Raw genomic sequence first — 72,089 nt, 5'->3', positions numbered from 1 at the left:
CTGCTGTCACAGCATGTAGCACCATCTAATGGTCGTCTATCTGACTCCGATACAATACAACGAGTGTAACTTAGAGTTCGCAAACTCAGGTTTATGATCCAACACATAAATTGCGTCGCGAATGCATTTGTATGTTTTCATATCGGTTTCTCTCCGAGAGGTTAGTGTGGCTGTTGACACAGCATTTAGCACCACCTGATGGTCGCCTATCTGAACTCCGATGCAATACAACGAGTGTAACTTAGCGTTCGCAAACTCAGGATTAAGATCCAACACATAAATTGCGTCGCGAATGCATACGTTAGTTTTCATATCGGTTTCTCTTAGAGAGGCTAGTGTGGCTGTTGACACATCGTTTAGCACCACCTGATGATCGTCTAGCTGATTTTGGAGCAATACAATGAGTGTAACTTAGCGTTCGCACCCTCAGGATGAAGATGCAACACGGAAACTCTGCCGCGATTCAATACGTAAGTTTCCATAGCGGCTTCGCTCGGAGAGACTAGTCTGGCTATTGTTACAGCATGTAGCACCAACTGATTTTCGTCTAGCTGATATAAGATGCAATACAGGCTTGAGACTTAGCCTACACACCCTCAGGATGAAGATGCAACACAGAAATTCCGTCGCGATTCAATACGTAAGTTTCCAAGGCGGCTTCTCTCCGACAGACTAGTGTGGATGCTGTCACAGCATGTATCACCACCTAATGGTCGTCTATCTGACTCCGATGCAATACAACGAGTGTAACTTAGAGTTCGCAAACTCAGGTTCAAGATCCAACACAGAAATTCCTCCGCGAATCAATACGTAAGTTTCCATGGCGGCTTTTCTCCGACAGATTAGTGTGGCTGATGTCACAGCATTGTAGCACCACCTGATGGTCGCCTATCTGAACTCCGATACAATACAACGAGTGTAACTTAGAGTTCGCAAACTCAGGTTTATGATCCAACACATAAATTGCGTCGCGAATGCATTTGTATGTTTTCATATCGGTTTCTCTCCGAGAGGCTAGTGTGGCTGTTGACACAGCATTTTGCACGACCTGATGATCGTCTAGCTGATTTTCGAAGCAATACAATGAGTGTAACTTAGCGTTCCCACCCTCAGGATGATAATGCAACACAGAAACTCTGCCGCGATTCAATACGTATGTTTCCATGGCGGCTTGTCTCAGGCAGACTAGTGTGGCTGCTGTTACAGCATGTAGCACCACCTAGTGGTCGTCTATCTGACCTCCGATGCAATACAACGAGTGTAACTTAGCGTTCGGAAACTCAGGATTAAGATCCAACACATAAATTGCGTCGCGAATGCATTTGTATGTTTTCATATCGGTTTCTCTCCACGAGGTTAGTGTGGCTGTTGACACAGCATTTAGCACCACCTGATGGACGTCTAGCTGATCTTTGAAGCAATACAATGAGTGTAACTTAGCGTTCTCAAACTCAGGATTAAGATCCAACACATTAATTGCGTTGCGAATGCATACGTAAGTTCTCATATCGGTTTACTCCGAGAGGCTCTTGTGGCTGTTGACACAGTATTTAGCACCACCAGATGGTCGTCTAGCTGATCTTCGAAGCAATACAATGAGTGTAACCTAGCGTTCGCACCCTCAGGTTGAAGATGCAAAACAGAAATTCCGCCGTCATTCAATATTTAAGATTCCATGGCGGCTTCTCTCCAATAGACTAGTGTGGCTGTTGTCACAGCATATGGCACCACCTGATGGACGTCTATCTAAACTCCGATGCAATACAACGAGTGTAACTTAGCGTTCGGAAACTCAGGATTAAGATCCAACACATAAATTGCGTCGCGAATGCATTTGTATGTTTTCATAGCGGTTTCTCTCCGAGAGGCTAGTGTGGCTGTTGGCACAGCATTTAGCACCACCTGATGGACGTCTAGCTGATCTTCGAAGCAATACAATGAGTGTAACTTAGCGTTTGCACCTTCAGGATGAAGATGCACCACAGAAATTTCGCCGCGATTCAATTCGTAAGATTCCATGGCAGCTTCTCTCCGACAGACTAGTGTGGCTGCGGTCACAGCATGTAGCACCATCTAATGGTCGTCTATCTGACTCCGATACAATACAACGAGTGTAACTTAGAGTTCGCAAACTCAGGTTTATGATCCAACACATAAATTGCGTCGCGAATGCATTTGTATGTTTTCATATCGGTTTCTCTCCGAGAGGTTAGTGTGGCTGTTGACACAGCATTTAGCACCACCTGATGGACGTCTAGCTGATCTTCGAAGCAATACAATGAGTGTAACTTAGCGTTCACAAACTCAGGATTAAGATCCAACACATTAATTGCGTCGCGAATGCATACGTAAGTTTTCATATCGGTTTACTCCGAGAGGCTCTTGTGGCTGTTGACACAGTATTTAGCACCACCTGATGGTCGTCTAGCTGATCTTCGAAGCAATACAATGAGTGTAACCTAGCGTTTGCACCCTCAGGTTGAAGATGCAAAACAGAAATTCCGCCGTCATTCAATATTTAAGATTCCATGGCGGCTTCTCTCCAACAGACTAGTGTCTCTGTTGTCACAGCATATAGCACCACCTGATGGACGTCTATCTAAACTCCGATGCAATACAACGAGTGTAACTTAGCGTTCGGAAACTCAGGATTAAGATCCAACACATAAATTGCGTCGCGAATGCATTTGTATGTTTTCATATCGGTTTCTCTCCGAGAGGCTAGTGTGGCTGTTAGCACAGCATTTAGCACCACCTGATGGACGTCTAGCTGATCTTCGAAGCAATGCAATGAGTGTAACTTAGCGTTTGCACCTTCAGGATGAAGATGCACCACAGAAATTTCGCCGCGATTCAATTCGTACGTTTCCATGGCAGCTGCTCTCCGACAGACTAGTGTGGCTGCTGTCACAGCATGTAGCACCATCTAATGGTCGTCTATCTGACTCCAATACAATACAACGAGTGTAACATAGAGTTCGCAAACTCAGGTTTATGATCCAACACAGAAATTCCGCCGCGAATCAATACGTAAGTTTCCAGGGAGGCTTCTCTCCGACAGATTAGTGTGGCTGCTGTCACAGCATGTAGCACCACCAAATGGTCGTCTATCTGAACTTCGATGCAATTCAACGAGTGTAACATAGCGTTCGCAAACTCAGGATTAAGATCCAACACGTAAATTGCGTCGCGAATGAATACTTAAGTTTTCATATCGGTTTCTCTCCGAGAGGATAGTGTGGCTGTTGGCACAGCATTTAGCACCACCTGATGGTCGTCTAGCTGATCTTCAAAGCAATACAATGAGTGTAACTTAGCGTTCGCACCCTCAGGATGAAGATACAACATAGAAATTCCCTCGCGATTTGATACGTAATTTTCCTTGGCGGCTTATCTCCGACAGACAAGTGTTGCTGCTGTCACAGCATGTAGCACCACATAATTGTCGTCTATCTGAACTCCGATGCAATACAACGAGTGTAACTTAGCGTTCGCAAACTCAGGATTAAGATCCAACACATAAATTGCATCGCGAATGCATACGTAAGTTTTCATAACGGTTTTCTCCGCGAGGCTAGTATGGCTGTTGACACAGTATTTAGCACCACCTGATGGTCGTCTAGCTGATCTACGAAGCAATACAATGAGTGTAACTTAGCAATTGCACTTTCAGGATGAAGATGAAACACAGAAATTCCACCGCGATTCAATACGTAAGTTTCCATGGCGGCTTCTCTCCGACAGACTAGTGTGGCTGCTGTCACAGCATGTAGCACCACCTAATGGTAGTCTATCTGAACTCCGATACAATACAACGAGTGAAACTTAGCGTTCGCAAACTCAGGATTAATATCCAACACAAAAATTGCGTCGCGAATGCATACGTAAGTTTTCATATCGGTTTCTCTCCGAGAGGCTAGTGTGGCTGTTGACACTGCATTTAGCACCACCTGATGTTCGTCTAGCTGATTTTCGAAGCCATACAACGAGTGTAACTTAGCGCTCGCAAACTCAGGATTAAGATCCAACACATAAATTGCGTTGCGAATGCATACGTTAGTTTTCGTATCGGTTTATCTCCTAGCGGCTAGTGTGGCTGTTGACACAGCATTTAGAACCACCTGATGGTCGTGTAGCAGATCTTCGAAGCAATACAATGAGTGTAACTTAGCGTTCGCACCCTCAGGATGAAGATGCCACACAGAAATTCCGTCGCGATTCAATACGTAAGTTTCCAAGGCCGATTCTCTCCGACAGACTAGTGTGGCTGCTGTCACAGCATGTAGCACCACCTAATAGTCGTCCATCTGAACTCCGATGCAATACAACGAGTGTAACTTAGCGTTCGAAAACTCCGGATTAAGATCCGAGACATAAATTGCGTCGCGAATGCATACGTAAGTTTTCATATCGGTTTCTCTCCGAGAGGCTAGTGTGGCTGTTGACACTGCATTTAGCACCACCTGATGTTCGTCTAGCTGATTTTCGAAGCCATACAACGAGTGTAACTTAGCGCTCGCAAACTCAGGATTAAGATCCAACACATAAATTGCGTTGCGAATGCATACGTTAGTTTTCGTATCGGTTTATCTCCTAGCGGCTAGTGTGGCTGTTGACACAGCATTTAGAACCACCTGATGGTCGTGTAGCAGATCTTCGAAGCAATACAATGAGTGTAACTTAGCGTTCGCACCCTCAGGGTGAAGATGCAACACAGAAATTCCGCCGTGGTTCAATACGTAATTTCCCATGGCAGCTTCCCTCCGACAGACTAGTTTGGCTGATGGCACAGTATGTAGCACCACCTAATGGTTGTCTATCTGAACTCCGATGCAATACAACGAGTGAAACATATCGTTCGCAATTTCAGGGTTTAGATCCAACACAGAAATTGCGTCGCGAATGCATACGTAAGTTCTCATATAGGTTTTCTCCGAGAGGCTAGTGTGGCTGTTGACACAGTATTTAGCACCACCTGATGGTCGTCTAGCTGATCTTCGAAGCAATACAATGAGTGTAACTTAGCGTTCGCACCCTCAGGATGAAGATGACACACAGAAATTCCGTCGCGATTCAATACGTAAGTTTCCAAGGCGGATTCTCTCCGACAGACTAGTGTGGCTGCTGTCACAGCATGTAGCACCACCTAATAGTCGTCCATCTGAACTCCGATGCAATACAACGAGTGAAACTTAGCGTTCGCAAACTCAGGATTAATATCCAACACAAAAATTGCGTCGCGAATGCATACGTAGGTTTTCATATCGGTTTCTCTCCGAGAGGCTAGTGTGGCTGTTGACACTGCATTTAGCACCACCTGATGTTCGTCTAGCTGATTTTCGAAGCCATACAACGAGTGTAACTTAGCGCTCGCAAACTCAGGATTAAGATCCAACACATAAATTGCGTTGCGAATGCATACGTTAGTTTTCGTATCGGTTTATCTCCTAGCGGCTAGTGTGGCTGTTGACACAGCATTTAGAACCACCTGATGGTCGTGTAGCAGATCTTCGAAGCAATACAATGAGTGTAACTTAGCGTTCGCACCCTCAGGATGAAGATGCCACACAGAAATTCCGTCGCGATTCAATACGTAAGTTTCCAAGGCCGATTCTCTCCGACAGACTAGAGTGGCTGCTGTCACAGCATGTAGCACCACCTAATAGTCGTCCATCTGAACTCCGATGCAATACAACGAGTGTAACTTAGCGTTCGAAAACTCCGGATTAAGATCCGAGACATAAATTGCGTCGCGAATGCATACGTAAGTTTTCATATCGGTTTCTCTCCGAGAGGCTAGTGTGGCTGTTGACACTGCATTTAGCACCACCTGATGTTCGTCTAGCTGATTTTCGAAGCCATACAACGAGTGTAACTTAGCGCTCGCAAACTCAGGATTAAGATCCAACACATAAATTGCGTTGCGAATGCATACGTTAGTTTTCGTATCGGTTTATCTCCTAGCGGCTAGTGTGGCTGTTGACACAGCATTTAGAACCACCTGATGGTCGTGTAGCAGATCTTCGAAGCAATACAATGAGTGTAACTTAGCGTTCGCACCCTCAGGATGAAGATGCCACACAGAAATTCCGTCGCGATTCAATACGTAAGTTTCCAAGGCCGATTCTCTCCGACAGACTAGTGTGGCTGCTGTCACAGCATGTAGCACCACCTAATAGTCGTCCATCTGAACTCCGATGCAATACAAAGAGTGTAACTTAGCGTTCGAAAACTCCGGATTAAGATCCGAGACATAAATTGCGTCGCGAATGCATACGTAAGTTTTCATATCGGTTTCTCTCCGAGAGGCTAGTGTGGCTGTTGACACTGCATTTAGCACCACCTGATGTTCGTCTAGCTGATTTTCGAAGCCATACAACGAGTGTAACTTAGCGCTCGCAAACTCAGGATTAAGATCCAACACATAAATTGCGTTGCGAATGCATACGTTAGTTTTCGTATCGGTTAATCTCCTAGCGGCTAGTGTGGCTGTTGACACAGCATTTAGAACCACCTGATGGTCGTGTAGCAGATCTTCGAAGCAATACAATGAGTGTAACTTAGCGTTCGCACCCTCAGGGTGAAGATGCAACACAGAAATTCCGCCGTGGTTCAATACGTAATTTCCCATGGCAGCTTCCCTCCGACAGACTAGTTTGGCTGATGGCACAGTATGTAGCACCACCTAATGGTTGTCTATCTGAACTCCGATGCAATACAACGAGTGAAACATATCGTTCGCAATTTCAGGGTTTAGATCCAACACAGAAATTGCGTCGCGAATGCATACGTAAGTTCTCATATAGGTTTTCTCCGAGAGGCTAGTGTGGCTGTTGACACAGTATTTAGCACCACCTGATGGTCGTCTAGCTGATCTTCGAAGCAATACAATGAGTGTAACTTAGCGTTCGCACCCTCAGGATGAAGATGACACACAGAAATTCCGTCGCGATTCAATACGTAAGTTTCCAAGGCGGATTCTCTCCGACAGACTAGTGTGGCTGCTGTCACAGCATGTAGCACCACCTAATAGTCGTCCATCTGAACTCCGATGCAATACAACGAGTGTAACTTAGCGTTCGAAAACTCCGCATTAAGATCCAAGACATAAATTGCGTCGCGAATGCATACGTAAGTTTTCATATCGGTTTCTCTCCGAGAGGCTAGTGTGGCTGTTGACACAGCATTTAGCACCACCTGATGGTCGTCTAGCTGATCTTCGAAGCAAAACCATGAGTGTATCTTATCGTTCGCACCCTCAGGATGAAGATGCAACACAGAAATTCATCCGCGATTCAATACGTAAGTTTCGATGGGGGCTTCTCTCCGACAGACTAGTGTGGCTATACCACTTAATGGTCGTCTATCTGAACTCCGATGCAACACAACGAGTGTAAATTAGCGTTCGCAAACTCAGGATTAAGATCCAACACATAAATTGCGTTGCGAATGCATTTGTAAGTTTTCATATAGGTTTCTAATACTTGGTTTAAGAATCATGAAAGGAGGTTGTATACGTGGAAGAACCCTGGAGATACTAAAAGGTATCAGATAGATTATATAATGGTAAGACAGAGATTTAGGAACCAGGTTTTAAGTTGTAAGACATTTCCAGGGGTAGATGTGGACTCTGACCACAATCTATTGGTTATGACCTGTAGATTAAAACTGAAGAAACTGCAAAAATGTGGGAAATTAAGGAGATGTGACCTGGATAACCTGAAAGAACCAGAGGTTGTACAGAGTCTCAGGGAGAGCATAAGGGAACAATTGACAGGAATAGGGGAAAGAAATACAGTAGAAGAAGAATGGGTAGCTCTGAGGGATGTAGTAGTGAAGGCAGCAGAGGATAAAGTAGGTACAAAGACGAGGGCTGCTAGAAATCCTTGGGTAACAGAAGAAATATTGAAATTAATTGATGAAAGGAGAAAATATAAAAATGCAGTAAATGAAGCAGGCAAAAAGGAATACAAACGTCTCAAAAATGAGATCGACAGGAAGTGCAAAATGGCTAAACAGGGATGGCTAGAGGAGAAATGTAAGGATGTAGAAGCTTATCTCACTAGGGGTAAGATAGATACTGCCTACAGGAAAATTAAAGAGACCTTTGGAGAGATGAGAACCACGTGTATGAATATCAAGAGCTCAGATGGCAGCCCAGTTCTAAGCAAAGAAGGGAAGGCAGAAAGGTGGAAGGAGTATATAGAAGGTTTATACAAGGGTGATGTACTTGAGGACAATATTATGGAAATGGAAGAGGATGTAGATGAAGACGAAATGGGAGATACGATACTGCGTGAAGAGTTTGACAGAGCACTGAAAGACCTGAGTCGAAACAAGGCCCCCGGAGCAGACAACATTCCATTAGAACTACTGACGGCCTTGGGACAACCAGTCCTGACAAAACTCTACCAGCTGGTGAGCAAGATGTATGAGACAGGCGAAATACCCTCAGACTTCAAGAAGAATATAATAATTCCAATCCCAAAGAAAGCAGGTGCTGACAGATGTGAAAATTACCGAACTATCAGTTTAATAAGCCACGGCTGCAAAATACTAACGCGAATTCTTTACAGACGAATGGAAAAACTGGTAGATGCAGACCTCGGGGAGGATCAGTTTGGATTCCGTCGAAATGTTGGAACACGTGAGGCAATACTGACCTTACGACTTATCTTAGAAGAAAGATTAAGAAAAGGCAAACCTACGTTTCTAGCATTTGTAGACTTAGAGATAGCTTTTGACAATGTTGACTGGAATACACTCTTTAAAATTCTAAAGGTGGCATGGGTAAAATACAGGGAGCGAAAGGCTATTTATAATTTGTACAGAAACCAGATGGCAGGGGCATGAAAGAGAAGCAGTGGTTGGGAAGGGAGTGAGACAGGGTTGTAGCCTCTCCCCGATGTTATTCAATCTGTATATTGAGCAAGCAGTAAAGGAAACAAAAGAAAAATTTGGAATAGGTATTAAAATTCATGGAGACGAAATAAAAACTTTGAGGTTCGCCGATGACATTGTAATTCTGTCAGAGACGGCAAAGGACTTGGACGAGCAGTTGAACGGAATGGACAGTGTCTTGAAAGGAGGATATAAGATGAACATTAACAAAAGCAAAACGAGGATAATGGAATGTAGTCAAATTAAATCGGGTGATGCTGAGGGAATTAGATTAGGAAATGAGACAATTAAAGTAGTAAAGGAGTTTTGCTATTTAGGAAGTAAAATAACTGATGATGGTCGAAGTAGAGAGGATATAAAATGTAGACTGGCAATGGCAAGGAAAGCGTTTCTGAAGAAGAGAAATTTGTTAACATCGAATATAGATTTATGTATCAGGAAGTCGTTTCTGAAAGTATTTGTTTGGAGTGTAGCCATGTATGGAAGTGAAACATGGACGATAACTAGTTGGGACAAGAAGAGAATAGAAGCTTCCGAAATGTGGTGCTACAGAAGAATACTGAAGATAAGGTGGATAGAGCACGTAACTAATGAGGAGGTATTGAATAGGATTGGGGAGAAGAGAAGTTTGTGGCCCAACTTGACTAAAAGAAGGGATCTGTTGGTAGGACATGTTTTGAGGCAGCAAGGGATCACAAATTTAGCATTGGAGGGCAGCATGGAGGGTAAAAATCGTAGAGGGAGACCGAGAGATGAGTACACTAAGCGGATTCAGAAGGATGTAGGTTGCAGTAGGTACTGGGAGATGAAGCAGCTTGCACAGGATAGAGTAGCATGGAGAGCTGCATCAAACCAGTCTCAGGACTGAAGACAACAACAACAACATATAGGTTTCTCTCCGAGAGGCTAGTGTGGCTGTTGACACAGCATTTAGCATCACCTGATGGTCGTCTAGCTGATCTTCGAAGAAATACAATGAGTGTAACTTAGCGTTCGCACACTCAGTATGAAGATGCCACACAGAAATTCCGTCGCGATTCAATACGTAAGTTTCCATGGCGGCTTCTCTCCTACAGACTAGTGTGGCTGCTGTCACAGCATTTAACACCACCTAATAGTCGTCCATCTGAACTCCGATGCAATACAACGAGTGTAACTTAGCGTTCGAAAACTCCGCATTAAGATCCAAGACATAAATTGCGTCGCGAATGCATACGGAAGTTTTCATATCGGTTTCTCTCCGAGAGGCTAGTGTGGCTGTTGACACAGCATTTAGCACCACCTGATGGTCGTCTAGCTGATCTTCGAAGCAAAACCATGAGTGTATCTTATCGTTCGCACCCTCAGGATGAAGATGCAACACAGAAATTCCGCCGCGATTCAATACGTAAGTTTCGATGGGGGCTTCTCTCCGACAGACTAGTGTGGCTATACCACTTAATGGTCGTCTATCTGAACTCCGATGCAACACAACGAGTGTAAATTAGCGTTCGCAAACTCAGGATTAAGATCCAACACATAAATTGCGTTGCGAATGCCTTTGTAAGTTTTCATATAGGTTTCTAATACTTGGTTTAAGAATCATGAAAGGAGGTTGTATACGTGGAAGAACCCTGGAGATACTAAAAGGTATCAGATAGATTATATAATGGTAAGACAGAGATTTAGGAACCAGGTTTTAAGTTGTAAGACATTTCCAGGGGTAGATGTGGACTCTGACCACAATCTATTGGTTATGACCTGTAGATTAAAACTGAAGAAACTGCAAAAATGTGGGAAATTAAGGAGATGTGACCTGGATAACCTGAAAGAACCAGAGGTTGTACAGAGTTTCAGGGAGAGCATAAGGGAACAATAGACAGGAATAGGGGAAAGAAATACAGTAGAAGAAGAATGGGTAGCTCTGAGGGATGTAGTAGTGAAGGCAGCAGAGGATAAAGTAGGTACAAAGACGAGGGCTGCTAGAAATCCTTGGGTAACAGAAGAAATATTGAAATTAATTGATGAAAGGAGAAAATATAAAAATGCAGTAAATGAAGCAGGCAAAAAGGAATACAAACGTCTCAAAAATGAGATCGACAGGAAGTGCAAAATGGCTAAACAGGGATGGCTAGAGGAGAAATGTAAAGATGTAGAAGCTTATCTCACTAGGGGTAAGATAGATACTGCCTACAGGAAAATTAAAGAGACCTTTGGAGAGATGAGAACCACGTGTATGAATATCAAGAGCTCAGATGGCAGCCCAGTTCTAAGCAAAGAAGGGAAGGCAGAAAGGTGGAAGGAGTATATAGAAGGTTTATACAAGGGTGATGTACTTGAGGACAATATTATGGAAATGGAAGAGGATGTAGATGAAGACGAAATGGGAGATACGATACTGCGTGAAGAGTTTGACAGAGCACTGAAAGACCTGAGTCGAAACAAGGCCCCCGGAGCAGACAACATTCCATTAGAACTACTGACGGCCTTGGGACAACCAGTCCTGACAAAACTCTACCAGCTGGTGAGCAAGATGTATGAGACAGGCGAAATACCCTCAGACTTCAAGAAGAATATAATAATTCCAATCCCAAAGAAAGCAGGTGCTGACAGATGTGAAAATTACCGAACTATCAGTTTAATAAGCCACGGCTGCAAAATACTAACGCGAATTCTTTACAGACGAATGGAAAAACTGGTAGATGCAGACCTCGGGGAGGATCAGTTTGGATTCCGTCGAAATGTTGGAACACGTGAGGCAATACTGACCTTACGACTTATCTTAGAAGAAAGATTAAGAAAAGGCAAACCTACGTTTCTAGCATTTGTAGACTTAGAGATAGCTTTTGACAATGTTGACTGGAATACACTCTTTAAAATTCTAAAGGTGGCATGGGTAAAATACAGGGAGCGAAAGGCTATTTATAATTTGTACAGAAACCAGATGGCAGGGGCATGAAAGAGAAGCAGTGGTTGGGAAGGGAGTGAGACAGGGTTGTAGCCTCTCCCCGATGTTATTCAATCTGTATATTGAGCAAGCAGTAAAGGAAACAAAAGAAAAATTTGGAATAGGTATTAAAATTCATGGAGACGAAATAAAAACTTTGAGGTTCGCCGATGACATTGTAATTCTGTCAGAGACGGCAAAGGACTTGGAAGAGCAGTTGAACGGAATGGACAGTGTCTTGAAAGGAGGATATAAGATGAACATTAACAAAAGCAAAACGAGGATAATGGAATGTAGTCAAATTAAATCGGGTGATGCTGAGGGAATTAGATTAGGAAATGAGACAATTAAAGTAGTAAAGGAGTTTTGCTATTTTGGAAGTAAAATAACTGATGATGGTCGAAGTAGAGAGGATATAAAATGTAGACTGGCATTGGCAAGGAAAGCGTTTCTGAAGAAGAGAAATTTGTTAACATCGAATATAGATTTATGTATCAGGAAGTCGTTTCTGAAAGTATTTGTTTGGAGTGTAGCCATGTATGGAAGTGAAACATGGACGATAACTAGTTGGGACAAGAAGAGAATAGAAGCTTCCGAAATGTGGTGCTACAGAAGAATACTGAAGATAAGGTGGATAGAGCACGTAACTAATGAGGAGGTATTGAATAGGATTGGGGAGAAGAGAAGTTTGTGGCACAACTTGACTAAAAGAAGGGATCTGTTGGTAGGACATGTTTTGAGGCATCAAGGGATCACAAATTTAGCATTGGAGGGCAGCATGGAGGGTAAAAATCGTAGAGGGAGACCGAGAGATGAGTACACTAAGCAGATTCAGAAGGATGTAGGTTGCAGTAGGTACTGGGAGATGAAGCAGCTTGCACAGGATAGAGTAGCATGGAGAGCTGCATCAAACCAGTCTCAGGACTGAAGACAACAACAACAACATATAGGTTTCTCTCCGAGAGGCTAGTGTGGCTGTTGACACAGCATTTAGCATCACCTGATGGTCGTCTAGCTGATCTTCGAAGAAATACAATGAGTGTAACTTAGCGTTCGCACACTCAGTATGAAGATGCCACACAGAAATTCCGTCGCGATTCAATACGTAAGTTACCATGGTAGCTTCTCTCCTACAGACTAGTGTGGCTGCTGTCACAGCATTTAACACCACCTAATAGTCGTCCATCTGAACTCCGATGCAATACAACGATTGTAACTGAGCGTTCGAAAACTCAGGATTAAGATCCAAGTCATAAATAGCGTTGCGAATGCATACGTAAGTTTTCATATCGGTTTCTCTCCGAGAGGCTAGTGTGGCTGTTGACACAGCATTTAGCACCACCTGATGGTCGTCTAGCTGATCTTCGAAGCAAAACAATGAGTGTATCTTATCGTTCGCACCCTCAGAATGAAGATGCAACACAGAAATTCCGCCGCGATTCAATACGTAAGATTGAATGGGGGCTTCTCTCCGACAGACTAGTGTGGCTATACCACTTAATGGTCGTCTATCTGAACTCCGATGCAATACAACGAGTGTAAATTAGCGTTCGCAAACTCAGGATTAAGATCCAACACATAAATTGCGTCGCGGTTGCATATGTAAGTTTACAAATCGGTTTTCCTCCGAGAGGCTGGTGTGGCTGTTGACACAGCATTTAGCATCACCTGATGGACGTCTAGCTGATCATCGAAGCAATACAATGAGTGTAACTTAGCGTTCGCACCCTCAGGATGAAGATGCAACACAGAAATTCCGCCGCGATTCAATGCGTAAGTTTACATGGCGTCATCTCTCCGAGAGACTAGTGTGGCTGCTGTCACAGCATGTAGCAACTCCTAATGGTCGTCTATCTGAACTCCGTTGCAATACAACGAGTGTAGCTTAGCGTTCGCAAACTCAGGATTAAGATCCAACACATAAATTTCGTTGCGAATGCATTTGTAAGTTTTCATACAGGTTTCTCTCCGAGAGGCTAGTGTGGCTGTTCACACATCGTTTAGCACCACCTGATGGTCGTCTAGCTGATCTTCGAAGCAATACAATGAGTGTAACTTATCGTTCGCACCCTCAGGATGAAGATGCAAAACAGAAATTCCGCCGCGATTCAATACGTATGTTTCCATGGCGGCTTCTCTCCGACAGACTAGTGTGGCTTCTGTCAGAGCATGTAGCACCACCTACTGGTCGTCTATCTAAACTCCGATGCAATACAACAAGTGTAACTTAGCGTTCGCAAACTCAGGATTAAGATCCAACACATAAATTGCGTCACGAATGCATACGTAAGTTTTCATATCGGTTTCTCTCCGAGAGGCTATTGTGGCTGTAGACACAGCATTTAGAACCACCTGATGGTCGTCTATCTGTCTCCGATGCAATACAACGAGTGTAACTTAGAGTTCGCAAACTCAGGTTTAAGATCGAACACATAAATTGCGTCGCGAATACATACGTAAGTTTTCATATCGGTTTTCTCCGAGAGGCTAGTGTGGCTGTTGACACAGTATTTAGCACCACCTGATGGTCGTGTAGCTGATCTTGGAAGCAATACAATGAGTGTAACTTAGCGTTCGCACCCTCTGGATGAAGATGCAACACTGCAATTCCACCGCGATTGAATACGTATGTTTCCATGGCAGCTTCTCTCCGACAGACTAGTTTGGTTGCTGTTACAGCATGTAGCACCACCTAATGGTCGTCTATCTGATCTCCGATGCAATAAAACGAGTGTAACTTAGCGTTCGCAAACTCAGGATTAAGATCCAACACATAAATTGCGTCGCGAATGCATTCGTAAGTTTTCATATGGGTTTCTCTCTGAAAGGCTAGTGTGGCTGTTGACACAGCATTTAGCACCACCTGATGGTCGTCTAGTTGATCTTGGAAGCAATACAATGAGTGTAACTTAGCGTTCGCACCCTCAGGATGAAGATGCAACACAGAAACTCTGCCGAGATTCAATACATAAGTTTCCATGGCGGCTTCTCTCCGACAGACTAGTGTGGCTGCTGTCACAGCATGTAGCACTACCTAATGGTCGTCTATCGGAACTCCGATGCTATACAACTAGTGTAACTTAGCGTTCGCAAACTCAGGATTAAGATCCAACACATAAATTGCGTCGCGAATGAATACGTAAGTTTACATATCGGTTTCTCTCCGAGAGGCTAGTGTGGCAGTTGACATAGCATTTAGCACCACCTGATGGTCGTCTAGCTGATCTTCGAAGCTATAGAATGAGTGTAACTTAGCGTTCGCACCCTCAGGATGAAGATGCAAAACAGAAATTCCGCCGCGATTCAATACGTAAGTTTCCATGGCCGCTTCTCTCCGACAGACTAGTGTGGCTGCTGTCACAGCATGTCTATCTAAACTCCGATGCAATACAACGAGTGTAACTTAGCGTTCGCAAACTCAGGATAAAGATCCAACACATAAATTGCGTCGCGAATGCATACGTATGTTTTCTTATCGGTTTTCTCCGAGAGGCTAGTGTGGCTGTTGACACAGTATTTAGCACCACCTGATGGTTGTCTAGCTGATCTTCGAAGCAATACAATGAGTGTAACTTAGCGTTCGCACCCTCAGGATGAAGATGCAACACAGAAATTCCGCCGCGATTCAATACATAAGTTTCCATGGCGGCTTCTCTGCGACAGACTAGTGTGGCTGCTATCACAGCATGTAGCACCACCTAATGGTCGTCTATCTGAACTCCGATGCAATACAACGAGTGTAACTTAGCGTTCGCAAACTCAGGATTAAGATCAAACACATAAATTGCGTCGCGAATGCATACGTAAGTTTCCGTACCGGTTTCTCTCCGAGGGCCTAGTGTGGCTGTTGACACAGAATTTAGCACCACCTGATGTTCGTCTAGCTGATCTTCGAAGCAATACAATGGGTGTAACTCAGCGTTCGCACCCTCAGGGTGGAGATGCAACACAGGAGTTCCGCCGCGTTTCAATACGTAAGTTTCCATTGCAGCTTCTCTCCGACAGACTAGTTTGGCTGCTGTCACAGCATGTAGCACCACCTAATGGTCGTCTATCTGAACTCCGATGCAATACAACGAGAGTAACTTAGCGTTCGCAAACTAAGGATTAAGATGAAACACATAAATTGAGTTGCGAATGCATTTGTAAGTTTTCATATAGGTTTCTCTCCGAGAGGCTAGTGTGGCTGTTCACACATCGTTTAGCACCACCTGATGGTCGTCTAGCTGATCATCGAAGCAATACAATGAGTGTAACTTAGCGTTCGCACCCTCAGGATAAAGATGCAAAACAGAAATTCCGCCGCGATTCAATACGTATGTTTCCATGGCGGCTTCTCTCCGACAGACTAGTGTGGCTTCTGTCAGAGCATGTAGCAATACCTACTGGTCGTCTATCTAAACTCCGATGCAATACAACAAGTGTAACTTAGCGTTCGCAAACTCAGGATTAAGATCCAACATATAAATTGCGTCGCGAATGCATACGTAAGTTTTCATATCGGTGTCTCTCCGAGATACTAGTGTGGCTGTTGACACAGCATTTAGCACCACCTGATGGCCGTCTAGCTGATATTCAAAGCAATACAATGAGTGTAACTTAGCGTTCGCACCTTCAGGATGAATTTTCAACACAGAAATTCCGCCGCGATTCAATACGTAAGTTTCCATGGCGGCTTCTCTCCGACAGACTAGTGTGCCTGCTGTCACAGCATGTAGCACCACCAAATGGTCGTCTATCTGAACTCCGATGCAATACAACGATTGAAACTTATCGTTCGCAAACTCAGGATTAAGATCCAACACATAAATTGCGTCACGAATGCATACGTAAGCTTTCATATCGGTTTCTCTCCGAGAGGCTAGTGTGGCTGTAGACACAGCATTTAGCACCACCTGATGGTCGTCTATCTGACTCCGATGCAATACAACGAGTGTAACTTAGAGTTCGCAAACTCAGGTTTAAGATCAAACACATAAATTGCGTCGCGAATACATACGTAACTTTTCATATCGGTTTTCTCCGAGAGGCTAGTGTGGCTGTTGACACAGTATTTGGCACCACCTGATGGTCGTCTAGCTGATCTTCGAAGCAATACAATGAGTGTAACTTAGCGTTCGCACCCTCTGGATGAAGATGCAACACTGCAATTCCACCGCGATTCAATACGTATGTTTTCATGGCAGCTTCTCACCGACAGACTAGTGTGGCTGCTGTCACAGCATGTAGCACCACCTAATGGTCGTCTTTCTGAACTCCGATGCTATACAACTAGTGTAACTTAGCGTTCGCAAACTCAGGATTAAGATCCAACACATAAATTGCGTCGCGAATGAATACGTAAGTTTTCATATCGGTTTCTCTCCGAGAGGCTAGTGTGGCTGTTGACACAGCATTTAGCACCACCTGATGGTCGTCTGTGTGATCTTAGAAGCAATAGAATGAGTGTAACTTAGCGTTCGCACCCTCAGGATGAAGATGCAAAACAGAAATTCCGCCGCGATTCAATACGTAAGTTTCCATGGCGGCTTCTCTCCGACAGACTAGTGTGGCTGCTGTCACAGCATGTCTATCTAAACTCCGATGCAATACAACGAGTGTAACTTAGCGTTCGCAAACTCAGGATAAAGATCCAACACATAAATTGCGTCGCGAATGCATACGTAAGTTTTCTTATCGGTTTTCTCCGAGAGGCTAGTGTGGCTGTTGACACAGTATTTAGCACCATCTGATGGTCGTCTAGCTGATCTTCGAAGCAATACAATGAGTGTATCTTAGCGTTCGCACCCTCAGGGTGAAGATGCAACACAGGAGTTCCGCCGCGTTTCAATATGTAAGTTTCCATTGCAGCTTCTCTCCGACAGACTAGTTTGGCTGCTGTCACAGCATGTAGCACCACCTAATGGTCGTCTATCTGAACTCCGATGCAATACAACGAGTGAAACTTTTCGTTCGCAAACTCAGGATTAAGTTCCAACACGTAAATTGCGTCGCGAATGCATACGTAAGTTTTCATATCGGGTTCTCTCCGAGAGGCTAGTGTGGCTGTTGACATAGCATTTTGCACCACCTGATGGTCGTCTAGCTGATCTTCGAAGCAATACAATGAGTGTAATTTAGCATTCGCATCCTCAGGATGAAGATGCAACACTGAAATTCCGCCGCGATTCAATACGAAAGTTTCCATGGCGGCTTCTCTCCGACATTCTAGTGTGGCTGCTGTCGCAGCATGTAGCACCACCAAATGGTCGTCTACCTGAACTCTGATGCAATACAACGAGTGTAACTTAGCGTTCGCAAACTCAGGATTAAGATCCAACACATAAATTGCGTCGCGAATGAATACGTAAGTTTTCATATCGGTTTGTCTCCGAGAGGCTAGTGTGGCTGTTGACACAGCATTTAGCACCATCTGATGGTCGTCTAACTGATCTTCGAAGCTATACAATGAGTGTAACTTAACGCTCGCACCCTCAGGATGAAGGTGCAACACAGAAATTCCGTCGCGATTCAATACGTAAGTTTCTATGGCTGCTTCTCTCCGTGAGACTGGTGTGGCTGTTGTCAAAGCATGTAGCACCACCTGATGGTTGTCTGACTGAACTGAGATGTAATACAATGAGTGTACTTAACCTTCGCTTCCTCAGGATGAAGATGCTACACAGAATTTGCCTCGCGATTCAATAGGTAACTTCCCAAAGCGGCTTCGCTCGGAGAGACTAGTCTGGCTGTTGTCACAGCATGTAGCACCACCTGATGGTCGTCTAGCTGAAATCCGATGCAATATAATGCTTGAAACTTAGCCTTCACACCCTCAGGATGAAGATGCAACACAGAAATAGCGTCGCGATTGAATACGTAAGTTTCCATGGCGGCTTCTCTCCGACAGAGAGACATGCTGTTGTCACTGCATGTTGCACTACCCGATGGTCGGCCAGTTGATCTCCAAGGCAATACAAAGAGTGTAACTTAGCCTTCGCACACTCAGGATAAAGATGCAACACAGTAATTGCGTCGCGATAGATTACGTATGTCTCGATGGCAGCTTCTTTCCAAGACCGTAGTGTGGCTGTTGTCAAAGCATGTAGTATCACCTGATGGTACTCTATCTGAACTCCGATGAAATACAGTGAGCGTAACTTAGCCTTTGCAGCCTCAGGATGAAGATGCAACACAGAAATCGAGTCGCGAATGAATTTGTAAGTTTCCATGGCCGCTTCTCTCCGAGAGACAAGTGTGAATGTTGTTACTGCATGTAGAACCACCTGATGGTTGTCTAACTGAACTCCGATGTAATACAATGAGTGTAACTTAGCCTTCGCATCTTAAGGATGAAGATGCAAAACAGAAATTGGGTCGCGATTGACTACCTAAGTTTCCATGGCGGCTTCTCTCCAGAGCGTAGTGTGGCAGTTGTCACAGAATGTAGCATCAACTGGTGGTACTCTATCTGGGCTCCGATGCAATACAGCGAGCGTAACTTAGTCTTCGCAACCTCAGGATGAAGATGCAAAACAGAAATTGAGAAACAAATGGATATGTAACATTTTTTGGCTGCTTCTCTCCGAGAGACTAGTGTGGCTGTTGTCACAGCATGTAGCACCTCCTATAGGTCGTCTAGCTGAACTCCGATGCAATACAGTGAGTGTAACATCGCCTTCGCACCCTCAGGTGAAGATGCAACACAGAAATTTCCTCGGGATTGGATACGTATGTTACTACGGGGCTTCTATCCGAGAGCGTAGTGTGGTTGTAGTCCCAGCACGAAGCATCACCTGGTTGTACCCTATCTTGACTCCGATGCAATACTGTGATCGTAAAATAGTCTTCGCACTCTCAGGATAAAGATCCAACACAGAAATTCCGTCGCTATTCAATACGTAAGTTTCCATGGCGGCTTCTTTCCGAGAGACTAGTGTGGCTCTAGTCAAAGCATGTAGCACCACCTGGTGGTCGTCTAGCTGAACTCCGCTCTATACAATGAGTGTAACTTAGCCTTCGCACAATCAGGCTGAACATGCAACACTGAATTTGCGTCGTGATTTAACACGTACGTTTCCAAGGCGGCTTCTCCCAGAGAGACTAGTGTGTCTGCTGTCACAGCATGTAGCACCACGTGATGATTGTCTAGCTCAACTCCGATGCAATACAATGACAGTAACTTAGCCTTCGCAAACTCAGAATGAAGATGCAACACAGTAATTGAATCGAGATTGGAATGAAACTTACTATGGGGCTTCCATCCGAGAGCGTTGTGTGCTTGTTGTCACAGCATGTAGCATCACCTGGTGGTCCTATATCTGGACTCCGGTGGAATACAGTGAGTGTAATTTAGCCTTCGCACCCTCAGGATGAAGATGCAACACAGAAAGTGCGTTGCGATTGAATACGTAATCTTTCATGGCGGCTTCTCCCCGAGAGACAAGTGTGGCTGTTGTCTCAGCATGTAGCACCACCTAATGGTCATGTATCTGAACTCCGATGCAATACAACGAGTATAACTTAGCGTTCGCAAACTCAGGATTAAGATCCAACACATAAATTGCGTCGTGAATGAATACGTAAGTTTTCATATCGGTTTCTCTCCGAGAGGCTAGTGTGGCTGTTGTCAAAGCATGTAGCACCACCTGATGGTCCTCTGACTGAACGTAGATGTAATACAATGAGTGTACTGATTCTTCGCTACTACACAGAAATTCATCGCGATTCAATACATTGGTCATTAGCCGACTTATCTCCGAGGGTCTAACGCTGCCTTATACCAGATGGACGTACTCTTTGGCAGTCAAGTTTCTCTTCTCCCTATCATAACTCACAGTTAATTCTTACCGTCCCATCCAGGTATTGACCAAGGAACACACAAATAGTGTCGCGATTCAATACGTCGAACTCCAGCAGAATTATCTACGAGGGTCTATTGGTGCCTCGGTCACCGGATGGTCGCGTTATGTCAGTCCAGTTTTCGATTCCGACGAGAAACTGACAGTTAATTGTAACCCTCCCATCCTCTCAATGACGATGTAACACATATACTGCGATGCGATTCAATACATCGTCTTGCAGCAGAATTATCTCCAAGCATCTATTACTGCCTGGGTCACCACATGATCGTTCTCCTGCGAGTAAAGTTTCAGGAATCCGACGGAAAACTGATCGATGTATTTAATCGCGACGCTATTTGTGTGTTCCATCGTCAGTACCAGGATGGGACGGTAGGAAGTTTTGGGGACGGAGACAAGAAACTTGGCTGCCAAATAGTTCATCCATCGGGTGATCGACGCAACGTTAGACCTTCGGAAATAAGTCGGCTGCGTACCAATGTATTGAATCGCGACGCAATTTGTGTGTTGCGTCGACATTAGGAGGGCGGGAACGTTGCAATTAACTGTCAGTTTTCCGTCGGATTCCTGTAACTTTACTCGCAGAAGAAGGATCATGTGATGACCCAGGCAGTAATAGATGCTTGGAGTTAATTCTGTTGGAAGACGATGCATTCAATCGCATCGCTGTATGATGTGTGTTCCATCTTCATTGAGTGGATAGGAGGATTACAATTGACTCTCAGTTTGGCGTCGGATTCGTGATACTAGACTCACATGAAATTAACCATCCGTTTACCAAGGCACCAATAGACCCTTGTAGATAAGTCAGCTGGAGATCGATGTATTGAATCGCGACGCTATTTGTGTGTTCCATCGTCGTTATTAGTGTGGTATCGTCGCGGTGGTATTGTGCGTGGTATTGTGCGTCCGATTCCTGAAACATTACTCGCAGGAGAACGATCATGTGGCGACCCAGGCAGTAATAGATCCTTGTAGATAATCCTGCTGGAAGACGATGTATTGAATCGCATCGCAATATTGGTGTTCCATTGTGAGGATTACAATTGACTATCAGTTTCGCGTCGGAATTGAAAACTAGACTGACAAAACGCTACCATCCGGGACCGAGGCACCAATAGACCCTTGTAGATAAGTCTGCTGGAGTTCGAAGTACTGAAACGTGACGCTTTTTGTGTGTTCCATCGTCGATACCATAATGGGACGGTAAGAATTAACTGTAAGATATGAGACGGAGAGAAGAAACTTGACTGCCAAATAGTACGTCCATCTGGTGTTCGAGGCAGCGTTAGACCCTCGGAGATAAGTCGGCTGCGGACCAATGTATTGAATCGCGACGCAATTTGTGTGTTGAATCGACATTTGGAAGGCGGGAACTGTCAGTTTTGCGTCGGATGACTTAAACTTTACTCTCAGGAGAACGATTATGTGGTGAACCAGGCAGTAACAGATGCTTGGAGATTATTCTGCTGCAAGACGATGTATTTAATCGCATCGCAGTATGTGTATTCCATCGACATTGAGTTGATGGGAGCATTACAATTAACTGTCAGTTTTGCGTCGGAATCGAGAACTAGTTTGACATAACGCGACCATCCGCTGACGGAGGCACACATAGAACCTTGTAAACAAATCGGCTGGAGTTCGGTGTATTGAATCCCAACTCTATTTGTGTGTTCCATCGTCAATACCGGGACGGGACGGTAAGAGATAACTGAGTTTTTAGACGGAGAAACTTACTGCCAAATACTTCGTCTATCTGCTGATCGAGGCAGCGTTAGACCCTCGGAGATAATTGCGCTGGGGTAGAATCTATCGAATCGCGGCGCAATTTGTGTGCGGCATCGTAATTAGGAGAGCGTGAAAGTCATAATTAACTGAAAGTTTTGCGTCGGATTGGCGAAACTTTACTCACAGCTGAACGATCATTTGGTGACCCAGGCAGTAATAGATGCTTGGAGATAATTCTGCTGCAAGACGATGTACTGAAGTCAACGCAGTATGTGTGCTCCATCGTCATTGAGAAGATGGGAGGATAAAATTAACTGTCAGTTTTTCGTCGGACTTGAAAACTAGACTGACAAAACGCGACCATCCGTTGACCGAGGCACTAATAGACCCCTGCCACATAGTACGTCCATCAGGTGAGCGACGCAGCAATAGACCTTCGGAGATAAGTCGGCTGGTGACCAATGTATTGAATCGCGACGCAATTTCTGTGATGCATCGTCATTAGGATGGTGGGAATATCACAATTAACTGCCAGTTTTGCGTCGGATTCCCGAAACTTTACTCACTGGAGAACGATCATGTGGTGGCCTAGGCAATAATAGATGCTTGGAGATAATTCTGCTGGAAGACGATATATTGAATCGCATCGCAATATTGGTGTTCCATCGTCATTTAGAGGATGGGAGGATTACAATTAACTTACAGTTTTACGTCTGATTCGAGAAACTAGATTGACAAAAAACGACTATCCGGTGACCTAGGCACCAATAGAACTTTGTACATAAGTCGTCTGGAGTACGATGTAATTATTCGCAACGCTATTTGTGACTTCCATCGTCAATACCAGGATGGCCCGGGAAGAAATAACTGTGAGTTTTGAGACGGAGACAAGAAACTGGACTGCCAAAGAGTATGTCCAGTTGGTGATCTAGGCAGCGTTAGACACTCGGAGATAAGTCGGCTGCGGACAAATGTATTGAATCGCCACGCAATTTGTGTGTTCCATCGTCATTATTAGGGTGGGAATGTCGCAATAAGCTGTCAATTTTGTTTCGGATTCGCGAAACTTTACTCACAGGAGAACGATCATGTGGAGACCCAGGCAGTAATAGATGCTTGGCGAGAATTCTGCTGCATGACGATGTACTGCAGAGCAACGCAGTATGTGTGTTCCATCGTCATTGAGAGGATGGGAGGATAAAATTAACTGTCAGTTTTTCGTCGGACTTGAAAACTAGACTGACAAAACGCGACCATCCGGTGACCGAGGCACTAATAGACCCTTGCAGATAATTATGATGGAGTTCGATGTATTGAAGCGCGACGCTATTTGAGTGTTCCATCGTCAATACCAGGATGGGACGGTAGGAAATAACTATGAGTTTTGAGACGGAGACAAGAAACTTGACTGAAAAAGAGTACGTCCATCTGGTGATCGACGCAGCGTTAGAACCTCGGAGATAAGTCGGCTGCGGACCAACGTATTGAATCGCGACGCAATTTGTGTGTTGCATCGACATTAGTAGGTCGGGAACGTCGCAATTAACTGTCAGTTTTGCGTCGGGTTCACACATTTACTCACAGGAGAACGATCATGTGGTGACCCAGGAAGTAATAGATGCTTGGATATAATTCTGCTGGAAGATGATGTATTGAATCACCTCACAATATGTATGTTCCATCTTAATTTAGAGGGCAAGAGGAATTAAATTAAATGTCAGTTTTGCGTCGGATTCGAGAAACTAGACTCACATGAAAACAACCATCCGTTGACCGAGGCACCAATAGACCTTTGTAGATATGTTGTCTGGAGTTCGATGTAGTGAATCGCGACGCTATTTGTGTGTTCCATCGTCAATACCAGAATTAACTGTGAGTTTTGAGACGGAGTCAAGACACTTGACTGGCAGAGAGTACGTCCAACTAGTGATGGAGGCAACGTTAGACCCTCGGAGATAAGTCGCCTGGTGACCAATGGATTGAATCACGAATTTGTGTGTTCCATCGTCATTAAGAGTGTTGTAACGTCGCAATTAACTGTAAGCATTGCGTCGGATTCCCGAAACTTTCCTCGCAGTTAGCGATCATGCGGTGACCCAGGCAGTAATAGATGCTTGGAGATAATTGTGCTGGAAGACCATGTATTGAATTGCGTCGCAATATGTATGTTCCTTCTTAATTGAGAGTGTGGGAGGAATACAATTAAATGTTAGTTTTACGTCGGATTCGACAAACTAGACTCTCAGGAAAACGACTATCAAGGTGACCTAGGCACCAATAGACCCTTGTAGATAAGTCGGCTGGATTTCGATGTATTGAATCGCGACGCTATTTGTGTGTTCCATCGTCAATACCAGGATCTGACGGTAAGAATTAACTGTGAGTTATGAGACGGACAAGAAACTTTACTGCAAAGAGTTCGTCAGTCTGGTAATCGAGGCAGTGTTAGACCCTCGGAGATAAGTCGGCTGCGGACCAATGTATTGAATCGCGACGCAATTTGTGTGTTGCATCGACAATAGTATGGTGGGAATGTCGCAAATAACTGCCAGTTTTGCGTCGGATTCCCGAAACTTTATTCACAGGAGAACGATCATGTGGTGACCCAGGCAGTAATAGGTGCTTGGAGATAATTCTGCTGGAAGACGATGTATTGAATCGCATCGCAGTATGTGTGTTCATTCGTCATCGAGAGGATGGGAGGAATAGAATTAACTGCCAGTTTCACGTCGGAATCGAAAACTAGACGGCCAGAACCCTACCATCCGGTGATCGAGGCACCAACAGACGATTGTAGATAAGTCGGCTGGTGACCAATGTATTGAATCGCGACGCAATTTGTGTGTTGCATTGACATTTCCAGTGCGGGAAAGTCGCAATTAACTGCTAGTTTTGCATCGGATTCCCGAAACCTTATTCACAGGAGAACGATCATGTTTTGACCCATTCAGTAATAGATGCTAGGGGATAATTCTGCTAGAAGACGATGTATTGAATCGGATAGCAATATGGGTGTTCCATCATCATTGAGAGGATGGGAGGATTACAATTAACAGTCAGTTTTGCGTCGGGTTCGCGACTTTGCTCATAGGAAAACGATCATGTGGTGACCCAGGCAGGAAAAGATGCTTGGAGATAATTCTGCTCCAAGATGATGTATTGAATCGCGTCGCAATATATATGTTGCATGTTAATTGAGAGGGTGGGAGGAATACAATTAAATGTCAGTTTTGCTTCGGATTCGACAAATTAGACTCTCAGGAATACGATAGTCAAGGTGACCGAGGCACCAATAGACCGGTATAGATAAGTCGGCTGGATTTCGAAGTATTGAATCGCGACGCAATTTGTGTGTTGCATCGACAATAGTATGGTGGGAATGTCGCAAATAACTGCCAGTTTTGCGTCGGATTCCCGGAACTTAACTTACAGGAGAACGTTCATGTGGTGACCCAGGCAGCTATAGATGCGTGGTGATAGTTCTGCTGGAAGACGATGTATTGAATGGCGTCGCAATACTATGTTCCATTTTAAATGAGAGGATGGGAGGAATACAATTTGAATGTCACTTTTACGTCGGATTCGACAAACTAGACTCTCAGGAATACGACTATCAAGGTGACCAAGGCACCAATAGACCTGTGTAGATAAGTCGGCTGGATATCGATGTATTGCACTGCAACGCTATTTGTGTGTTCCATCGTTAATACCAGGAACTGACGGTAAGAATTAACTGTGAGATATGAGACGGAGACAAGAAACTTGACTGCCAAAGAGTATGTCCATCTGGTGATCGAGGCAGCGTTAGACCCACGGAGATATGTAGGCTGGTGTTCAATGTATTGAATCGCGACGCAATTTGTGTGTTGCATCGACATTAGGAGGGCGGGATCGTCGCAATTGACTGCCGGTTTTGCGTCGGATTCCCGAAACTTTACTCACAGGAGAACGATCATGTGGTGACCCAGGCAATAATAGATGCTTGGAGATAATTCTGCTGGGGGACGATGTATTGAATCGCATCGCAATATTGGTGTTCCATGGGAGGATTACAAGTAACTGTCAGTTTTACGTCTGATTCGAGACACTAGATTGACAAAAAACGACTATCCCGCGACCGAGACACCAATAGACCCTTGTAGATAAGTTGTCTGGAGTTCGATGTAGTGAATCGCGACGCTATTTGTGTGTTCCATCGTAAATACCAGGATCGGACGGTAAGAATTAACTGTCATTTATGAGATGGAGACAAGAAACTTGTCTGCCAAAGAGGAAGTTCATCTGGAGATCGACGCAGCATTAGACCTTCGGTGATAACTGTGCTGGTGTCCAATGTTTTCAATCGCGACGCAATTTGTGTGTGGCATCGTCTTTAGTAAGACGGAGAAGTCGCAATTAACTGTCAGTTTTGCGTCGAAATCGAGGAACTAGACTCACATGAAAACGACTATGAAATGACGAGGTGCCAATAGGCCCAGGTATATAAATCGTTGTGGAGATCGATGTATTGAATCGCGACGCTACTTGTGTGTTCCATCGTCAATACAAGGATGGGACGGTAAGAATTAACTGTGCTTTTTAAGACGTAGACAAGAAACTTGACTGCCAAGAGCACGTCTATCTGGTTATGGAGGAGGCGTTAGAACCTCGGAGATAAGACGGCTGGGGAACAATGTATTGAATCGCGACGCAATTTGTGTGTTCCATCGTCATTAGGAGGGCGGCAACGTCGCAATTAACTGTCAGTTTGCGTCGGATTCGCGAAATTTTACTCACAGGAGAATGATCATGTGGTGATCCAGGCAGTAATAGATGCTTGGAGATAATTCTGCTGCAAGATCATGTATTGAATCGCATGGCAGAATGTGTGTTCCATAGTAATTCAGAGGTTTTGAGGAATACAAATAAATGTCAGTTTTGCGTCGGATTCGAGAAACTAGACTCCAATGAAAACGATTATCAAATGACCAAGGTAGCAATAGGACCTTGTAGATAAATCGGCAGGATATCGATGTATTGAATCGCGACGCTATTTTTGTGTTCCATCGTTAATACCAGGATGGGACGGTAGGAAATAACTATGAGTTTTGAGACGGAGACAAGAAACTTGTTCGCCATAGAGTACGTCTATCTGCTGATCTAGGAAGCGTTAGACCCTCGGAGAAGAGTCGGCTTGGGAACAATGTATTGAAGCGCGTAGCAAACTATGTGTTGCACCGTCATTAAGATGGAGGTATCGTCGCAATTAACTGTCAGTTTAGCGTCGGATTCCTGAAAATTTACTCGCAGGAGAACGATCATGTGGTGATCCAGGCAGTAATAGATGCTTGGAGATAATTCTACAGCAAGACGATGTTTTGAATCGCATCGCAGTATGTGTCACTGAGAGGATGGGTGAATTACAATTAACTGTCAGTTTCGCGTCGGAAACGAAAACTAGACTGACCAAAGGCGACCATCCGGTGACCGAGGCACCAATGGACCCTTGTAGATAACTCGGCTGGAGTTCGATGTATTGAATCGCGACGCTATTTGTGTGTTCCATCGTCAATACCAGGATGGCACGGTAAGAAATAACTGTGAGTTTTGTGACGGAGACAAGAAACTTGCTTGCCAGAGAGTACGTCCATCTGGTGATCGAGGCAGCGTTAGACCCTCGGAGATAAGGCGGCTGGTGACCAATGTATTGAATCGCGACGCAATTTCTGTGTTGCATCGTCATTAGGATTATGGTAACGTCGCAATTAACTGTCAGTTTTGCGTCGGATTCCTGAATCTTTACTCGCGAGAGAACGATCATGTGGTGACCCAGGCAGAAACGGATGCTTGGCGATAATTCTGCTGCAAGACGATGTATTGAATCGCATAACAGTATGTGTGTTCCATCGTCTTCGAGAGGATGGGAGGATTACAATTAACTGTCAGTTTTACGTCTGATTCGACAAAGTAGATTGACAAAAAACGACTATCCGGACACCGAGGCACCAATAGACCCTTGTACATAAGTCGGGTGGAGTTCGGTGTATTGAGTCGCGACGCTATTTGTGTGTTCATTCGTTAATACCAGGATGGGACGGTAGGAAATAACTGTGAGTTTTGGGACGAAGACAAGAAACTTTACTGCCAAAGAGTTCCGCTTTCTGCTGTTCGAGGCAGCGGACATAAGTCAGCTGGGGAAGAATGTATTGAATCACGACGCAATTACTGTGTTGCATCATCATTAGAATGGCGGGAATGTCGCATTTACTGTCAGTTTTGCATCGGATTCCAGAATCTTTACTCACAGGAGGACGATCATGTGGTCACCCAGGCAGTAATAATTCTTAGAGATAATTATGCTGGAAGACGCTGTACTGAGTCGCATCGCAAGTTTCGTGTCCCATCTTAAACGAGAGGATGGGAGGATTACAATTAACTGTCAGTTGTTGTTGTGTTGTTGTGGTCTTCAGTCCTGAAACTGGTTTGATGCAGCTCTCCATGCTACTCTATCCTGTGCAAGCTTCTTCATCTCCCAGTACCTCCTGCAACCTACGTCCTTCTGAATCTGCTTAGTGTAGTCATCTCTTGGTCTCCCTCTACGATTTTTACCCTCCACGCTGCCCTCCAATACTAAATTGGTGATCCCTTGATGCCTCAGAACATGTCCTACCAACCGATCCCTTCTTCTGGTCAAGTTGTGCCACAAACTTCTCTTCTCCCCAATCCGATTCAATACTTCCTCATTAGTTATGTGATCTACCCATCTAATCTTAAGCATTCTTCTGTAGCACCACATTTCGAAAGCTTCTATTCTCTTCTTGTCCAAACTATTTATCGTCCATGATTCACTTCCATACATGGCTACACTCCATAAAAATACTTTCAGAAATGACTTCCTGACACTTAAATCTATACTCGATGTTAACAAACTTCTCTTCTTCAGAAACGCTTTCCTTGCCATTGCCAGTCTACATTTTATATCCTCTCTACTTCGACCATCATCAGTTATTTTGCTCCCCAAATAGCAAAACTCCTTTACAACTTTCTCTGACAGAAATCCGATGTCATCGGCGAACCTCAAAGTTTTTATTTCTACTCCATGGATTTTAATACCTACTCCGAATTTTTCTTTTGTTTCCTTTACTGCTTGCTCAATATACAGATTGAATAACATCGGGGATAGGCTACAACCCTGTCTTACTCCCTTCCCCACCACTGCTTCCCTTTCATGTCCCTCGACTCTTATAACTGCCATCTGGTTTCTGTACAAATTGTAAATAGCCTTTCGCTCCCTGTATTTTACCCCTGCCACCTTCAGAATTTGAAAGAGGGTATTCCAGTCAACATTGTCAAAAGCTTTCTCTAAGTCTACAAATGCTAGAAACGTAGGTTTGCCTTTTCTTAATCTAGCTTCTAAGATAAGCCGTAGGGTCAGTATTGCCTCACGTGTTCCAACATTTCTACGGAATCCAAACTGATCTTCCCCGAGGTCGGCTTCTACCAGTTTTTCCATTCGTCTGTAAAGAATTCGCGTTAGTATTTTACAGCTGTGACTTATTAAACTGATAGTTCGGTAATTTTCACATCTGTCAACACCTGTTTTCTTTGGGATTGGAATTATTACATTCTTCCTGAAGTCTGAGGGTATTTCGCCTGTCTCATACATCTTGCTCACCAGATGGTAGAGTTTTGTCAGGACTGGCTCTCCCAAGGCCATCAGTTGTTCCAATGGAATGTTGTCGACTCCGGGGGCCTTGTTTCGACTCAGGTCTTTCAGTGCTCTGTCAAACTCTTCACGCAGTATCGTATCTCCCATTTCATCTTCATCTATATCCTCTTCCATTTCCATAATATTGTCCTAAAGTACATCGCCCTTGTACAGACCCTCTATATACTCCTTCCACCTTTCTGCTTTCCCTTCTTTGGTTAGAACTGGGTTTCCATCTGAGCTCTTAATATTCATACAAGTGGTTCTCTTTTCTCCAAAGGTCTCTTTAATTTTCCTGTAGGCAGTATCTATCTTACCTCTAGTGAGATAAGCCTCTATATCCTTACATTTGTCCTCTAACCATCCCTGCTTAGCCATTTTGCACTTCCTGTCGATCTCATTTTTGAGACGTTTGTATTCCTTTTTGCCTGCTTCATTTACTGCATTTTTATATTTTCTCCTTTCATCAATTAAATTCAATATTTCTTCTGTTACCCAAGGATTTCTAGCAGCCCTCGTCTTTTTACCTACTTGATCCTCTGCTGCCTTCACTACTTCATCCCTCAAAGCTACCCATTCTTCTTCTATTGTATTTCTTTCCCCCATTCCTGTCAATTGCTTCCTTATGCTCTCCTTGAAACTCCGTACAACCTCTGGTTCTTTTAGTTTATCCAGGTCCCATCTCCTTAAATTCCCACCTTTTTGCAGTTTCTTTAGTTTTAATCTACAGGTCATAACCAATAGATTGTGGTCAGAGTCCACATCTACCCCTGGAAATGTCTTACAATTTAAAACCTGGTTCCTAAATCTCTGTCGTACCATTATATAATCTATCTGAAACCTGTCAGTATCTCCAGGCTTCTTCCATGTATACAGCCTTCTTTTATGATTCTTGAACCAAGTGTTACCTATGATTAAGTTGTGCTCTGTGCAAAATTCTACCAGGCGGCTTCCTCTTTCATTTCTTTGCCCCAGTCCATATTGACCTACTACGTTTCCTTCTCTCCCTTTTCCTACTAACGCATTCCAGTCACCCATGACTGTTAAATTTTCGTCACCCTTCACTATCTGAATAATTTCTTTTATTTGATCATACATTTCTTCAATTTCTTCGTCATCTGCAGAGCTAGTTGGCATATAAACTTGTACTACTGTAGTAGGTGTGGGCTTCGTATCTATCTTGCCCACAATAATGCGTTCACTATGCTGTTTGTAGTAGCTTACCCGCATTCCTATTTTCCTATTCATTATTAAACCTACTCCTGCATTACCCCTATTTGATTTTGTGTTTATAACCTCCCTTTTTAAATTTTCTAACCTACCTGCCCGATTAAGGGATCTGACATTCCACGCTCCGACCCGTAGAACGCCAGTTTTCTTTCTCCTGATAACGACATCCTCTTGAGTAGTCCCCGCCCGGAGATCCGAATGGGGGACTATTTTACCTCCGGAATATTTTACCCAAGAGGATGCCATCATCATTTAATCATACAGTAAAGCTGCATGCCCTCGGGAAAAATTACGGCTGTAGATTCCCCTTGCTTTCAGCCGTTCGCAGTACCAGCACAGCAAGGCTGTTTTGGTTACTGTTACAAGGCCAGATCAGTCCATCATCCAGACTGTTGCCCCTGCAACTACTGAAAAGGCTGCTGCCCCTCTTCAGGAACCACACGTTTGTCTGGCCTCTCAACAGATACCCCTCCGTTGTGGTTGCACCTACGGTACGGCTATCTGTATCGCTGAGGCACGCAAGCCTCCCCACCAGCGGCAACGTCCATGGTTCATGGGGGGGAGGTAACTGTCAGTATTACATCTGATTCAAGAAACTAGAGTGACAAAAAACGACTACCCTTCTTCCGAGACACCAATAGAACCTTGCAGATAAGTCGTCTGGATTTCGATGTAGTGAATCGCGACGCTATTTGTGTTTTCCATCGCCCTAAACCAAGATTGCACGTTAAGAATTAACTGTTAGTTTTGAGACGGAGACAATAAACTTGACTGCCAGAGAGTACGTCCATCTGGTGATCGAGGAAGCGTTAGAACCTCGGAGATAAGTCGGCTGGTGAGCAATGGATTAAATCGCGACGAAATTTGTGTATTCCATCGTCATTAAGAGGGTGGTATTGTCGCAATTAACTGCGAGATTTGCTTCAGATTCCCGAAACTTTACTCGCAGGAGAACGATCATGTGGTGACCCAGGCAGTAATAGATGCTTGGAGATAATTCTGCTGCAAGACGAAGTACTGAAAAGCATCGCAGTAAGTGTGTTCCATCGTCATTGATAGGACGGGAGGAATAAAAGTAAATGTCAGTTTTACGTCGGATTCGACAAATTAGACTCTCAGGAAAACGACTATCAAGGTGACCGAAGCACCAATAGACACTTGTATATAAGTCGGCTGGAATCCGATGTATTGAATCGCGACGCTATTTGGGTGTTCCATCGTCAATAGCAGGATCTAACGGTAAGAATTAACTGTTAGTTATGAGACGGAGACATAACTTGACTGCCAGAGAGTACTTCCATCTGGTGATGAGGCAGCGTTAGACCCTCGGAAATGAGTAGGCTGCGGACCAATGTATTGAATCGCGACGCAATTTGTGTGTTGCATGGACATTAGGAGGGCGAGAACGTCACAATTAACTGCCAGTTTTGCATCGGATTCCCTAAACTTTACTTACAGGAGAACGATCATGTGGTGACCCATTCAGTAATAGAATTACAATTAACTGTCAGTTTTACTTCGGATTCGAGAAACTAGATTGACAAAAAACGACTATCCAGCGACCGAAGGAACAATAGACCTTTGTCGATAAGTCGTCTGGAGTTCGATGTAGTGAATCGCGACGAAATTTGTGTGTTGCATCGTCATTAGGAGGGCGGGAACGTTGCAATTAACTGTCAGTTTTGCTTCGGAAACGAGAAACTAGACTGACATGAAAACAACCATTTATTGACCGAAGCACCAATAAAACCTTGTAGGTAATTGTGCTGGAATTCGATGTATTGAATCGCGAAGCTACTTGTGTGTTACGACATCAATACCGGGATCGGACTGTAAGAATTAACTGTGAGTTATGAGACGGAGACAAGAAACTTGACTGCCAAAGAGTACGTCGATCTGGTGATCGAGGCACCGTTAGACCCTCGGAGACAAGTCACCTGCGGACCAATGTATTGAATCGCAACGCAATTTACATATTGCATCGACATTAGGAGGGCGGGAACTTCGCAATCAACTGTCAGATTTGCGTCGAATTCCCGAAACTTTACTCGCTGGAGAACGATCGTGTGGTGGCCCAGGCAAAAATAGATGCTTGGAGACATTTCTGTGGGAAAACGATGTATTGAATCTCGTCGCTATGTGTGTTCCATCCTCATTGAGTGGATCGGAGAATTACAATTAACTGTCAGTTTTGCGTCGAATTCGAGGAACTTCACTCACATTTGGTGATCCAGGCAGTAGTAAATGCTTGGAGATAATTCTGCTCGAAGACGATGTATTGAATCGCATCGCAATATGTGTGCTCCTCCGCAATTGAGAGGATGGGAGGATTACAATTAACTGTCAGTTTTACGTCGGATTCGAGAATCTAGATTGACAGAAAACGACTATCCGGCGACCGAGGCACCAATAGACACTTGTAGATAAGTCGTCTGGATTTCGATGTAGTGAATCGCGACGCTATTTGTGTGTTCCATCGTCAATACCAGGATCGGACGGCAAGAATTAACTGTGAGTTATGAGACGGAGACAAGAAACTTGACTGCCAAGGAGTACGTCCAATTGGTGATCGGGGCAACGTTAGCCTCTTGGAGATAAGTCGGCTGCGGAACAATATATTGAATCGCGACCCAATGTCTAAGTTTTATATAAATTAGGATGGTGGGAATGTAGCAATGAACTGCCAATTTTGCGTCGGATTGCCGAAACTTTAGTCAGAGGAGAACGATCATGTGGTGCCCCAGGCAGTAATAGATGCTTCGAGCTAATTCTGCTGGAAGACGATGTATTGAATCTTATCGGAATATTGGTGTTCCATCGTCATCGAGAGGATTAGAGGATTACAATTAACTATCAGTTTTACGTCTGATTCGATAAAACTTGTTTGACAAAAAACGACTATACGGCGACCGAGGCACCAATAGACCCTTGCAGATAAATCGTCTGGTGTTCGATGTACTGAATCGCGACGCTATTTGTGTGTTCCACCGTTAATACCAGGATGGGACGGTGAGAATTAAGTGTGAGTTTTGAGACGGAGTCAAGACATTTGACAGGCAGAGTGTACCTCCATTTGGAGATCGAGGCAGCGTTAGACTGTCGGAGAAAAGTCGGCTGGTGTCGAATATATTACATTGCGACGCAATTTGTGTATTCTATCGTCATTAGGAGGGCGGGAATGAAGCAATAAATTGTCAAATTTACTTCGGATTCGCGAACCTTTACTCACAGGGGAACAGAGAATGTGCTGACCCAGGCGGTAATAGATGTGTGGAGATGAATCTGCTGCAAGACGATGTACTAAAGAGCGTCGCAGAATGTGTTCCATCGTCATTGAGAGGATGGGAGGAATAAAATTAACCGTGAGTTTTGCGGCGGATTTGAAAACTAGACTGACAAAACGCGACCATCCGGTGACTGAGGCACCAATAGACCCTTGTAGATAGTTATGCTGGACTTCGATGTATTGAATCGCGACGCAATTTGTGTGTTCCACCGTCAATACCAGGATCCGACGGTAAGAATTAACTGTGAGTTATGAGACGGAGACAAGAAACTTGACTGCCAAAGAGTACGTCCTTCTGGTGATGAGGCAGCGTTAGACCCTCGGAGATAAGTCGGCTGGTGACCAATGTATTGAATCGCGACGCAATTTCTGTGTTGCATCGTCATTAGGATGGTGGTAATGTCGCAATTAACTGTCAGATTTGCGTCGGATTCCTGAAACTTTACGTGCAGGAGAACGATCATATGGTGACCCAGGCTGTAATGGATGCTTTTAGAGGATTTCCGCTGCAGTGCGTTGTTTTGAATCGCATCGCAGTATGTGTGTTCCATCGTTATTGAGAGGTTGGGAGGATTACAATTGATAGTTTCGCGTCGGAATCGAAAACTAGACTGACAAAACGTGATCATCCGGTGACAGAGGCACCAATAGACCTTTGTAGAGAATTCGCATGGAGTACGATGTACTGAATCGCGACGCTATTTGTGTGATCCATTGTCAATACCAGAATCGAAAGATAAGAATTAACTGTGACTTTCGAATCGGAGACAAGAAACTTCAGTGCCAAGAGTATGACCATCTAGTCGCCGATTGAGTGTTAGAACTTCTGAGATAAGTGTGCTGGGTACAAATGTATTGAATCGCGTCGAAATTGGTTTGTTCCATCGTCTGTATGAGGGTGGTATCGTCGCAATTAAGTGTCAGTTTTGCGCCAGATTCCTGAACCTTCATCGCAAGAGAACGATCATATGGTGACCCAGGCAGTAACAGACGCTTGGAGATAATTCTGCTGCAAGACGATGTATTGAATCTCATCTACATCTACGTCTACATCCATATTCCGCAAGCCACCTGACGGTGTGTGGCAGAGGGTACCCTGAGTACCTCTATCGGTTCTCCCTTCTATTCCACTCTCGTATTGTACGTGGAAATAAGGATTGTCGGTATGCTTCTGTGTGGGCTGTAATATCTCCAATGTTATCCTCATGGTCTCTTCGCGAGATATACGTAGGAGGGAGCAATATGATGCTTGACTCTTCGGTGAAGGTAAGTTCTCGGAGCTTTAACAAAAGCCCGTTCCGAGCTACTGAGCGTGTCTCCTGCATCGCAGTATGTGTGTACCACCGTCATTGAGAGGATGGGAGTGTTACAATTAACTGTCAGTTTTGTTTTGGATTCGAAAACTAAACTGATAAAACGCGACCAGCCGGTGACCGAGGCACCAATAGACCCTCGTAGATGCTTCTGCTGGAGTTCCATGTATTGAATCGTGACGCTACTTGTGTGTTCCATGGTCAATACCTGAATGGGACTGTATGTATTAACTGTGAGTTTTGAGACGGTGACAAGGAATTTGACTGCCAAAGAGTACGTCCACCTAGTGATCAACACAGCGTTAGACCCTCGGAGACAAATCGACTGCGAACCAATCTATTGAATCGCGACGCAATTTCTGTGTTGCATCGTCATTAGGAGGGCGGGAATGTCGCAATTAACTGTCAGTTTTGCGTCGGATTCGCGAAACTTTACTCACAGGAGAACGATCATGTGGGTGACCCAGGCAGTAATGGATGCTTTCAGATTATTCTGTTGGAAGACTATGTACTGAATCGCATCGCAATATTGGTGTACCATCGTCATCGAGAGGATGTGAGGATTACAATTAACTGTCAGTTTTACGTCTGGTGTTCGATGTATTGAATCGCGACACTATTTGTCTGTTCCATCGTCAATACCAGGATATGAAGGTAAGAATTAACTGTGAGTTTTGAGATGGAGACAAGAAAGTTGACAGCCAAATTGTACATCCATCTGGTGATCGAGGCAGCGTTAGAACGTCGGAGATAAGTCGGCTGGTGTCCAAAGTATTGAATCGCGACGCAATTAGTGTGTTCTATCGTCATTAAGATGGCGGGAATGTCAAAATAAATTGTGAATTTTACTTCGGATTCGCGAAACTTTACTCACAGGAGAACAGAGAATGTGGTGACCCAGGCAGTAATAGATGTTTGGAGATAATTTTGCTGCAAGACCATGTACTGAAGAGCATCTCAGAATGTGTTCCTTTGTCATTGAGAGGATGGGAGGATAAAAATTAACTGTCAGTTTTGCGTCGGATTTGGAAACTAGACTGACAAAAAGCGACCATCGGGTAACCAAGGCACCAATAGACCCTTGTAGATAGCTACGCTTGACATCGATTTATTTAATCGCGAAGCTATATGCACGTTCCATCGTCAATACCAGGATCTGTCGTTAAGAATTAACTGTGAGTTATGAGATGGAGACAAGAAACTTGACTGCCAAAGAGTATTTCCATCTGGTGATCGAGGCAGCGTTAGACGCTCGGAGATAAATCGGCTGGAGATCGATGTATTGAATCGCGACGCAATTTGTGTGTTGCATCGTAATTAGGAAGGCGGGAATGTCGCAATTAACTGCCAGTTTTGCGTCGGATTTTCGAAACTTTACTCACAGGAGAACGATCATGTGGTGACCAAGGCAGTTATGATTGCTTGCAGCTCATTCTGCTGCAAGACGATGTATTGATCGCATCGCAGTATGTGTGTTCCATCGTCATTGAGAGAATAAAATTAACTGTAAGTTTTGCGTCGGATTTGAAATCTAGTCTGACAAAACGCGACCATCCGGCGACCGAGGCAGCAATAGACTCTTGTAGAATAGTCGGCTGGAGTTCGATGTATTGAATCGCGACGCAATTTGTGTGTTGCATCGTCATAAGGAGGGCGGGAATGTCACATTTAATGTCAGTTTTGGGTCGGATTCGCGAAACTTTACTCACAGGAGAACTATCATGTGGTGACCCAGGCAGTAATAGATGCTTGGAGATGATTCTGCTGTAAGACGATGTATTGGATCGCATAGCAATATGGGTGTTCCATCGTCATGAAGAGGTTAGGAGGATTACAATTAACTGTCAGTTTTAAGTATGATTCGAGAAACTAGATTGACAAAAAACACCTATTCGGCGACCGAGGCACCAATAGACCCTTGTAGAAAAGTCGTCTGGAGTTCGATGTAGTGAATCGCGACGCTATTTGTGTGTTCATCGTCAATACCAGGATGGGACGGTAAGAATTAACAGTGAGTCTTCAGACGGAGTCAAAAGACTTGACTGCCAATTAGCACGTCCATCGGGTGATCGACGCACCGTTAGATCTTCGGAGATAAGTCGGCTGGTGACCAATGTATTGAATCGCGGTGCAATGTCTGTGTTGCATCATCATTAGGATGGTGGGAATATCGCAATTAACTGTCACTTTTGCGTCGGGTCGCGACTTTACTCACAGGAGAACGATCATGTGGTGACCGAGGAAGTAATAGATGCTTGGACATAATTCTGGTGCCAAACGATGTATTGAATCGCATCGCAGTAATTTGTGTTCCATCGTCGAGAGGATGGGAGGAATAAAATTAACAAACAGTTTTGAGTCGGATTGACAAAACGCGATTATCCGGTGACTTAGGCACCAATAGACCCTTGTAGATAAGACGCCTGGAGTTCGATGTATTGAATCGCGACGATAATTGTGTGTTGCATCATCATTGAGAGGATGGGAGGATTACAAATAACTGTCAGTTTTGCGTCGTGGTGACCCAGGAAGTAACAGATGCTTGGAGACAATTCTGCTGCAAGACGATGTACTGAAAAGCATCGCAGTATGTGTGTTCCATCGTCATTGAGAGGATGGGAGGAATAACATTAACTGTCAGTTTTGCGTCGGATTCCTGAAACTTTACTCTCAGGAAAACGATCACGTGGTGACCCAGGCAGTAATGGATGGTTGGAGATAATTCTGCTGCAAGACGATGTATTGAATCGCATCGCAGTATGTGTGTTCCATCGTCATCGAGAGGTTGGATTACAATTGATTGCTAGTTACGCGTCGGAATCGTAAACTAGACTGAAAAAACGCGACCATCCGGTGACCGAGAATCCCGTCAGAATTTGTTTGTTCCATCGTCATTATGAGCGTGGTATCGCTGCAACTTAGTGTCAGTTTTGCGCCAGATTCCTGTAACTTTACTCGCAGGAGAACAATCATGTGGTGTACCAGGCATTAATAGATGTTTGGAAATAATTCTGCTGCAAGACGGTTTATTGAATCGCATCGCAGTATGTGTGTTCCACCGTCATTGAGAGGATAGGAGGAATACAATTAACTGACAGTTTTACGTCTGATTCGAGAAACTAGATTGACAAAAAATGACTATCCGGCAAACGAGGCTGGATTTCGATGATTTGAATCGCGACTCTATTTGTGTGTTCCATCGTCAATACCAGGATCTGACAGTAAGAATTAACTGTGAGCTATGAGACGGAGACAAGAAACTTGATTGCCAAACATAACGTCCATCTGACGATCGAGGCAACGTTAGATCCTCGGAGATAAGTCGGCTGGTGGCATGCATTACTGCCAGGGTGACGACATGATCGTTCTCCTGCGAGTAAAGTTGCGAATCCGAGAGTCTAGTTTGTCGAATCCGACGCAAAACTAAAAGTTAATTACGACGTTACCACCTTCTTAATGACGATGGAACGAACAAATTTCGTCGCGATTCAATTCATTGGTCATACTATTTGGCAGTCAAGTTTCTTGTCTCCGTCCCAAAACTCACGGATTCAAGAAACTTTAAACACAGAAGAACGATAATGTGGTGACCCAGGCAGTAATGGTTGCTTGGAGATAATTTTGCTGCAAGACGGTGTATTGAATCGGATCGCCGTATGTGTGTTCCATCGTCAACGAGAGGTTTGGAGGAATACAATTAACCGTCAGTTTTGCGTCCGAATCTAAAACTAGACAGACAAAACGCTACCATCCGTGACCGAGGCACCAATAGACCCTTGTAGATAAGTCGTCTGGAGTTCGATGAACTGAATCGCGACGATATTTGTCGGTTCCACCGTCAATATCAGGATGGGAAATAACAGTGAGTTTTGGGACGGTGAAAAGAAACCTGACTGTCAAATAATACGTCCATCTGGTGATCGAGGCAGCGTTAGAAGCTCGGAGGTAAGTCGGCTGGGAACCAATGTATTGAATCGAAACGCAATTTGTGTGTTCCATCGACATTTTGAACGCGGGAACGTCGCAATTAAGTCTCAGTTTTGCGTCAGATTCTTGCAACTTTACTCGCAGGAGAACGATTATGTGGTGACCCAGGCAGTAACAGATGTATCAGGCATTAATAGATGTTTGGAAATAATTCTGATGCAAGACGATCTATTGAATCAACTAGAGGTTGGGAGGATTACAATTGACTGTCAGTTTCGCGTCGAAATCGAAAACTATATTGACAAAATGATACCTTCCGGTGACCGAGGCACCAATTGACCCTTGTAGATTAGTCGGCTGGATTTCGATGTATTGAATCGCGACGCTTTTTGTGAGTGGCATTGTCATTAAGAGGGCGGGAATGTCGCAATTAATTGTCAGTTTTGCGTCAGATTCGCGAAACATTACTCAGAGGAAAACGATCATATGGTGACCTAGGCAGTAATGGATGCTTGGAGATCATTCTGCTGCAAAGCGATGTATTGAATCGCATCGCAGAATGTGTGTTCCATCGTCATTGAGACAATGGGAGGAATAAAATTAACTGTCAGTTTTGCGACGGATTTGAAAACTATAAGACAAAGCGCGACCATCCGGTGACCGAGGCTCTAATAGACCGTTGTAGAAACGTCGGCTGGAGTTCGATGTATTGAATCGCGACGCAATTTGTGTGTTGCATCGTCATTAGGAGGTCGGGAATGTCGCCATAAACTGTCAATTTTGGTTCGGATTCGGGAAACATTCCTCGCTGGAGAACGATCATGTGGTGACCTAGGAAGTAACAGATGCTTGGAGATTAGTCTGCTGCAAGACGACGTATTGAATCGCATCGCAGTATGTGTGTTCCATCGACATTGAATTGATGGGAGATTTACTGTTAACTGTCAGTTTTGCGCCGGATTCGAAAACTAGATTGACAAAACGCGACCATCCGGTGACGGATTAACCCAAAGACCCTTGTAGATAAGTCGGCTGGAGTTCGATGTATTGAATCGCAAAGCTATTTGTGTGTTCCATCGTCAATACCAGAAGTAACTGTGAGTTTTGAGACGGAGTCAAGAAATTTGACTGCCAGAGAGTACGTCCATCTGGTGATGGACGCAGCGTTAGACCCTGTGTTTCATCGTCATTAGGAGGGCGGTAACGTCGCTATTAACTGTCAGTTTTGCGTCGGGTTCGTGACTTTCCTTACAAGAGAACGATCATGTGGTGACCCAGGCAGTAATAGATGCTTGGACATAATTCTGCTGCAAGACGATGTACTGAAGATCTTCGCAGTATGTGCGTTCCATCGTAATTGAGAGGGTGCGAGGAATACAATTAAATATCAGTTTAGCGTCGGATTCGAGTAAACTAGACTCTCAGGAAAACGACTATCATGGTGACCGAGACACCAATAGACACTTGGAGATAATTCGGCTGGAGATCGATGTATCGAATCGGGACGTTATTTGTGTGTTCCATCTTCAATACCAGGATTAGATGGTAAAAATTTACAGTGACGTTTGAGTCGGTGACATGAAACTTGACTGTCAAGAGTACTTCTATCTGGCGCCGAGGCAGCGTTAGACTCTCGGAGATAGGTCGGCTAGGGACCAATGGATTGAATCGCGACGAAATTTGTGTGATCCATCGCTGTTAAGACGGTGGTAAAGTCGCTATTACCTGTCCGTTTTGCGTCGGATTCGAGAATCTTTACTCAGAGGAGGACGATCGTGTGGTATGTTTCATCGTAATTAGGAGGGTGGGAGGAATACAAATAAAAGTCAGTTCTGCAACGGATTCGAGAAACTAGACTCTGAGGAAATCGACTATCAAGGTGACCGAGGCACCAATATACCCTTGTAGATAAGTCTGCTTAAGATCGATGTATTGAATCGTGACGCTATTTGTGTGTTAGATGGTAAATACCAGGATGGGACGGTAAGAATTAATGGTGAGATTAGAGACGGAGACAAGAAACTTGACTGCCAAAGAGTACGTCCATCTGGTGATAGAGGCAGCAATAGACCCTCGCAGATAATTCGGCTGCGGACCAATGTATTGAATCGCGAAGCTATTTGTGTGTTCCATCATCATTAGGAGGGCGGGAATGTCGCAATAAACTGTCAATTTTGTTTCGGATTCGCGAAACTTTACTCACAGGAGAACGATCATGTGGTGACCCAGGCAGTAATAGATGCTTACAGATAATTCTGCTGCAAGACGATGTACTGAAGAGCTTCGCAGTATCTGAGTTCCATCGTCATCGAGAGGTTGGGAGGATTACAATTGACTGTTAGTCAAAACTTTCAAAACGCGACCATCCGGTGACCGAGGTAATAATAGACCGTTGTAGATCATTATGCTGGACTTCGATGGATTGAATCGGGGCGCTATTTATGTGTTCCATCGTCAATACAAAGATCGGACAGTAAGAATTAACTGTGATTTATGAGACGGAGACAAGAAACTTGACTGCCAAAGAATACGTCCATCTGGTGATCGACGCAGCGTTAAAAGCTTGGAGATAAGTCGGCTGCGGACCAATCGCGAAGCAATTTGTGGTTTGCATCGACATTTGGAAGGCGGAAACGTCGCCATTAACTGTCAGTTTTGCGTCGGATTCTTGAAACTTTACTCGCAGGAGAACGATTATGTGGTGACCCAACAGTAATAGATGCTTGGAAATAATTCTGCTGGAAGACGATGTATTGAATCGCGTCGCAATATGAATGTTCCTACTTAAATGAGAGGGTGACAGGAATACAATTAAATGACAGTTTCGCGTCGGAATCCAAAACAAGACTGACAAAATGACTATCAAGGTGACCGAGGCACCAATAGATGTCGGCTGGAGTGCGATGTATTGAATCGCGACGCTATTTTTGTGTTCCATCGTCAATAACATGATCTGACGGTAAGAATTTACTGTGAGTTAAGAGGCCGAGACAACAAACTTGACTGTCGAAGAGTACGTTCATCTGGTGATCGAGGCAGCGTTAGACCCTCGGAGATAAGTCGGCTGCGTATCAATGTATTGAATCGCGACGCAATTTGTATCTCGCAACGTCATTAGGAGGACGGGAACGTCGCAATTAACTGTCAGTTTACCGTCGGATTCCTGAAACTTTACTCGCAGGAGAATGATCATGTGGTGACACAGGCAGTAACGATTCTTTGAGATAATTCTGATGCAAGACGATGTATTGAATCGCATCGCCGTATGTGTGTTCCATCGTCATTGAGTGGATGGGAGGATTCCAATTACCTGTCAGTTTTGCGTCGGAAACGAGAAACTAGACTCACATGAATACGACTATCAAATGACCGAGGTTGCAATAGGCCCTCTTATATAAATGGGCTGGAGAACGATGTATTGAATCGCGACGATGTGTGTTCCATCGTCAATACCAAGATGGGACGGTAGGAAATAACTGTGAGTTTTGAGATGGAGACAAGAAACTTAATCGCCAAAGAGTACGTTTATTTGCTGATCGAGGCAGCGTTAGACCCTCGGAAATAAGTCGGCTGAGGAATAACGTATTGAATCGCGACGCAATTTCTGTAATGCATCGTCATTAAGAGGGGTATCGTCGCAATTCACTGTCAGTTTAGCGTCGGATTCCTGAAAATTTGATCGCAGGAGAACGATCATGTGGTGACCCAGGCAGTAATAGATACTTGGAGATAATTCTGCTCCAAGACGATGTATTGAATCCCATCGCAGTATGTGTGTTACATCGTAATTGAGAGGTTGGGAGAAATAGACATAAATGTCAGTTTTGCGTCGGATTCGAGACACTAGACTGTAATGAAAACGATTATCAAATGACCAAGGTAGCAATAGGACCATGATCGGACGGTAAAAATTAATTGTGAGTGTTGAAACGGAGAGAAGAAACATGACTTCCAAGGGGTACGTCCATCTGGTGATCGATTCAGCGTTAGAACCTCGGAGATAATTCGGCTGGCGACCAATGTATTTAATGGCAACGCAATTTTTGTGTTCCATCGTCACTGGGATGGCGGGAATGTAGCAATATACTGTCAATTTTGCTTCGGATACCCGAAACTTGACTCACAGGAGAACGTTCATGTGGTGCCCCAGGCAGTAATAGATGCTTGGAGATAAGTCTGCTGGAAGACGATGTATTGAATCGAATCGCAATATTGGTAGTCCATCGACATCGTGAAGATGGGAGGATTACAATTAACTGTCACTATTACGCCTGATTCGAGAATCTAGACTCTCTCAGGAAAACCACTATCAAGGTGACCGAAGCACCAATAATCCCTTGTAGATAAGTCAGCACGATTTCGATGTATTGAATCGAGATGCTATTTGTGTGTTCCATCGTCATTAGGAGGCTGGGAATGTCGCAAAAAACACAAATTGTGATTTATCTCCGAGGGTCTACGCTGCCTCGATCAGCAGTCTTTCGCATTCAAGTTTCTTGTCTCCCTCACATAATTCACTGTTAATTCTTACCGTCCGATCCTGGTATTGACGATGGAACACACAAATAGCGTCGTGATTCAATACATCGAACTCTAGCATAATTATCTACAAGTGTCTATTCGAGCCTCGGTCACGGGATGGTCGCCTTTTGTCAGTCTAGTTTTCAAATCCGACGTAAAACTGACAGTTAATTTTTATCCTCCCATCCTGGAATGACGATGGAACACATATACTGCGTTGCTCTTCAGAACATCGTCTTGCAGCAGAATTCTCTACAAGCATCTATTACTGCCTGGGTCACCTATTGATCGCTCTCTTGTGCTTTAAGGTCCGCGAATCCGAAGCAAAACTGACAGTTTTTTGCGACATTCCCAGCCTCCTAATGACGATGGAACACACAAATAGCATCTCGATTCAATACATCGAAATCGTGCTGACTTATCTACAAGGGATTATTGGTGCTTCGGTCACCTTGATAGTGGTTTTCCTAAGAGGGGGGGGAATGTCGCAATTAACTGCCAGTTTTCCGTCGGATTCGCGAAACTTTACTCTCAGGAAAACAATCATGTGGTGACCTAGGATTTATAGATGCTTGGAGATAATTCTGCTGCAAGACGATGTATTGAATCCCATCGCAGTATGTGTGATCCACCGTCATTGAGAGGTTGGGAGGATTACAATTGACTGTTAGTTTCGTGTCGGAATCGAAAACTAGACTAACAAAACGCCACCATCCGCTGACCGAGGCACCAATAGACCCTTGTAGATAAGTCGGCTTAAGTTCGATGTATTGAATCGCGAAGCTCTTTGTGTGTTCGATCATGTGGTGACCCAGGATTTGACGGTAAGAATTGAGTTATGAGACGGAGACAAGAAACTTGAATGCCAAAGAGTTCGTCTATCTGCTGATGGAGGCAGCGTTAGACCCTTGTAGATAAGTCAGCTGGATTTCGAAGTATTGAATCGCGACGCTATTTGTGTGTTCCATCGTCAATACCAGGATTGACGGTAAAAATTAACTCTGTGTTATGAGACGGAGACAAGAAACTTGACTGACAAAGAGTACGTCTATCTGGTGATGAGGCAGCGTTCGACCCTCGGAGATAAGTCGGCTGCGGACCAATGTATTGAATCGCGGCGCAATTTCTGTGTTGCATCGTCATTAGGTTGGTGGGAAAGTCAGGAGTAACTGCCAGTTTGCGTAGGATTCCCGAAACTTAACTCACAGGAGAACGATCATGTGGTGTTCTAGGCAGTAATAGATGCTTGGAGGTAATTCTGCTGTAAGACGTATTGTATCGCGACGCTATTTGTGTGTTCCATCGTCAATACCAGGATCGGACAGTAAGAATTAACTGAGTTATGAGACGGAGACAAGAAACTTAATTGCCAAAGAGTTCGTCTATCTGCCGATGGTTAGACCCTATGAGATGATTCGGCTGGGAAACAATGTATTGAATCGCGACGCAATTTCTGTGTTGCATCGTCATTAGGATGGTGGGAATGTCGCAATTAACTGCCAGTTTTGCGTCGGAGTCTCGAAACTTTACTCACAGGAGAACAATTATGTGGTGACCCAGGCATTAATAGATGCTTGGAAATAATTCTGCTGGAAGACGACGTATTGAATGGCATCGCAATATTGGTGTTCCATCGACATCGTGAGGATGGGAGGATTATAATTAACTGTCAGTATTACGTATGATTCGAGAAACTAGACTCTCAGGAAAACCACTACCAAGGTAACCGAAGCACCAATAGACCCTTGTAGATAAGTCAGCTGGATTTCGATGTATTGAATCGCGACGCTATTTGTGTGTTGCATCGTCAATACCAGGATCTGACGGTAAGAATTAACTGTGAGTTTTGAGACGGAGACAAGAAACTTGACTGCCAAATTGTACATCCAACTGGTGATCGAGGCAGCTTTAGAACGTCGGAGATAAGTCGGCTGGTGTCCAATATATTAAATCGCGACGCAATTTTTGTGTTCTATCGTCATTAGGAGGGCGGGAATGTCGCAATAAATTGTGAATTTTACTTCGGATTCGAGAGACTTTACTCGTAGGAGAACAGAGAATGTGGTGACCCAGGCAGTAAAATATGTTTGGAGATAATTCTGCTGCAAGACGATGCACTGAAGAGCATCGCAGAATGTGTTCCATCGTCACTGAGAGGATGTGAGGAATAAAATTAACTGTCATTTTTGCGGCGGATTTGAAAACTAGACTAACGAAACGCGACCATCCGGTGACCAAGGCACCAATAAATAGACCCTTGTAGATAGTTACGCTGGACACCGATCTATTGAATCGCGACGGTATTTGTGTGTTCCATCGTCAATACTAGGATTGGACTGTAAGAATTAGCTGTGTGTTATGAGACGGAGACAAGAAACTTGACTAACAAAGAGTACGTAAATCTGGTGATGAGGCAGCGTTAGACCCTGGGCGATAAGTTGGCTGCGGACCAATGTATTGAATCGCGACGCAATTTGTGTGTTGCATCGACATTAGGAGGGTTAGGAGGACAGGAACGTCGCAATTAACTGCCAGTTTTGCGTCGGATTCCTGAAACTTTACGCATAGGAGAACGATCATGTGGTGACCCAGGCAGTAATAGATGTTTGGAGATAATTCTGCTGCAAGACGATGTAGTGAAGAGCATCGCAGAATGTGTTCCACCGTCATTGAGAGGATGGGAGGAATGAAATTAACTGTCAGTTTTGCGGATTTGAAAACTATACTGACAAAACGCGACCACCCGGTAACCGAAGCACCAGTAGACAATAGTAGATAGTTACGCTAAAAATCGATGTATTGAATCGCGACGTTATTTGTGTGTTCCATCGTCAATACCAGGATCTGATGGTAAGAATTAACTGTGAGTTATGAGACGGAGACGAGAAACTTGACTGCAAAAGAGTACGTCCATCTGGTGATGAGGCAGCGTTAGACCCTCGGAGATAAGTCTTCTGGAGACTAATGTATTTAATCGCGACGTAATTTCTGTATTGCATCGCCATTAGGATGATGGGAATGTCGCATTTAACTGTCAGTATTGCGTCGGATCCTCGACACTTTACTCACAGGAGAACGATCATGTGGTGACGCAGGTAGTAATGGATGCTTGGAGACAATTCTGCTGGAAGACGATGTATTATATCGCATCGCAGTATGTGTGTTCCATCGTCATTGAGAGGTTGGGAGGATTCAATTGACTGTTAGTTTCGCGTCGGAAACGTAAACTAGACTGACAAAACGCTACCATCCACTGACCGAGGCACCAGTAATAGACCCTTGTAGATAAGTCGGCTGGATTTCGATGTATTGAATCGCGTGGCTATTTGTATGTTCCATCGTCAGTACCAAGATGGGACAGTAGGAAATAACTGTGAGTTTTGGGACGGAGACAGGAAACTTGACTGAAAAATAGTACGTCCATCGGGAGATCGACATAGCGTTAGACCTACGGAGATAAGTCAGCTGGTGACCAATGTATTGATTCGCGACGCAATTTCTGTGTTGCTTCGTCATTAGGATGGTGGGAATGTCACAATTAACTGCTAGTTTTGCTCGGATTCCCGAAACTTTACTCACAGGAGAACGATCATGTGGTGTGCCAGGAAGTATATGATACTTGGAGATAATTCCGCTGGAAGGCGTTGTATTGAATCGCATCGCAATATTGGTGTTCCATCGACATCGTGAGGATGGGAGGATTACAATTAGCTATCAGTCTGATTCGAGAAACTAGACTCTCAGGAAAACCACTATCAAGGTGTTCGATACACCAATAGACCCTTGTAGATAAGTCGGCTGGATTTCGATGTATTGAATCGCGACGCTTTTTGTGTTTTCTATCGTCAATATCAGGATTGGACGGTAAGAATTATCTGTGAGTTTTGAGACGGACTCAAGACGCTTGACTGGCAGGATGGAGACCGGGACAAGAAACTTTACTGCCAAAAGAGTACGTCTATCTGTTGATCGAGGCAGCGTTGGACCCTCGCAGATAAGTATTGAATCGCGACGCAATTTGTGTGTTGCATCGACATTAGGAAGGCGGGAATGTCGCAATTAACTGTACTTTCATCCCCATCGACGCACAAGTCGCCGAAGAGGCGTCAAATCGAAAGACTTGCACCAGGCGAACGGTTTACCCGACGGGAGGCCCTCGTCACACGACATTTGATTTTGACTGTCAATTTTGCATCGGATTCCTAAAACTTTACTCGCAGGAGAACGATCATCTGGTGACCCAGGAAGTAAAAGATGCCTGGAGATATTTCTGTTGCAAGACGATGTAATGAATCGCATTGCAATATGACTGCTGCATCGTCATCGAAAGGATGGGATGGTAAGAAATAGCTGTGACATTTGAGACGGAGACAAGAAACTTGATTCCCAGAGAGTACGTCCATCTGGTGATCGAGGCAGCGTTCGACCCACGGGGATAAGTCGTGTGGCGACCAATGGACTGAATCGCGACGAAATTTGTGTATTCCATCGTCATTAAGACGGTGGTAACGTCGCAATTAAATGTCAGATATCCGTAGGATTCCCGAAACTTTACTCGCAGAACGATCATGTGGTGACCCAGCTAGTAAAAGATACTTGGAGATAAATCTGCTGGAAGACGATGTTTTGAATCGCGTCGCAATATGTATAATCCATCTTCATGAGATAGTGGGAGGGATACAATTAAATGTTAGTTTTATGTCGGATTCGACAAACTATACTCTCAGGAAAACGACTATCAAGGTGACCGAGGAATCAATAGACCCTTGTAGATAAGTCGGCTGGATATCGATGTATTTAATCGCGACGCTGTTTGTGTATTCCATCGTCATTAGGAGGGCGGGAATGTCGCAATAAACTGCTAATTACGCTTCGGGATCTCGAAACTTTACTCACACGAGAACGATCATGTGGTGACCCAGGCAGTAATAGATGTATTAAATCGCATCGCAGTATGTCATTGAGAGGATGGGAGGAATACAACTAACTTTCAGTTTTGCGTCGGATTCGAAAACTAGATTGACAAAACGCGACCATCCGGTGACCGAGGCACCAATAGACCCTTGTAGATAATTATGTTGGAGTTAGCTATTTGAAGCGCGACCCTGTTTGTGTGTTCCATCGTCAATTCCAGGGTCGGACGGCAATAATAAACTGTTAGTTATGAGACGGACACAAGAAACTTGACTGCCAAAGAGTACGTCCATTGGTAATCGAGGCTGCGTTAGACCCTCGGAGATAGTATTGAATCGCGATGTAATTTGTGTGTTGCATCGACATTAGGAGGGCGGGAACGTCGCAATTAACTGTCAGATTTGCGTCGGATTCTTTAAACTTTACTCGCACGAGAACGGTCATGTGGTGACCCAGGCAGTAATAGATGCTTGGAGATAATTCCGCTGGAAGGCGTTGTATTGAATCGCGTCTCCATATGTATGTTCAATCTTAATTGAGAGGGAGCGAGGAATACAATTAAATGTCAGATTTTCGTCTGATACGAAAAACTAGACTCTTAGGAAAACGACTATCAAGGTGACCGAGGCACCAATAGACCCTTCTATATAAGTCAGTTGGAGTTCGATATATTGAATCACGACGATATTTGTGTGTTCCATCGTCAATACCAGGATTGGACGGTAAGAAAGTTTTGAGACGGGGACAAGAAATTTGACTGCGAAAGAGTACGTCCATCTGGTAATCGAGGTAGCGTTAGACCCTCAGAGATAAGTTGGCTGTGGACCAATGTTTTCATTCGCGACGCAATTTGTGTGTTGCATCGTCATTAGAAGGGCGGTAACGTAGCAATAAACTGTTAATTTTGCGGCATGTTCGCGACTTTACTCACAGGAGAACGATCATGTGGTGTCCCATGAAGTAATAGATGCTTGGAGACAATTCTGCTCGAGGACCATGTATTCAATCGCGTCGCAATGTGTATGTTCCATCTTAATTGAGAGGGTGGGAGGAATACAATTATGGTCAGTTTTGCGAAGGATTCGACAAACTAGACTGTCAGGATAACGACTATCAAGGTGACGGAGGCACCAATAGACGCTTGTAGATAAATCGTCTGGAGTTCGATGTATTGAATCGCCACGTCATTTGTGTGTTCCATCGTCAGTACTAGGATGGGACGTTAGGAAATAACTATGAGTTTTGAAACGGAGAAAAGAAACTTGACTGCCAAACATAACGTCCATCTGACGATCGAGGCAGCATTAGATCCTCGGAGATAAGTCGGCTGGTGACACGATGCAATACATCGTCCACCAGCAGAACTATCTCCAAGCTCCGATTACTGCCAGGGTGACCACATGATCGTTCTCCTGCGAGTAAAGTTTCGGGAATCCGACGCAAATCTGACAGTTAATTGAGACGTTACCACCCTCTTAATGACGGTGGAACACACAAATTTCGTCGCGATTCAATACATTGGTCACCAGCCGATTCATCCCGAGGTTCCAACCCTGCCTGGATCAACAGATGGACGTACTCTTTGGTAGTGAAGTTTCTTTTCTCCGTTTCAAAACTCACAGTTAATTCTTACGGTCCGATCCTGCTAATGACGATGGAACACATAAAGTGCGTCGCGAATCATACATCGAACTCCAGCCCAATAATCTACAAGGGTCTATTATTGGTGCCTCGGTCACCTTGATAGTCGTTTTCATGAGAGTCTAGTTTGTCGAATCAGACGCAAAACTTAATTGTATACCTCCCAACCTCTAAATTAAGATGGAACATAAATATTGCGACGCGATTCAATACATCGTTTTCCAGCAGAAGTATCTCGAAGCATCTGTTACAGCCTGGGTCACCACATGACCGTTCTCCTGTGAGTAAAGTTTCAGGAATCCGACGCAAAACTAGCTGTTAATTGCGATATTCCCACCATGGTAATGACGATGAGAAACAGAAATTGGGTCGCGATTATGTAGATTGGTCACCAGTCGACTTATCTCCGAAGGTCTATAGCTGCATCGATCATCTGCCAGTTTTGCGTCGGATTCTCGAAACTTTACTCACAGGAGAACGATCATGTGGTGTCCCAGGCAGTAATAGATGCTTGGAGGTAATTCTGCTGGTAGACGATGTATTGAATCGCGAAATTATTTGTGTGTTCCAACGTCAATAACAGGATTGGACGGTAAGAATAAACTGTGATTTAAGAGATGGAGACAATAAAACTGACTGCCAAGAGTACGTCCATCTGGTGACCGATTCAGCGTTAGAACATCTGAGATAAGTGTGCTGGGGACCAATGTATTGAAATGTGACGCTATTTGTGCGTTGTATCGACATTAGGAGAGGGGGAACGTCGCAATTAACTGTTTTCCGTCGGGTTCCAGAAACTTTACTCGCAGGAGAATGATCATGTGATGACCCACGAAGTAATAGATGCTAGGAGATAATTCTGCTCCAAGACGATGTATTGAATCCTATCGCAGTGTGTGTGTTCCATCGTCATTGAGAGGATGGGAGGATTACAATTAACTGTCAGCTTCGCGTCGGATTCGATAACTAGTCTGACAAAAGGTGACCATCCGGTGACAGAGGCACCAATAGACCTTTGTAGAGAATTCGGATGGAGTTCGATGTACTGAATGGCGACGCTATTTGTGTATACCTTTGTCAATACCAGGATCGAACGATAAGAATTAACTGTGAGTTTTGAGTCGGAGACAGAAAAACTGACTGCCAAGAGTACGTCCATCTGGTGACCGATTCAGCGTTAGAACTTCTGAGATAAGTGTGCTGGGGACCAATGTATTGAATTGCGTTGAAATTTGTTAGTTCCATCGTCATTATGAGGGTGGTATCGTCGCAATTGTCAGTTTTGCGCCAGAATCCTGAAACTTTACTCGCAAGAAAAAGATCATGTGGTGACCCAGGCAGTAATAGTTGCTTGGAGATAATTCTGCTGCAAGACGATGTATTGAATCGGATCTACACATACATCTACATCCGTACTCTGCAAGCCACCTGACGGTGTGTGTCAGAGGGTATCCTGAGTACGTCTATCGGTTCTCCCTTCTATTCCAGTCTCGTATTGTACGTGGAAAGAAGGATTGTCGGTATGCTTCTGTGTGGGCTCTAGTATCTCTGATTTTTTCCTCATGGTCTCTTCGCGAGATATACGTAGGAGGAAGCACGGAATGACTTCGGTGAAGGTATGTTCTCGGAAGTTTAACAAAAGCCCGTACCGATCTACTGAGCGTCTCTCCTGCATCGCAGTATGTGTGTTCCACCGTCATTCAGAAGATGTTAGTGTTACAATTAACTTTCAGTTTTGCTTTGGATACGAAACTAAACTTATAAAACGCGACCATCCGGTGACAGTGACCAAGGCACCAATAGACCCTTGTAGATAAGTCGGCTGGAGTTCGATGTAGTGAATCGCGACGCTATTTGTGTTTTACACCGTCAATACCGGCATGGGACGGTAAGAAATAAATGTGAGTTTTTAGTCGGAGACAAGAAACTTGACTGCCACATAGTCCGCCCTTCTCATGATCGAGGCAGCGATAGACCTACGGAGATAAGTCGGCTGGTGACCAATGGATTGAATCGCTGTGTCTTCTGTCGTTATTAGGAGAGCGGGAATGTCCCAATAAACTGTTAATTTTACTTCGGATTCGCGAAACTTTACTCACAGGAGAACAGAGAATGTGCTGACTCAGGCAGTAATAGATGCTTGGAGATAATTCTGATGCAAGACCATGTATTGAATCGAATAGCAGTACGTGTGTTCCATCGTCATCGAGAGGTTGTAAGGATTACAATTGACTATCGGTTTTGCGTCGGAATCAAAAACTAGACTGACAAAACGCTACCATGCGGGACCGAGGCACCAACCAATAGACCCTCGTAGATAAGTCTGCTTGAGTTCAATGCATTGAATCGCGACGCTATTTGTGTGTTACATCGTCAAAACCAGGATCTGACGGTAAGAATTAACTGTGAGTTTTTTTAGACCTACGGAGGTAATGACCAATGTATTGAATCGCGACGCAATTTCTGTGTTGAATGGTGATTAGGAGGTAGGGAATGTAGCAATTAATTGAGAGTTTTGCGTCGGATTACAGAAACTTTACTCACAGTATAACGATTATGTGGTGACCCAGGCAGTGCTTGGAGATAATTCTGCTGGAAGACGATGTATTGAATCGCAATTAACTGTCAGTTTTGCGTCGGATACAAAACTAGATTGAGAATACGCGACCAATCGGTGACCGAGTCGGCTGGAGTTCGATGTATTGAATCACGACGCTTTTTGTGTGTTCCATCGTCAATACCAGGATTGGACGGAAAGAATTAACAGTAAGTTTTGAGACGGAGTCAAGACACATGACTGGCGGAGAGTACGCCCATCTGGTGATCGAGGCAGCGTTAGACCCTCGGAGATAAGTCGGCTGGTGACCAAGTTTGTGTGTTCCATCGTCATTAAGATTGTGGTAACATCGCAATTAACTGCCAGATTTCCATCGGATTCCCAAAACTTTACTCACAGGAGAACGATCATATGGTGTCCCACGCAGTAATAGATGCTTGGAGGTAATTCTGCTGGAAGACGATGTATTGAATCGCGACGCTATTTGTATGTTCCATCGTCAATACCAGGATCGGTCGCGAAGAATTAACTGAGAGTTGTGAGACGGACACAAAAAACTTCGCTGCCAAAGAGTACGTTTATCTGGTGATGAGGCAGAGTTAGACCCTCGCAGATTAGACGGCTGCGGACCAATGTATTGATTCGCGACTAAATTCTGTGTTGCATCGTCATTAGGATGGTGGGAATGTCGTAATTACCTGCCAGTTTCGAGTCGGATTCCCGAAACTTTACTCACAGGAGAACGATCATGTGGTGGCCCAGCCAGTAAGAGATGCTTGGAGGTAATTCTGCCGGTAGACGATGTATTGAATCGCGACACTATTTGTGTGTTCCAACGTCAGTACCAGGATCGGACGGGAAGCATTAAATGTGAGTTATGAGACGGAGACAAGAAACTTGACGGCCAAAGGTTACGTCCATCTGGTGGTCGAGAAGGCGTTAGACAATCGGAGATATGTTTGCTGTGGACCAATGTAGTGAATCGCGACGCAATTTGGGTGTTCCATTGTCATTAGGAAGGTGGGAACGTCGCAATTAACTGTCAGTTTGGCGTCGGATTCGCGAAACTTTACTCACAGGAGAACGTTCATGTGGTATCCTAGGCAGTAAGTGACGCTTGGAGGTAATTCTGCTGGAAGACGATGTATTGAATCGCGACGCTATTTGTATGTTCCATTGTCAATACCTGGATCGGACGGGAAGCATTAACTGTGAGTTATGAGACGGAGACTTTACTTGACTTCCAAAGAGTACGTCTATCTGGTGATGAGGCTGCGTTAGACCCTAGGAGATAAGTCGGCTGCGGACCAATGTATTGAATAGCGACGCAATTTCTGTGTTGCATCGTCATTAGGATGGTATGATTGTCGCAATTAACTGCCAGTTTTGCGTCCGGTTCACGACTTCACTCACAGGAGAACGATCATGTGGTGCCCCAGGCAGTAATAGATACTTGGAGATAATTCTGCTGCAAGACGATGTATTAAATCCCATCGTAATTGAGAAGTTGGGAGGAATAGACACAAATGTCAGTTTTGCGTCGGATTCGAGAAACTAGACTGTAATGAAAACGATTATCAAATGACCAAGGTAGCAATAGGACCTTGTAGATAAATCGGCAGGAGATCGATGTATTGAATCGCGACGCTATTAGTGTGTTCCATCGTCAATACCGTAATGGGACGGTAAGAATTAACTGTGAGTATTGAGACGGAACATGAAACTCGATCGAGGATCGAGGAAGCGTTAGACCCTCGCAGATAAGTTTGCTGCGGACAATCGCGCCGCCATTTGTGTGTTCTATCGTCATTAGGAGGGCGGGAACGTCGCATTTAACTTTCAGATTTGCGTCGGGTCCGCGACTTCACCCACAGCAGAAAGGTCATGTGATGACCCAGTTAGTATTAGTTATTTGGAGATAATTCTCTTGGAATACGATGTACTGAATCACATCGCAATGTGGGTGTTCCATCGTCATTGAGAGAATGAGAGGATCACAATTGACTGTCAGTTTCGCGTCGGAATCGAGAACTAGACTGACCAAACGCGACCAACCGGTGACCGGGTCTACAAGGGTCCATTGGTGCATTGGACCCTTGTAGATAACTCGGCTGGAGTTCGATATATTGAATTGCGACGATAATTGTGTGTTTCATAGTCAATACCAGGATGGCACAGCAAGACTTTACTGTGAGTTTTTAGACGGAGACAAGAAACTTGACTGCCAAACATTACGTCCATCTGCCGATCGAGGCAGCGTTAGAACGTTGGAGATTAGTCGGCTGGTCACCAGTGTATTGAATCGCGATGCAATTTGTGTGTTGCATCGACATTAGGAAGGCGGGAACGTCGCAATTAACTGCCACTTTTGCGTCGGATTCCTGAAACTTTACTCATAGGAGAACGATCATGAGGTGACCCAGGCAGTAAAAGATGCTTGTAGATAATTCTACTGCAGGACAATGTACTGAAATGTATCGCAGTATGTGTGTTCGATCGTCACTGAGAGGATGGGAGGAATAAAATTAGCTGTCAGTTTTACGTCGGATTTGAAAACTAGACTGACAAAACGCGACTATCCGGTGACGGAAGCACCAATAGACCCTTGTAGATAGTTATGCTGGAGTTCGATGTATTGAATCGCGACGCTTTTTCTGTGTTCCATCGTCACTAACGGGATTGGACGGTAAGAATTAACTGTTTAGAGACGGAAACAAGAAACTTAAACTGCCAAAGTGTACGTCTATCTGCTGATTTCGGAAGCGTTAGAACCTAGGAGATAAATCAGCTGGGGGACAAGTGTTGAATCGCGACGCAAATTGTGTGTCGCATTGTCATTACGAGGGCGGGAACGTCGCAATTAACTGCCACTTTTGCGTCGGATTCCTGAAACTTTATTCATAGGAGAACGATCATGAGGTGACCCAGGCAGTAAAAGATGCTTGTAGATAATTCTACTGCAGGACAATGTACTGAAATGTATCGCAGTATGTGTGTTCGATCGTCACTGAGAGGATGGGAGGAATAAAATTAGCTGTCAGTTTTACGTCGGATTTGAAAACTAGACTGACAAAACGCGACTATCCGGTGACCGAAGCACCAATAGACCCTTGTAGATAGTTATGCTGGACATCGATGTATTGAATCGCGACGCTATTTGTGTGTTTCGCTCATATGTGACCCAGGCAGTAACAGATGTTTGGAGACAATTCTGCTGCAAGACGATGTATTGAATCGCATCGCAGTATGTGTGTTCCATCGTCATGGAGTTGATTAGAGAATTACAATTACCTGTCAGTTTTGCGTCGGGTTCACGACTTCACTCACAGGCGAACGATCATATGATGACCCAGACAGTAATAGATGCTTGGAGATAATTCTGTTAGAAGACGATTCATTGAATGGCGTCGCCCTATGTGTATTCCATCCTCATTGAGAGGTTGGGAGAATTACAATTAACTGTCAGTTTTGCGTCGGATTCGATATCTAGATTGACAAAATGCGACCAACCGGTGACCGAGGCACCAATAAACCCATGTAGTTAAGTCGACTGGAGTTCGATGTACTGAATCGCGACGCTATTTATGTGTTCGATGGTCAATACCTGGAAGCAACGATAAGAATTAACTGTGAGTTTTGAGTCGGAGACAAGAGACCTGACTGCCAAGAGTACGTCCATATGGTGACCGAGTGAGCGTTAGAATTTCTGAGATAAGTCTGCTGGGGTCCAATGTATTGAATCGCGTCAAAATTTATTTGTACCATCGTCATGAGAGTATCGTCGCAATTAACTGTCAGTTTTGCGTCCGGTTCACGACTTCACTCACAGGAGAACGATCATGTGATGACCCAGACAGTAATAGATGCTTGGAGATAATTCTGTTAGAAGACGATTCATTGAATGGCGTTGTTCTATGTTTGTCAGTTTTGCGTCGGATTCGAGAAACTAGACTAACATCAAAACGACTATCAAATGACCGAGGTAGCAATAGGCCCTTGTGTATAAATCGGCTGGAGATCGATATATTGAATCACGACGCTATTTGTGTTTTTCATCGTCATTGCCAGAATGGCACGATAAGAAATAACTGTGAGTTTTAGGATGGACACAAGAAACTTGACTGCCAAATAGTACGTCCATCTGGTGACCGACGCAGCGTTACACATTCGTGACGAAATTTGTTTGTTCCATCGTCAGTACCAGGATCGTACGGTAAGATTTAACTGTGAGTATTGAGACCGAGACAAGAAACGTGACTGCCAAAGATTACGTCTATCTGTTGATGAGACAGCGTTAGACCCTCGTAGGTAAGTCGGCTGGTGTCCAGTGTACTAAATCGCGACGCAATTTGTGTGTTCTATCGTCTTTAGGAGTGGGGGAATGTCGCAATAAATTGTCAAATTTAAATCGGATTCGCGAAACTTTACTCTCTGAAGAACAGAGAATGTGGTGACACAGGCAGTAATAGATGTTTGGAGATAATTCTGCTGCAAGACGATGTTCTGAAGAGCATCGCAGAATGTGTTCCATTGTCATTGAGATAATGGGAGGAATAAAATTAACTGACAGTTTTGCGTCGGATTTGAAAACTAGACTGACAAAAAGGCGACCATCCGGCGACAGAGGCACCAATAGAACCTTGTAGATAATTATGCTAGACTTCGATGGATTGAATCGCGAAGCTATTTGTGCGTTCCATCGTCAATACCAGGATCGGGCGACGGAGACAAGAAACTTGATTGCTAAAGAGTACGTCCATCTCGTGATCGAGGCAGCGTTAGACCCTCGGAGGTAAGTCGGCAATTTGTGTGTTGCATCGACATTTGGAAGGCGGGAACGTCGCAATGAATTGTCAGGTTTGCGTCGGACTCTTGAAACTTTACTCGCAGTAGAACGATCATGTGGTGACCCAGGAATTAATAGATGCTTGGAGATAATTCTGCTGGAAAGACTATGTATTGAATCGCATCCCAATATGGCTGTTCCATCGTCATTGAGAGGATGGGACGATTACAATTAACTGCCAGTTTTACGACGTATTCGAGAAACTAGATTGACAAAAAACCACTCTCCGTCGACCGAGGCACCAATAGACACTTGTAGAATGATCGGCTGGAGTTGGATGTACTGAATCGCGACCCTATTTGTGTGTTCCACAGTCAATACCGGGATGGGTCGGTAAGAATTGATTGTGAGTTTAGAGTCCGAGAGAAGAAATTTGACTCCTAAAGAGTACGTCTATCTGCTGATCGAGACAGCGTTAGACCCTCGGAGATAAGTCGGCTGGGGAACAATGTTTTGAATCGCGACACAATTTGTTTGCGTTATAGTAATTAGGAGGGCGAGAACGTCGCATTCAACTGTCAGTTTTGCGTGGGGCTCGCGACTTTACTAACAGGAGAACGACCATGTGGTGACCCAGTAATACATGCTTGGAGATAATTCTGCTGCAAGACGATGTACTGAAGCGCTTCGCAGTATGTGCGTTCCATCGTAATTGAGAGGGTGGGAGGAATACAAATTAATATCAGTTTAGCGTCGGATTCGAGAAACTAGACTCTCAGCAAAACGACTACCATGGTGACCGAGACACCAATAGACCCTTGTAGATAATTCGGCTGGAGATCGATGTATCGACTCGGGACGCTATTGGTGTGTTCCATCGTCAATACCAGGATTACATGGTAAAAATTAACAGTGAGTTTTGAGTCGGAGACATGAAACTTGACTGTCAAGTCTACTATCTGGCGCCGAGGCAGCGTTAGACCCTCGGAGATAAGTCAGCTAGGGACCAATGTATTGAATCGCGACGAAATTTTTCTGATCCATCGATGTTAAGAGGGTGGTAAAGTCGCTATTACCTGTCCGTTTTGCGTCGGATTCGAGAAATTGTACTCACAGGAGAACGATCGTGTGGTTACTCAGGCAGTAATGGATGCTTGGAGATAAGTCTGCTGGAAGACGATGTATTGAATCGCGTCGCAATATGTATGTTTCATCGTAATTAGGAGGAATACAAATAAAAGTTAGTTTTGCGACGGATTCGAGAAACTAGACTCTGAGGAAATCGACTATCAAGGTGACCGAGGCACCAATTGACCCTTGTAGATAAGTCTGCTTAAGTTCGATGTATTGAATCGTGACGCTATTTGTGTGTTACATGGTAAATACCAGGATGTGACAGTAAGAATTAATGGTGAGCTTAGATACGGAAACAAGAAACGTGACTGCCAAAGAGTACGTCCATCTGGTGATAGAGGCAGCGTTAGACCCTCGGATATAAGTCGGTTGCGGACCAATGTATTGAATCGCTACGCAATTTGTGTGTTGCATATACATTAGGAGGGCGGGAAGAACGCAATAAACTATCAATTTTGCATTGGATTCACGAAACCTTACTCACAAGAGAACGATCATATGGTGACCCAGGCAGTAATAGATGCTTGGAGATTATTCTGCTGCAAGACGATGTACTGAAAAGCATCGCAGTACGTGTGTTCCATCGTCATTGAGTTGGTGGGAGGATTACAATAAACTGCCAGTTTTGAGTCGGATTCGAAAACTAGACTGAAAAATCGCGTCAATCCTGTGACCGAGGCACCAATAGAATTTTGTAGATAAGTCGGCTGGAGTTCGATGTATTGAAGCGCTACGCTATTTGTGTCTTCCTTCGTCATTACCACTATGGCACGGTCGGAAATAACTGTGAGTTTTGGGACGGAGACAAGACACTTGACTGCCAAATAATACGACCATCAGGTGATCGACGCAGCGATAGACATTCGGAGATAAGTCGGCTGGTGACCAATTTATTGAATCGCGATGAAATTTGTGTGTTGCATCGTCATTAAGAGGGTGGTAACGTCGCAATTAACTATCAGATTTGCGTGGGATTCCCGAAACTTTACTCGCAGGAGAACGATCACACAGGCTGGATTTCGATGTGTTGATCGCGACTCAATTTGTGTGTTCCTTCGTCAATACCAGAATCTGACGGTAAGAATTAACTGTGAGTTTAGAGACGGAGACAAGAAACTTTACTCCCAAAAAGTACGTCCGTCTGGTGATCGAGAGAGCGTTATAACCTTGGAGATAAGTCGGCTGGTGACCAATGTATAGAATCGCGACGCAATTTGTGTTTTCCATCGTCATTATTAGGGCGGGTATGTCGCAATATACTGTCAATTTTGCTTCGGATTCGCGAAACTTAACTCACAGGAGAACGATCATGTGGTGACACAGACAGTAATTAATGCTTGGAGATAATTCTGCTGCAACACGATGTACTGAAGAGCGACGCAGTGTGTTCCATCGTCATTGAGAGGATGGTAGGAATAAAATTAACTTTTAGTTTTGCGTCGGATTTGAAAACTAGACTAACAAAACGCGACCATCCGGTGACCGAGACACCAATAGACACTTGTAGATAATTATTCTAGAGTTCGATGTATTGAATCGCGACCTTATTTGTGTGTTCCATCGTCAATACCAGGATCGGACGGTAAGAATTAACTGTGAATTATGTGACGGAGACAAGAAACTTGAATGCCAAAGACTACGTCAATCTGGTTATCGAGGCAGCGTTAGACCCTCGGAGATAAGTCGGCTGAGGACCAATGTATTGAAAAGCGACGCAATTTATGTGTCTCATCGACCTTTGGAAGGTGGGAACGTCCCATTTACCTGTCAGTTTTGGTCGGATTCTTGAAACTTTACTCGCAGGACAACGATTATGTGGTCACCCAGGCAGTAACAGATGCTTGGAGATTATTGTGCTGCAACAAGATTTATTGAATCGCATCGCAGTATGTGTGTTCCATCGTCATTGAGTTGATGGGAGGTTTACAATTACCTGTCAGTTTTGCGTCGGATTCGAAAACTAGATTGATAAAACGCGACCATCCGGTTACGGAGGCACCCATAGACCCTTGTAGATAAGTCGGCTGGAGTTCGATGTATTGAAACGCGACGCTATCTGTGTGTTCCATCGTCACTACCGGGATGGCACGGTAAGAAATGACTGTGAGTTTTGAGTCGGAGACAAGAAACTTGACTGCCAAAGAGTACGTCTATCTGCTGATCAAGGCAATGTAGACCCTCGGAGATATGTCAGCTAGGGGACAAAGTATTGATTCACGACGCAATTTGTGTGTTCCATCGTCATTATTAGGGCAGGAATGTCGCAATAAATTGTCAATTTTGCCTCGGATTCGCGAAACTTTACTCACAGGAGAACGATTATGTGGTGATCCAGGCAGTAACAGATTCTTGGAGGTTATTCTGCTGCAAGACGATGTATTGAATCGCATGGCACTATGTGTGTTCCATCATCATCGAGAGGTTGGGAAGATTACAATTGACTGTCGGTTTTGCGTCGGAATCGAAAACTAGACTGACAAAACGCTACCATCCCGACCCTGACTCCAATAGACCGTTGCAGATAAGTCGGCTGGAGTTCGATGTACTGAATCGCGACACTATTTGTGTGTTCCGTCATCATTACCAGGATCGGACGTTAAAAATTAACTGTGAAATTTGAAGCGGAGAGAGGAAACATAAATGCCAAGGAGTACGTCCATCTGGTGATCGATTCAGCGTTAGAAACTCGGAGATAAGTCGGCTGGTGACCAATGTATTGAATCGCAACGGAATTTGTGTGTTCCATCGTCACTAGGAGGGCGGGAATGACGCAATAAACTGTCAATTTTGATTCGGATTCGCGAAACTTGACTCACAAGAGAACGTTCATTTGGTGACCGAGGCAGTAATCGATGATTGTGGTGACGCAGGCAGTATTGAATCGCATTGCTTCGCGTCGGATTCGATAACTAGACTGACAAAACGCGACCATCCGGTGACTGAGGCACCAATAGACCTTTGTAGGAAATTCGGATGGAGTTCGATGTACTGAATCGCGACGTTATTTGTGAGTTCCATTGTCAATACCAGGATCGAACGATGACAATTAACTGTGAGTTTTGAATCGGACACAAGAAACCTGACTGCCAAGAGTACGTCTATCTGGTGACCGATTCAGCGTTAGAACGTCTGAGATAAGTGTGCGGGGGACAAATGTATTGAATCGCGTCGAAATTTGTTCCATCGTCATTATGAGTGTGGTATAGTCGTAATTAAGTGTCAGTTTTGCGCCAGATTCCTGTAACTTTACTCGCAGGAGAACGAACATGTGGTGACCCAGGCACTAATACATGCTTGGAGATAATTCTGCTGCAAGACGATGTATTGAATTGCATCTGCATCTACATCTACATTCATACTCCGCAAGCCACCTGATGGTGTGTGGCAGAGGGTACCCTGAGTAATTCTGTCGGTTCTCCCTTCTATTCCAGTTTCGTTTTGTGCGTGGAAATAAGGATTGTCGGTATGCTTCTGTGTGGGCTCAAATGTCTCTAATTTTATCCTCATGGTCTCTTCGCGAGATATACGTAGGAGGGAGCAATATACTGCTTGACTCTTCGGTGAAGGTATGTTCTAGGAGCTTTAAGAAAAGCCCGTACCGAGCTACTGAGCGTCTTTCCTGCATCGCAGTATGTGTGTTCCACCGTCATTGAGAGTATGGGAGGGTCACAATTAACTGTCAGTTTTGCGTTGGATTCGAAAACTAAACTGATAAAACGCGACCATCCGGTGACCGTGGCACCTAGGTCCTCGTAGATAATTCTGCTGGATTTAGATTCATTGAATCGCGACGCTACTTGTGTGTTCCATGGTCAATACCTGAATGGGACGGTAAGAATTAACTGTGAGTTTTGAGACGAGACAAGAAATTTGACTGCCAAAGAGTACGTCCATCTGGTGATCGATTCAGCGTTAGAACCTCGGAGATGTCAGCTGGTGACCAATGTATTGAATCCCAACGCAATTTGTGTGTTCCTTCGTCACTAGGAGAGCGTGAATGTCGCAATAAACTGTCAATTTTGCTTCGGATTCGTGAAACTTGACTCACAGGAGAACGATCATGTGGTGACCCAGGCAGTAATCGATGCTTGTGGTGACCCAGGCAGTAACAGATGCTAGGAGATAATTCTACTGCAAGACGATGTTTTGAATCGCATTGCAGTATGTTTGTTCCATCGTGGAAGGGAGGGTTACTATTAACTATAAGTTTTGCGTCGGATTCGAAAACTACACTGACAAAATGCGACCATCCGGTGACCGAGGCACCAATAGGCCCTTGTACATAAGTCTGCTGGAGTTCGATGTATTGAAGCGCGACGCTTTTTGTGTGTTCCATCGTCAATACCAGGATCGGACAATAAGAATTAACTGAGTTATGAGACGGAGACAAGAAACTTGAATGCCTAAGAGTTCGTCTATCTGCTGATGGAGGCAGCGTTAGACCCCCGGAGATAAGTCGGCTGGGGAACAATGTATTGAATCGGCTCGCAATTTGTGTGTGGCATCGTCATTAGGAGCGCGGGAATGTCGCAATTAACTGCCAGTTTTGCGTCGGATTCAAGAAACTTTACTCTCAGGAAAACGATCATGTGGTGACCCAGGCAGTAATGGATGCTTGGAAATAATTCTGCTGCAAGACGATGTATTGAATCGCATCGCAGTTTGTGTTCCACAGTCATTGAGAGGATGGGAGGATTATAATTAACTGATAGTTTTACGTCGGATTCGAGAAACTATATTGACAAAAAACGGTAATCCGTCAACCGAGGCACCAATAGACCATTGTAGGTAAGTCGGGTGGATTTCGATGTATTGAATCGCAACGCTATTTATGTGTTATATCGTCAATACCACGATCTGACGGTAAGAATTATCCGTGTGTTTTGAGACGTAGTCAAGAAACTTGACTGTTAAATTGTACATCCATCTGGTGATCGAGGCAGCGTTAGAACGTCAGAGATAAGTCGGCTGGTGTCCAATGTATTAAATCGCTACGCATTATGTGTTTTATCGTCATTAGGAGGACGGGAATGTAGCAGTAAATTGTTAATTTAACTTCGGATTCGCGAAACTCTACTCACAGGAGAACAGAGTATGTGGTGACCCAGGCAGTAATAGATGTTTGGAGATAATTCTGCTTCAAGACGATGTACTGAAGAGCATCGCAGAATATGTTCCATCGTCATTGAGAGGATGGGAGGAATAAAATAAAAGTCAGTTTTGCGTCGGATTTGAAAACTAGACTGACAAAACGCGCCCATCCGCTGACCGAGGCACCAATAGACCCTTGTAGATAGTTACGATGGACATCGATGTATTGAATCGCGACGCTATTTGTGTGTTCCATCGTCAATACCAGGATCTGACGGTAAGAATTAACTGTGAGTTATGAGAGGCAGAAAAGAAACTTGACTGCCAAAGAGTACGTCCGTCTGGAATGAGGAATCGTTAGACTCTTGGAGATATGTCGGCTAATGCCAATGTATTGAATCGCGACGCATTGAGAGGATGGGAACAATAAAATTAACTGTCAGTTTTGCGTCGGATTTGAAAACTAGACTGACAAAACGCGACCATCCGGTGACAGAGGCACTAATAGACACTTGTAGATAGTTACGCTAGACTGCCTGGGTCTGTTCTGTGAGTAAAGTTTCGCGAATCCGAAGTAAAATTGATAATTTATTGCGACATTCCCGCCCTCCTAATGACGACAGAACACACAAATTGCGTCGGCATTCAATACTTTGGACACCAGCCGACTTATCTCCGACATTATAATGCTGACTCGAACACTAGATGTATGTACAATTTGGCAGTCAAGTCTCTTGTCTCCGTCTCAAAACTCACAGTTAATTCTTACCGTCAGATTTTGGTATTGGCGATTGAATACACAAATAGCATCGCGATTCAATACATCGATGTCCAGCGTAACTATCTACAAGGGTCCATTGGTGCCTTGGTCACCGGATGGTCGCGTTTTGTCAGTCTAGGTTTCAAATCCGACTCAAAACTGGCGGTTAATTTTATTCCTCCCAACCTCTCAATGACGATGGAACACAATCTGCGATGCTCTTCAGTACATCGTCTTGCAGTAGAATTATCTTCAAACATCTATTACTGCCTGGGTCTGTTCTGTGAATAAAGTTTCGCGAATCCGAAGTAAAATGACAATTTATTGCGACATTACCGCCCTCCTAATGAAGATAGAACACACAAATTGCGTTGGGATTCAATACATTGGACACCAGCCAACTTATCTCCGACGTTCTAATGCTGCCTCGATCACCAGATGGATGTACAATTAGGCAGTCAAGTTTTTTGTCTCCTTCTCAAAACTCACAATTAATTCTTACCGTCAGATTCTGCTATTGACGATGGACTACAAAAATAGCGTCGCGATTCAATACATCGATGTCTACCGTAGCTGTCTACATGGTACTATTGGTGAATCGGTCAACGGATGGTCGCGTTTTGTCATCTAGTTTTCAAATCCGACGCAAAACTGACAGTTAATTTCATTCCTCCCATCCTCTCAATTACGATGGAACACACATACTGCGATGGTGTTCAGAACATCGTCTTCCAGTAGATTTATCTCCAAGCATCTATTACTGCCTGGGTCACCACACGATCGTTCTCCTGCGAGTAAAGTTCCGACCACTCTAATGACGTTGCAACACAGAAATTTCGTCCCGATTCAATACATTGGTCACCAGCCGACTTATCCCCGAGGGTCTAACGCTGCCTCATATAAGTTGGACGTACTCTTTGGCAGTCAAGTTTCTTTTCTCCCTCTCATAACTCACAGTTAATTATTACCGTCAGATCCTGGTATTGACGATGGAACACAAGAATAGCGTCGGCATTCAATACATCGATGTCCAGCGTAACTATCTACAAGGGTGTATTGGTGCCTCGGTCACCGGATGGTCGCGTTTTGACAGTCTACTTCTCAATTCCGACGCAAAACTGACTGTTAATTTTATTCCTCCCATCCTCTCAATGACGATGAAACACATTCAGCGATGCTCTTCAGTACATGGTGTTGACGCAGAATTATCTTCAAACATCTATTACTGCCTGGGTCTGTTCTGTGAGTAAAGATTCGTGAATCGGCAAATTGCGTTGTGATTCAATACATTGGACACCAGCCGACTTATCTCCGACGTTCTAATGCTGCCTCGATCACCAGATGGATGTACAATTTGGCAGTCAAGTTTCTTGTCTCCGTCCCAAAACTCACATTTAATTCTTACCGTCAGATTGTGGTATTGACGATGGAACACACAAATAGCGTCGCGATTCAATACATCGATGTCTAGCGAAACTATCTACAAGGGTCTATTGGTGACTCGGTCGTCGGATGGTCGCGTTTTGTCTGTCTAGTTTTCAAATCCGACGCAAAACTGACAGTTATTTTTATCTCCTCCCATCCTCTCAATTACGATGGAACACACATACAGCGAAAGTTTTCAGAACATCGTCATCCAGCAGATTTATCTCCTAGCTTCAATTACTGCCTGGGTCACCACATGATCGTTCTCCTGCGAGTAAAGTTTCGCGAATCCGACGAAAATTTGCCAGTTAATTGCGACATTTCCACCATCCTAATGACGATGAAACACAGAAATTGCGTCGCGATACAAAACATTGGTCACTAGCCAACTAATCTCCTAGGGTCGCGATTTGTCATCTAGTTTTCAAATCCGACGCAAAACTGACAGTTAATTTTATTCCTCCCATCCTCTCAATGACGATGGAACACATTCTGCGATGTTCTTCAGTACATCGTCTTGAGGCAGAATTATCTTTAAACATCTATTACTGCCTGGGTCTGTTCTGTGAGAAAACTTTCGCGAATCCGAAGTAAAATTGACAATTTATTGCGACATTCCCGCCCTGCTAATGACGATAGAACACACAAATTGCGTTGGGATTCAATACATTGGACTTTACTCGCAGGAGAACGGCCATGTGGTTACCCAGGCAGTAATGGATGCTTGGAGATAAATCTGCTGGAAGACGATGTTCTGAAAACCATCGCAGTATGTGTGTTCCATCGTAATTGAGAGGATGGCAGGTATAAAATTAACTGTCAGTTTTTCGTCGGATTTGAAAACTAGACTAACAAAACGCGACCATCCGGTGACCGAGGCACCAATAGACCCTTGTAGATACTTACGCTAGACATCGATGTATTGAATCGCGACGCTATTTGTGTGTTACATCGTCAATACCACGATCTGACGGTAAGAATTAAGTGTGAGTTTTGAGACGGAGACAAGAAACTTGACTGCCAAATTGTACATCCATCTGGTGATCGAGGCAGCATAAGAACGTGTGAGATTAGTCGGCTGGTGTAAAATGTATTGAATCGCGACGCAATTTGTGTGTTTTATCGTTATTAGGGAGGCGGGAATGTCGCAATAATTTTCGGATTCGCGAAACTTTTTTCACAGAAGAACTGACCGAGGCAGTAATAGATGTTTGGAGATAATTCTGCTGCAAGACAATGTAGTGAAGAGCAACGCAGAATGTGTTCCATCGTTATTGAGGTGATGGGAGGAATAAAATTATCTGTCAGTTTTGCGTCGGATTTGAAAACTAGATGACCAAAGCATAACGCGACCATCCGGTGACCGAGGCACCACTAGACCCTTGTAGATAGTTACGCTGGACATCGATGTATTGATTCGCGAAGCTATTTGTGTGTTCCATCGTCAATACCAGGATCTGACGGTAAGAATTAACTGTGGTTTTGAGACGGAGACAAGATACTTGACTGCCAAACTGTACATCCATCTGGTGATCGATGCAGCATAAGAACGTGTGAGATTAGTCGGCTGGTGTCCAATGTATTGAATCGCGACGCAATTTGTGTGTTCTATCGTCATTAGGAAGGCGGGAATTCGCAATAATTTTCGGATTCGCGAAACGTTTCTCACAGAAGAACTGACCGAGGCAGTAATAGATGTTTGGAGATAATTCTGCTGCAAGACAATGTAGTGAAGAGCATCGCAGAATGTGTTCCATCGTTATTGAGATGATGGGAGGAATAAAATTATCTGTCAGTTTTGCGTCGGATTTGAAAACTAGATGACAAAAGCAAAACGCGACCATCCGGTGACCGAGGTACCAGTAGACCCTTGTAGATAGTTACGCTGGACATCGATGTATTGAATCGCGACGCTATTTGTGTGTTCCATCGTCAATACCAGGATCTGACGGTAAGAATTAACTGTGAGTTATGAGAGGGAGAAGAGAAACTTGATTGCTGAAGAGTACGTCCATCTGGTATGAGGCAGCGTTAGACCCTCGGAGATATGTCGGGTAATGCCAATGTATTGAATCGCGACGCAATTTCTGTGTTGCAACGTCATTAGGAAGGCGGAAATATCGCAATAAATTGTCAATTCTACTTCGGATTCGCGAAACTTTACTCACAGGAGAAAAGACCCAGGCAGTAATAGATGTTTGAAGATAATTCTGCTGCAAGACGATGTACTGAAGAGCATCGCAGAATGTGTTCCATCGTCATTGAGAGGATGGCATGAATAAAATTAACTGTCAGTTTTGAATCGGTTTTGAAAACTACATGGCAAAACGCGACCATCTGGTGACCGAGGCACCAATAGACCCTTGTAGATAGTTACGCTGCACATCGATGTATTGAATCGCGACGCTATTTTTGTGTTCCCTCGTCAGCACCAGGATATGACGTTAAAAATTAACTGTGAGTTATGAGAGGGAGAAAAGAAACTTGACTGCCAAAGAGTACGTCCATCTGGTATGAGGCATCGTTAGACCCACGGAGATAAGTCGGCTGATGACTAATGTATTGAATCGCGACACAATTTCTGTGTTGCAACGTCATTAGGAAGGCGGAAATATCGCAATAAATTGTCAATTCTACTTCGGATTCGCGAAACTTTACTCACAGGAGAAAAGACCCAGGCAGTAATAGATGTTTGAAGATAATTCTGCTGCAAGACGATGTACTGAAGAGCATCGCAGAATGTGTTCCATCGTCATTGAGAGGATGGCATGAATAAAATTAACTGTCAGTTTTGAATCGGTTTTGAAAACTAGATGGCAAAACGAAACCATCTGGTGACCGAGGCACCAATAGACCCTTGTAGATAGTTACGCTGCACATCGATGTATTGAATCGCGACGCTATTTTTGTGTTCCCTCGTCAGCACCAGGATCTGACGTTAAAAATTAACTGTGACTTATGAGAGGGAGAAGAGAGACTTGACTGCCAAACAGTACGTCCATCTGGTATGAGGCATCGTTAGACCCTCGGAGATAAGTCGTCTAGTGACCAATTTATTGAATCGCGACGCATTTTCTGTGTTGCAACGTCATTAGGATGGTGGGAATGTCGCAATTAACTGTCAAATTTGCGTCGGATTCCCGAAATTTTACTCGCAGGAGAACGATAATGTGGTGACCCAGGCAGTAATAGATGCTTGGATATAAATCTGCTGGAAGACGATGTTCTGAAAACCATCGCATTATGTGTGTTCCATTGTTATTGAGAAGATGGGAGGAATAAAATTAACTGTCAGTTTTGCGTCGGATTTGAAAACTACACTGACAAAACGCGACCATCCGGTGACCGAGGCACCAATAGACCCTTGTAGATAGTTACGCTGGACATCGAAGTATTGAACCGCGACGCTATTTGTGTGTTCCATCGGCAATACCAGGACCTGACGGTAAGAATTAACTGTGAGTTATGAGAGGGAGAAAAGAAACTTGACAGCCAAAGAGTACGTCCATCTGGTATGAGGCATCGTTAGACCCACGGAGATAAGACGGCTGGTGACTAATGTATTGAATCGCGACGCAATTTCTGTGTTGCATCGTCATCAGGATATTGGGAATGTCGCAATTAACTGTCAAATTTGCGTCGGATTCACGAAATTTTACTCGCAGGAGTACGATCGTGTGGTGACCCAGTCAGTAATACATGCTTGGAGATAAATCTGCTGGAAGACGATGTTCTGAAAACCATTGCAGTATGTGTGTTCCATCGTAATTGAGAGGATGGGAGGAATAAAAATAACTGTCAGTTTTGCGTCGGATTTGAAAACTAGACTAACAAAACGCGACCATCCGGTGACCAAGGCAGCAATAGACCCTTGTAGATAGTTACGCTAGACATCCATGTATTGAATCGCGACCCTATTTGTGTGTTCCATCGTCAATACCAGGATCTGACGGCAAGAATTAACTGTGGTTTTGAGACGGAGACAAGATACTTGTCTGCCAAACTGTACATCCATCTGGTGATCGATGCAGCATAAGAACCTGTGAGATTAGTCGGCTGGTGTCCAATGTATTGAATCGCGACGCAATTTGTGTGTTCTATCGTCATTAGGAAGGCGGGAATTCGCAATAATTTTCGGATTCGCGAAACGTTTCTCACAGAAGAACTGACCGAGGCAGTAATAGATGTTTGGAGATAATTCTGCTGCAAGACAATGTAGTGAAGAGCATCGCAGAATGTGTTCCATCGTTATTGAGATGATGGGAGGAATAAAATTATCTGTCAGTTTTGCGTCGGATTTGAAAACTAGATGACAAAAGCAAAACGCGACCATCCGGTGACCGAGGTACCAGTAGACCCTTGTAGATAGTTACGCTGGACATCGATGTATTGAATCGCGACGCTATTTGTGTGTTCCATCGTCAATACCAGGATCTGACGGTAAGAATTAACTGTGAGTTATGAGAGGGAGAAGAGAAACTTGATTGCTGAAGAGTACGTCCATTTGGTATGAGGCAGCGTTAGACCCTCGGAGATATGTCGGCTAATGCCAATGTATTGAATCGCGACGCAATTTCTGTGTTGCAACGTCATTAGGAAGGCGGAAATATCGCAATAAATTGTCAATTCTACTTCGGATTCGCGAAACTTTACTCACAGGAGAAAAGACCCAGGCAGTAATAGAAGTTTGAAGATAATTCTGCTGCAAGACGATGTACTGAAGAGCATCGCAGAATGTGTTCCATCGTCATTGAGAGGATGGCATGAATAAAATTAACTGTCAGTTTTGAATCGGTTTTGAAAACTAGATGGCAAAACGCGACCATCTGGTGACCGAGGCACCAATAGACCCTTGTAGATAGTTACGCTGGACATCGATGTATTGAATCGCGACGCTATTTGTGTGTTCCATCGTCAATACAAGGATCTGACGGTAAGAATTAACTGTGAGTTATGAGAGGGAGAAGAGAATCTTGACTGCCAAAGAATACGTCCATCTGGTATGAGGCATCGTTAGGCCCACGTAGATAAGTCGGCTGGTGACCAATGTATTGAATCGAGACGCAATTTCTGTGTTGCAACGTCATTAGGATGGTGGGAATATCGCAATTAACTGTCAAATTTGCGTCGGATTCCCGAAACTTTACTCGCAGGAGAACGGCCATGTGGTGACCCAGGCATGCTTGGAGATTAAAGTGCTGGAAGACGATGTTCTGAAAACCATCGCAGTATGTATGTTCCATCGTCATTGAGGGGATGGGCGGAATAAAATTAACTTTCAGTTTTGCGTCGGATTGGAAAACTAGATGACAAAACGCGACCATCCGGTGACCGAGGCACCAATAGACCCTTGTAGACAGCTACGCTAGACATCGATGTATTGATTCGCGACGCTATTTGTGTGTTCCATCGTCAATAC

The sequence above is a fragment of the Schistocerca gregaria genome, unplaced genomic scaffold (assembly GCF_023897955.1).
Source record: "Schistocerca gregaria isolate iqSchGreg1 unplaced genomic scaffold, iqSchGreg1.2 ptg000481l, whole genome shotgun sequence".
Classification (NCBI taxonomy): domain Eukaryota; kingdom Metazoa; phylum Arthropoda; class Insecta; order Orthoptera; family Acrididae; genus Schistocerca; species Schistocerca gregaria.
The sequence above is the reverse complement of the archived record's forward strand: the minus strand, read 5'-3'. Positions refer to the sequence as shown.